This window comes from Quercus lobata, chromosome 11 (genome assembly GCF_001633185.2).
Source record: "Quercus lobata isolate SW786 chromosome 11, ValleyOak3.0 Primary Assembly, whole genome shotgun sequence".
NCBI classification, from domain to species: Eukaryota; Viridiplantae; Streptophyta; class Magnoliopsida; order Fagales; family Fagaceae; genus Quercus; species Quercus lobata.
This window is the reverse complement of record NC_044914.1, coordinates 54,578,386-54,650,474: the sequence shown is the minus strand read 5'-3', so window position 1 is coordinate 54,650,474 and position 72,089 is coordinate 54,578,386. Positions and strand designations below refer to the sequence as shown.

Genomic DNA, 72,089 nt, shown 5'->3' with positions numbered 1-72,089 from the left:
AACCGCCAGTGGCTTTTTATATACGAATTGCTTTCTTGTGAGAGGAGCTTTCCTTAAAACTCACTACAATCCATAAAGAACTGAATACTTGCATGCATTTTTTTTTTAATAACAAGTAGAACACACATGGTATAGTCGTATAGAGACTTGGGGAATCACAGCTTCCCACCCTTTTAAGTGGAAGCTCCTTAATGGTTTCACCATCTTTTCAGGGGAGATAAATTCACCCACATATGTATTCCTTGAATCCAAGCAAGCAGGCAGGTATTACAACAGACCTGGTATCATTCCAGAACGATTTTTGATCTGGTTCAAAACAAACCCATTACAGTATCAAACCATGTCAAAACCATGAGCCTAAATATTTCTGGAATAATTCTTGAAGACAGAAAACAATACTGGACCCTATCAACTACTATCTATCTGGACCAAAAATTCAAGTGCCACTTCTTTGGTGAATATCATGTGCGGTTGCATGGACCAACCAACTCCATTCACCACAGCAAACTATTAAGAGCAACTATATCCTTTCTGCTTTTAACCATTCATTCAAAAAGAGAATCTGCATATTCACATTATTTAAACCTCACTTCAAAGCCATGATGCTCCGAAGATGCATGTACATCAGGTGTCTCACTTTCCCTCATATCACTTATCAATAAAGATAAGATTCTTTATCACATATCAAAAAACAGGCAAAGCTTCTACTTGTAGAACTGGTCAATAACAAATAATTGCCACATTAAACACTACCAAAACAAAGATGGAGTACTACAACGAATCACAAACTAATAGTACACTCATACTAGAATAAACTCCTGTGATTCATTTCTTAACATATAGCTGCAATCAGTGGCCCAAGTTAAGTCATGGTCCGCACATTCAACACAAGGAAAAAAAAACTAATTAAAGTAAATGAAAGCCGGACAAAATATGTAACCCCTTGAATCCACTCACTGGATCCTACATATAATTTCTCACCACTCATGAAGACAAACCTAGATCGTTTAAATAGTAGTTAGACAAGAAGATATGTTAGGATTATAACTCCACATTCCTCTTTAATTGATTAGGTATTTTACCATATCTTGTTTAGGATGCCCCTTCTTTGAAGAGAGGAAACTAGATATATCACTGCCTTAATTCTTCACAATCCTGTGGATTTAAGGCATAAAGATGTCACCTCAATCTTAACGAATCTAGTTTTAATTAGACAAAACCTGAAGATAAAAGCAAATATAATTTAAGCTATAGTTGTTTAAGTTATGGTGTCTTTACTATACAAGTCTATCTACTATACCCTATCAACTAATTTCTATCTGCACTAAAAATTCAAGTTCAACTTCTTTGGTGAATATCAATATATCATGAATGTTGTGACACAGTTTGGGACACATGCAAACCAACCATGGTCAGAGTCATGGCAAAAGAAAAGGAGAATGAAATTAATATTTTGGCCATATGATCAATATGGCAGAGGTGATTCTTAAAAACCAATTTCAGTCTAAGCTTTAATTATCTAGCTACTTACATGCTTGATAGAACAAATTTCCAGTCTGTATAGATGCATATTTTTCTGAGAAAAGTTTGGAACCGTATTGAGGCATAGAAGAACAAAAAGGTTGATCAGGCGGATTGTCCAAGTTATACAATCACAGACCATTTTGAAAAAGCACAATTAATCTAAATATTTAACTACCTTTTCTTGCCCGGTTGCCCCTGCATTGTCAAATACATGCGACCAAACAGAGTCTTATATGTTGCCATTGATGTTAAGCATACACAACAACATTCTAACCCAAATCAAAATTATAATATGCAAAATCCAACAATTCAACAAAACCCAGATGCCATAATTATCCAAACATCAATAAAAACCATACAAAACTTAAAAACAGAGAACTCAAAAACAGAAATAGGTTTTGTTGGGTTGCTTCTTCAATAAGACCATTAAAAAAAAAAACCACCTAAAGTAGATCACTCAGAACCTAAGCTTGGTGAAGAACCACCTATTCTTCCCAGTCTTGAAACGCTCCTCGAGCTTCTTCTTGGTCTCTATGGCCGCTTTGACTTTCTTGTCCTTGGACTGAAGCGAATCCAAGGCGACCACGTCTTTCAAATCCACGTCCAAGGTGTAACGCGTGGGCATCAGGTGCTGGAAATTGACGAGCTTGATGAAGGCCTTGACTCGGGACTTCTTGGCGGTCTTCTTGGCCGAGTCCTTGCGGATCACCTTGCTCGGGTACTTCTTTATCCCCGCAACCAAACAGTGACCGTAAGGCCTGTCGCGGGTGCCTTCGTCGAAGGACCGAACGATCACGGCCTTGCGACCTGCGTACCGTCCCTGCAGGAGTATCACCGCCTTGTTTGGCTTCAAAAACTTCACCATTTTCGCAGAGTCTGTGTGTGTCTCTCTCTCTCTCTTTGAATGTAGGCTCTTTGGAGGAGGAAGAAAAAGAGAAAATGAGATGATTTATATAGTGAAACCCTAGGATTTGAGGGATTTATGGTGGCTGGCTCTAGGGTTTTTTTTCATGGTTTCTGGGCCTTTTTAGCCTTGGGCTCGTACTGGGCTGTCTTACTCTTACTTTGTAGACTTATTGTGTTGAATGGCAATGAAGTCCTACTATTTTACAAAGACATTAAATTCTATAAGGATAGGGTGTAAAATTTATATTTTACATTATCAAATAAGTGATTGCCATGTTAGTATTTTATTTAAAATTCAATATATTCTACTCTACTTAATAACATCTCAATAAATTCCTAATTTGATTGAATTTATATATGGGTATTAGAATTGATTGAGTGTGATTGTGTTTGTGTTTGTGTTTATTCTTAAATATGTGATAAAATGATGTGACATGTTGAGATTGGAGAGGTAAAACATGAGTTTTACACCATGCCCTTATAGAATTTAATCTCTTTTACAAACCCAATGTTATATATGGGCTCATATCACTTCTTTTTTTTTTTTTTAAGTTGTCTAATAATTGAAAGGTGTGAATTTTGAAAATTTAACTGTTGAATTTCATGTTTCTTATATTCTTAATATACATATCAAATTTCGTTCAAATCAAATGTTATTTAACATTCAAGCAATAAACATATTTTTTATACATAATTTTAGATCGCAAAAACTTAAAATTTTAATATTTGTTTAATTACATAGCAATTGATTTTTGATCTTTTTGAAATTTTGTAAACATGAAAAATATAATAAAAACATTCAATCCAATTGTTAAATTTTTAAAATTTACCCTCAATTTAAATATATATATATATATATATATATATAAAGAGTTTGAAGAGTTTCTCTTCAAACTAGTTTAAAGAGAAAATTTGTTCGTTCTACAAATACAATAAATTGTCACAATATTTTTACAATAATCAAGGTGTCAGTCTCTCATAGGTCAAAATACAATAAAATGATAAATTAGGATTCACCACAACTGAAAAACAAAAGTGTTATGAAAATGTTGTGACATTTTGTTTTATCTCTAGATTTTCACTTTTTTACTAGTTATGTGTGGCCCATGCTCATGCAATCTTAGTATGGATTCAATGGAGTGTGGTTTGAAATGTAAGATTGGACTTATTTTGGCTCTTTCATAGACCTAAAGCATAGATTTTGCTTAGTGGGCTTGAGTTACTTGCAAAATTTAAGGATTAATGTAGGAAATCATCGTGCTGGCCACTTTTACACTGATGAACCCTGTTTGATGGGTGAGTCTCTAGGTTTGAGCTCTACTCTCATTGGGCCGTTTTACTCTCTTCCGTTTTTTCTTATTTGTTTTATTAGGCAATTAAATTAATTAATCATCAATTTTTACCTTTTGCTTCAAAATCATTCCTATATTTTTTTTTTCAAAATAATAAATAATAAAATTGGTCCTTATAATTTTAACTTTTTAAGTTTGTGTCAAGAGATTTCTATTGATAACTCTTACTTTGATTTTCTGTTGAAATTATTCATCAAAATCTCAACGATTAGGACATTAACAGAAGAGGGAAGAGATTTTCTAATCAAACAACTTTGTTTGTTTATTTTATTCATGTTTGAAGATAAAGAAAAGCAAAGTAAGAGTTAATGGCAGTACCATTTTAACACAAATTTTAAATTATAAAAACTAAAATAAAATATTTCAAAAGATGAAGACCATTTTAAAAAAAGTGTAAAGGTTGAGGACTAAATGTGTACTATTTTTTTTTTCTAATTTTTCCCCTCTTGTTTTTCTATTTGGGTTGTAGACTTGTAGAGGAGGAAAGAGATTGTTCCATTTAAAAAAACATTTTTTGTTTTCTAGACCAAGTGTTACATAGTTTTTTAAAAAATAGCGGTGTTTGATTATATTGTTTTTTTATTATGTATGATGGAAATAAATTGTAGGGGGAAAATATATTTTAGAATTGACACATGAATTAGGTCATTTGTTGAATCGATAGAAAAATGTTTGTTTTATTATATATGCGATTGATGTATAATTTGACAAGTTGTAAAAAATATTATGAAAAAAGTTTTGTCTCTAAACATTACTTAATAAAAATCGTGTATATCTAGATCATTTAAGAAACTCTTCAACTTAATAACAATGTATGACATGCAAGATTTTCTCATTTTCGCCTATTATACTTTCTTTTTCTTTTGCTTACAATAGGAAAGAAGACAAATTTAGACTAAATTCTTCTCACAAACAGGGGCGTAGCCAAGATTTTTTACTTGGAGAGGCAAAGTTACATATTTGTATGTTTGTCATAATTCATAAATATGTTGTATGCAAGATGATCAAATTTAAAATATAACAATATTTCTAAACTCAAATGTGTGTACAAAATTTGTCTAATTTTTATAAACATGTATCAATTTTTTAAAAATAAAATAAAATAAAATTGGCATCTCCTATAAAAGGTATGCTAAACGTTGATCCTTCAATAAATAAATTAATTCATTATGAATTTTATATGGAAATTCTTAGCAATTACCTTTTTGAATCTCTTAAAAAAATTAATAAATCTTATGTCTACGGCAGCCTAAATTCTTTTCTAAAAACATAGCACAACTTATCAAGCAACTACTTAAAAATAAAATAAAAATAAAAACTTATCTAGCAACTAAATCCAATATTAAAAGATATAATCAGCTAGAGAAAAAATGACATGATGAAAAGAAGATAAAAAATAAGTTCTGTAAGGACGCGATTCGTGGCGGACCGTAACAGTGTCGGGTTCGCACGTAAAAAGGCCCCTAACAATATCATTTGTAGAGCGTGGGTTTGGAAGGCTAGGCCCTGGTTGACAGGCGGTGGGTTTTCGCAGTGTTCGTACGAGTTTAAGTTTTCCTTCACCCCTGGAGTCTTTCTCCTGGAGGTGGGCTGGGAGGCTCTGGTTTTTGGCCATTTTTCCCAACCCCCTCTATAGATTATTTACTTTTCCTTTTATACTAGCTCGCGTCCACTGTCTTTCGTCCACGCGTAGGGTTAAACTTTCCAAGATTGATACTTGTCCTATCAGTCCATACTCAAAGTCGTTAGGGATGGTTGTAAAAGCCAAAGAATGCGGCTCTGTCAGGTTCAGAGCATTAAATGGCAGTAACAGCAGCTTTCCCTGGATATTTTAGATCTTTCTTCCAAGTTGCAGCCCTATACCGTTTTTACCCCTCTTTCAGGGGGGGACTTTGGGTCTGCCGAGGACTGAGCTGTCCTCGGCAGTATCCATAGGCTATTTTGTCGAGCTTAGGCCATAGCCCTCCTCGGCTTGGGCCTCTGGATTCTCCCCGGGTAGATGGGACTGGCCCATAAATCATTTGGGCCCCACAATAGCCCCTCAAAACCCGGCTGTCCAACCTCTTGGTTGGAAAGGGGGGTTTTGGTGATGCCGAACCTCTCCCCATGGCCCAATCAATTTGGCCTATTAATAATGCTGGCGGCTCTTCATCTGTCCAAGAAATGCGCCGGTCTATGAGACAGTTTTTGATTTCGCGCTTGATGCGCTCTTATCGTTTGGGTTTCCCAAAAATGTGCTTTTAATGACCCCTATTTACGAGACTACTTTAATTCGGCGGTTTGTTTTGATGGGGTGGAGAAACGGAACCGGCATGTTGGTGTTGGTAGATTCCTTTGGAGATCTGAACCTATTAAATGTCTCCCGCTCCACCCTCTGTATAAGAAGGAAGGAAGGAGGTTATCGTTTTTGTAAAGAATTCCTTCTCATCCTTCTGAGATTTGAAATACTTGGCTTCCCCTAGGGTTCATTTTACCCACTGGTTTATACACTAAATTGTGATACACTTTACCATAACGACGAGTGATGCAAGAGCCAAACCCCTCCCATAAACGCCATGTTCCAATAAAGCTTATTATGGCTCGATCGGGACAGGGATGGCGAAGACTCAAAATCAACCTCACCCTTCTTTCAGTCAAAATCCGAAGCAGGGACTTGTCACGTCAAACTTTCGGCGTGACTGAGTCGAGAACACCCATCATCAGTACCCACCGCTTTCCTATGAGCATACCTAGTATGGTTCCAGTGTGTTGGGAGTCAGGATCGAGGCAGGGACTAAGTGTCTCTACTTCTTCCTCTCTTCCTTCACTGGTGCTATCCTCCGTCTCCCTTTCTTAGTCTTCCCAGCACCAGTTCCATCCTGGTGCTTTCAATTCTCCCTCTTTTGCTCCTTTTCTTTCTTTTCATCTCTTCCCTCTTCTTCTCCTCCTTCTTTACTCATGTCCTCCATCTTCTTCGTTCATCTCCTCCATCTTCTTCATTGATTTTTTCCTTACTATTTCCTTCTCCTTCATTTTTTCCCAAAGAAGGTTCTTATCGTAATATAAGCAGTATTGAGGCAGAGATTGGAGAGACTTTGAAGACGGGTTTAAAAGACGCCTGACAGTTTACTTATCTGTACTACGGACGTAATTTGTTGCTTAGGCAGTTCATATTTTGTATAGGCTCGTTTGAGCCCCTCCTTGTACGTTGTAATAATTTTTCATATTAATAAAAGTTGTTGTTATTTTATTTCGCACGTTTTGTCTCTATGCCTTCTTTTTTTTTTTTTTTAAATTTATAAATGCTGCTCGGCACAGTAATATAGCATCTAAATCAATGAAGACTAAGACCAAAATACTTGATAATAAAAAGATGTCGCCATAACTTTAGTAGAAACGCTTGGCACAATAAGGCCGACCAGTGAAAAGTAATACTTACCCCATGCTAGCCGAGGAGTAAAACGAAGGTTTGATGCCGTGTGAGGAATAACCATTTGAAGATATATCACCCACCAAATGAACAGCCTTCTTATACGACTAAATGCTGGGGCGTTTCACCACCTTCCTTCCAACTTTATTGGTCTTAACCTTTTAGGGTGTTTAAGCCGTGGATGAAGTAACCTGATGCTTTTATCAAGTAACCCATCTTACGAAATTCAAACTTTTTCTTGTCCAAGTATTTGGTTTCCCCATTGGCTTGGGTCCGAGGACCATGCAAGGCCTTGGTTCTGTCCAAAACTTGTAATTTTCTCCTTTTTGTACTTGGTTTCCCCATAGGCTTGAGTCCGAGGACCATGCAAGGCCTTGGTTCTGTCCAAAACTTGTAATTTTTTCCTTTTTGTGCTTGGTTTCCCCATAGGCTTGAGTCCGAGGACCATGCAAGGCCTTGGTTCTGTCCAAAACTTGTAATTTTTTCCTTTTTGTACTTGGTTTCCCCATAGGCTTGAGTCCGAGGACCATGCAAGGCCTTGGTTCTGTCCAAAACTTGTAATTTTTTCCTTTTTGTGCTTGGTTTCCCCATAGGCTTGAGTCCGTGGACCATACAATGCCCTGGTTCTGTCCAAAACCTAGTTTTCCATCATCCAAGTAGTTGGTTTCCCCATAGGCTTGAGTCCGTGGACCATACAATGCCCTGATTCTGTCCAAAACCTAGTTTTCCTCATCCAGGTAGTTGGTTTCCCCATAGGCTTGAGTCCGAGGACTTTGCAATGCCTTGGTTCTGTCCAAAACCTAGTTTTCCATCATCCAAGTAGTTGGTTTCCTCATAGGCTTGAGTCCGAGGACTTTGCAATGCCTTGGTTCTGTCCAAAACCCAGTTTTCCATCATCCAAGTAGTTGGTTTCCCCATAGGCTTGAGTCCGAGGACTTTGCAATGCCTTGGTTCTGTCCAAAACCTAGTTTTCCATCATCCAAGTAGTTGGTTTCCCCATAGGCTTGAGTCCATGGACCATACAATGCCCTGGTTCTGTCCAAAACCTAGTTTTCCTCATCCAGGTAGTTGGTTTCCCCATAGGCTTGAGTCCGAGGACTTTGCAATGCCTTGGTTCTGTCCAAAACCTAGTTTTCCATCATCCAAGTAGTTGGTTTCCCCATAGGCTTGAGTCCATGGACCATACAATGCCCTGATTCTGTCCAAAATCTAGTTTTCCTCATCCAGGTAGTTGGTTTCCCCAAAGGCTTGAGTCCGAGGACTTTACAATGCCTTGGTTCTGTCCAAAACCCAGTTTTCCATCATCCAAGTAGTTGGTTTCCCCATAGGCTTGAGTCCGAGGACTTTGCAATGCCTTGGTTCTGTCCAAAACCTAGTTTTCCATCATCCAAGTAGTTGGTTTCCCCATAGGCTTGAGTCCATGGACCATACAATGCCCTGATTCTGTCCAAAACCTACTTTTCCTCATTCAGGTAGTTGGTTTCCCCATAGGCTTGAGTCCGAGGACCATACAATGCCCTGGTTCTGTCCAAAACCTAGTTTTCCTCATCCAGGTAGTTGGTTTCCCCATAGGCTTGAGTCCGAGGACTTTGCAATGCCTTGGTTCTGTCCAAAACCTAGTTTTCCATCATCCAAGTAGTTGGTTTCCCCATAGGCTTGAGTCCATGGACCATACAATGCCCTGGTTCTATCCAAAACCTAGTTTTCCTCATCCAGGTAGTTGGTTTCCCCATAGGCTTGAGTCCGAGGACTTTGCAATGCCTTGGTTCTGTCCAAAACCTAGTTTTCTCTTTGTGTGGGATCTTGGCTTTAGGGGAGTTAGCTCCTCAACCAAGCCCCTCGAGTTTATCCATACGATTAACGCTATCAAGTGCCTAGTTTGCTCTTTACGGGAGACCTTGGCTTTAAGGGAGTTAGCTCCTCAGCCAAGCCCCTAGTCAAGAAACGTAGCCCCTAGCAGAACTTTATACTAGAACTCTATAACCAACGGTTAGAAATAACCAAGAAACTCTATCGACCCACATCCTATACCAACACACGAGTCTTTCCCACAGACGGTGCCAATTGTAAGGACGCGATTCGTGGCGGACCGTAACAGAGTCGGGTTCGCACGTAAAAAGGCCCCTAACAATATCATTTGTAGAGCGTGGGTTTGGAAGGCTAGGCCCTGGTTGACAGGCGGTGGGTTTTCGCAGTGTTCGTACGAGTTTAAGTTTTCCTTCACCCCTGGAGTCTTTCTCTTGGAGGTGGGCTGGGAGGCTCTGGTTTTTGGCCATTTTTCCCAACCCCCTCTATAGATTATTTACTTTTCCTTTTATACTAGCTCGCGTCCACTGTCCTTCGTCCACGCGTAGGGTTAAACTTTCCAAGATTGATACTTGTCCCATCAGTCCATACTCAAAGTCGTTAGGGATGGTTGTAAAAGCCAAAGAATGCGGCTCTGTCAGGTTCAGAGCATTAAATGGCAGTAACAGCAGCTTTCCCTGGATATTTTAGATCTTTCTTCCAAGTTGCAGCCCTATACTGTTTTTACCCCTCTTTCAGGGGGGGGACTTTGGGTCTGCCGAGGACTGAGCTGTCCTCGACGGTATCCATAGACTATTTTGTCGAGCTTGGACCATAGCCCTCCTCGGCTTGGGCCTCTGGATTCTCCCCGGGTAGATGGGCCTGTCCCATAAATCATTTGGGCCCCACAAGTTCAAACAGTGCACTATGTGCACTGCACTTTAACAATTGAATACACAAATAACACAATGCACTCTTGTAGTTGTAGATTTATAAAATATAAAAAGAAATGACACAAGTCCGCTAGACATTTATTATAGGTTTTGGTAAAATGCTATGTTTTATTTAGATGAGGTTCTATTAGAGAAATTAACGATGGGACGCGGGGTTGACTGACTATACATTACAAGATTTCAAAGAAAAGAAAAGAAAAACCAAACGTGAATTTGGGCTTAAATTTTTTTGGGAGCCAATCATTACAATTTTTAGAAGCCCAATTTATTTTTTACCTCAAACCAATTTACCATTACAAAGAATTTCAGTAATTTTGGCCCCCACAATGTTATAGGTGCCTCCACCCTTACTTACAAAATAATCAAATAATGCCAAGAGCCTTGTAATTTCAGTTGGCTAAACCCTCTTGATGTCTGTCTATTATAATTATAAAAAAAAGATGTACCATTTGTTTAATAGAATGAAGATGTTAATGTTAATTGTAGCCTTAGTAATCTGAGTAATGTTGAATAAGTCGTAAGCCATCATGCTTATCCACACATTAGGTAGTCTTTTTCTTTTCTTTTATAGCTTTTTTTTTCCTTCCGATGGGAGGTAATTTTTTAATTACTATGGATAAGCACTCATGGTTACCAACAGATAATCTGTTAAGTGTTGATAGGATTAGATTGAAATGTTTCTCTCTTAGTTTTATCACTTGAATTATGTAGAGGTCTATTGTCAATAATGAAAGATATGAGAATTTTCCTAGCAATTAAAGATTACTGAAGGTCTAGTTTTTTTCTCCAATTAAAACCAAATCCATTGCTTCCATCAAGTGAGTTTAGTGCTAGAGTGACTGACCATAGCCACCCAAAGGAGATGTAGGTCATGGACGAGTCCTAATTGAGAGACATTGGATGCTGAAGTTGGAAACTTAAAACAGTTTCCACTCTGCTCATAACTTGCAAAAGAGTTTGCCTCCTGCTTTTATAGTAAACTTACTCATCAAGATTAACACCATTATCTGTTATGTTCTACAAGTCTTTGATTAAAAAGTAAAGGCAACGAGGAAAGTACAAGGTTTCATAAAATAAAGTGGATGTCATTCACATTAATTTCAATGATTGTCCAAACCAAGTACCCAAAATTTCACGGTAATCCGAGCATTCTCACTCAAATAAATGATGGAACCTGCTCTTTTTTCTTTTTTTGATAGATATGGAACCTGCTTTTTAAAGAAATAAGTTAAGAGCAGCACATCCAATTTAAGTACTTTCAGAATCATATTTTTACAAGAATTGAAGCACACACTAAATAAAGTGAAGTCTCTTATCATCCTGGGTGTCCAGCCTCCTAAAACAAGACATGCTTTTATATGACATCACTTAAAAATTCTAAACCAAACTTTTTTGATATATACATATCCTTACAAAATTATGGAGAGAATGAAAGAGAATTAAAAAAAAAAATTTATATAGCTATTATAAAAATAAAAAGAACTAAAGGGAAAAACTTGAGCCTAAGTTTTAAAACCAATCTAAATCCCATTTTCCATTTCCCTTCCCTTCTATAATATAACTGCCCCGGCCTTACGGCAAGAATCCTCAAATAAAGCAAAACATTGTCCTTAGCCACATATCCTAGTTGTCAAATGTACAAGAAGTTCCTAAATCTAAATAGAGGAGCAGCTCATCCCCATGTGCAGCCATATAAAGAAACTGGAAACACTAATTTGCTCAACTGCCAATGGCTTCATGTACACAAATTGGTTTCTTATGAGAGGCCACTTAATCTGAAAAAGCTGCCCCATTGAAGCAGAACAGGGAAGAGGGAACAAAAGGATCCAAAGAATTTGAAGAAAAATTGGGTTATGTAAAGCATATAACTAATCTTAATGGGAAATGAATGCAGTCTTCTTTATTTTAGTCCGAAAATAACTCTTCGGCTAATTCTGGTAGCTCAGGTTTAAGTGAAATATTAGGATCTGATTCTGTTCCATTAGGGAACCCTTTCCCTTGAAGCGTATTTACATTCTCCATATAATCCATATCGGACCATTCTAGCTCATCCTCCATTGACTGCTCGTCTGTCACATCACCAGTATCTTTATTTGTGTTATCCTCCTTGCCACTTGTATTGCGATTATAAGTTTCATTTTGGGGAATCAAAACCACGTTGGCCTTTTTCCCGGACTTGTCACATATGCATGATAGAGGGTTCTCATGAAACTCACCCGTGCCAGGCTTCACCTCATTTGGCTCTCCCATGAAGCCAATCTGAAAAGTTCGAACTTTGGAGGCAAACTCTACCCATGTCATGTTATTTCGGTTCATGAACAACCGGTACAGCTTTTTAGCATTTGGACGGATTGTTGGTTTGTGCCCAAAGTATCTTCTGCATAGACAAGCATGTTTATGTTACTATGTATAACCAGGGAACAGATTTACCTTTCTCATCTGCAGTAGAGATAATAAAGGTGTACTTGGAAGCAACAAAAAGAATTGACATACTCCATGGACCACTAGATTGATCCTTATAAGAACAATTCAAATGTTCTGAAAGTTCAAAAGGTGAAGGCAATTTACAAACAAACTTCAACTATATAGTATATATATCTTCTCTGAACCCATAGAATGCCTTCCCTGGCAAAACCATGGCACTTCAATTGTTGCAAAAACCCACTTCAATTCTAAAGCCAATTTCATGTTCTAAAACTAAATGGCATGAACAGAACCAAAAGACAATAACTATATAATTAGCATACCTTCGCCCGGCTAACATTCTAGCCATATTGCCATTGTTATTGGTGACAAAAACATCACTTTCATCACAAACAATGAAGTCTAGTGCAGCCATACGAGAAGAAAATGATGAAAATGGAGCCAACTCCTCCTTGCTGGCTATAGTTTCTTTTGAATGAAAATTTGGGAAGAGTGCTTTGAGCGGTGCCAATGTCTCTTCACCTCCATATACTTCACCTGATGCCACATACAAGTGAACATCACTTCCAAAACCCAATGCTCTTAGCATAAGACCAACTTCCTCCGGAGTGAGTGGGCATCGTCCATGCCTTCGAACTTTGTCAGGGTTTCTTGTCTGCATATCATGCCAAAATAAACATCTCAATAATCAGACAGGCCTAATCCACTAAAGAGGTTGGATAACCCTTTCTAAGAATAAGTGAGTCTCACATGCAAAGTTTTCCACCTCTTCCGTATTTCACCAAGTTCAGTTCTTTCTTTTTCTCCCCCACCATAATCGCATCCAGAAAATGCAAGCATATCAGGTTCAAACCTAAAGCATGAAAAAGCAATTTGTATCAACAACTTTTTCCCCTGTACTTCTAAAACCTTTGAAATATAAAGAACTTGGGAAAGGCCTGTCTCTATCCATTGAAATATCATAACAAACACGCAGCATATACTCATCCAAAAGACCATATAAACAAACTACTCTTTTCTGAAAATATTGAGAAATTCACATTTATTCCTTGGGAATCATGTTCATATGAACTCAAACAATACAAATTCTATTTTTGGATTTGCTGCACTACACCTCTTGTTTTGCAAATAGTTACTACAGTTGGGTGGTTGTACACAGTTGGGTGCAGTGTGCTGCTGGTTGTTGTATTGGTGTTAGTATTCTATTTTTTCTAATGAAATGACTGATTCTTAAAAAAAAAAAAATAATAAGGGAGATTAAAAGAGTCAACTAACAGTCTAACATCATGAATGAAAGAAGCTTTGCAGACGAAATATATTCAAAGAATGGTTGGAAACTATCTGTACATACCTCAAATGCAGGGCAATGAAATGCTTGCCTTTCATCCTCATCCTCCCAACCAAATTTTTTCCCATTTCAACAATAGAATCGGTAAATGTTAAAGCATGGTAGTTAACTCTACATCTCAGCCTTTGTAATTGAGTACCCAACTTGTTTGAAAGCCTGTAATCAAACTTAGAGAGCCGAACAGCCTGCAGCATCAAAAGGGTAACCACAAAGTGTTAAATAATTATGGAATCAAATAACTGATTCAAGAATAAAAAATCATTTACAGGTGTGTACCTCAATTCTGAAAGTATCCGTCAAAACATGCTGAAATGTCTTTTCTTTTTTTTCTTTTTTTTTTATTTGAAGTAAAAATTGCTAAGCAAGAAATTAAAATAAATTATCTGAGAATGAAAGAAAGGTAAATCCAGAGAAATCAGTCAGACCCTTAAAAGCTGAATCCATGGAAGATACAATACTAGAAAGAGCATTCCTAAAGATTAGCCAATTAAGTAGGCATTTACCATGTACAGCAAACAAAACATACTGAGACAGGAAGAAATGTTATCTTCCATTGGAAGATTTTGATTCTGCTTCTTTTTTTTAATAACAATATCTATCGTTCTTGTTAAAGGAATCGAAATATCAAATATGAAAATTTTACAGCCTTAAACAATGTCCATGACATTCAATGAATTGATTATAAGATTCACTACTTTCCATAAAGAATTGAACACTTACATGCTTTTTTATAAGAACAGGCAGAACACGGCTCTGGTAGCATTTTGGATTACACTTCCTTGGAACACGCATGGTAAATGGACTCAAGACTTTCCCTCCGTTTGGCGGAATATCTTTAACAATTTTAACATCTTTTGAAAGAAAGGAGATAAATTGGTCCACATCAAAGATTTCAGCAAACTCACTGCAGCAAACACCAGATTAAATGAGTTTGACAGCCTATATATATTTTCTAATTTACTTACCAAACATTGGGCTTGAAACTAATTCTAATTCACTTATCAAACATTACAACAAACCTGGTATCCTTCCAAAAAGATTTCTGATCCAGTTGGGGAACAACAAGAGTAGCATTCAATATGTAAGCTGCAACAACAGCATCTGTTATCTGCAGCAAGTAAGGTAAAAATAAAAAACTAATTCAGCAAAATACCCATCAAAATCATGGCCCATTATATCTCTGGATTCATTCTTGAACACTGAAAACAATAACTATTCATTCAAAACCATGAATCTCAGAAAGTTACATGTAAACGGGGTTTCACTTAATTCACTTACCAACCCAGATAATATTTTTCATCATTTATTAAAAAAAAAAAAAGAAGTCAAAATTGGAAATTTAGAACCAGTCAAAAAACAAATCTAATTGACACAGTAAACACCGCCAACACAAAGATAAAGTACTACTACTGTACAACATGAATTGCACGGAAAAAACTTATCACAAACTAATACAAAACTCTTATCTTTGATGCATTTCTTAATATTTTAGCCGCAATGAGCTGCCCAAGTCAAGCCAAAGTCCACATTTAACAGCAGAAGAACCGCAAAAAATCAATTAAGTAAATGACAAAGCCTAATTTTTTAATCCTTTTGAATCTAATCACAGGATCCTACATGAAATTTCTCAATAATCACACCAAAGTTAGACTAATTCAAACCTAAAGCCTACATCGAAATCAAATTCGGCAACTGAATCTTATACTAATAAAAAATAAAAAATTAAATTAAAAAATTAAAAAAAAAAAAAAAAAAAAAAAAAAACTCACCCCTGTTCTTTGTTGATTCAAGCCTCCACTAGCATCAATCAACAAATACCGATTTGGAATCGTTTTCACATTAGCCCCTGCAGAATCAAAAACCCAGAAGAAAAAAGGCAGTCTTTAGAGTCCAAAAAATCAACAAGTAGTAGTCCGATATTGAACGAGTTGAAAATCCGATAAACTTGAAGAATCGGAGTTCCCGATACAGTACTTGCAAACTTATCGCTGGCATTACTGCAACCTCTATACAACTCGGAGAAACTCGTTCTCCACAAATCTCGGCCTAAGCTCCCTTCACTTGCCTACAAAAAACCGAATCCGATATAATAAAAAACCGAAACCGAATACCGAAAATTTGAAATACAACAGACTCTAATACCCGTACCGGTACGCTGAAAGCTGGAAAAGGATCCGAGTCCGAACCCGACCGGAGCTCCACCGCATTGTTAACCTGAGCTCACAAACACAGAAACACATAAATACACAAAAGTGAACGAAATGAAAAACCGAAACGACGTCGTTGATAGATAGAGAGAGAGAGAGAGAGAGGAACAGTACGGAGTGGAGAGGGAGAGAGAAAGCGGCGAAGAGGAGGAGGAAACAACCGGAGATGACGGAGAGGAGAGGGAAAAGGTGGCGGTGGAGACGCCGTTTACGACGGAAATGATACATGAGGCTGGCCAAAACGACGCCGTTATGGTGGTGGTGGCCGTTACTGCCGCTATTATTCAACCTCTTCTTCTTCTTCATGACTATTTCCGTATTGGTTTCTGTGTCTGTGAAAGACAGATGAATAGAGAGCGGAATTGTCTTTGTGTTTGTGTCTGTAGAAGAAGAAGACGAAGAACATTGAACAGTCTGATGATTGTGACTGTGAAGATGAAGCTCGTTTTGTATCTGTTGTTGTTCTTCTAGTTGTTGGTTTTCTTCTTCGCTCTGTGTCGCTGTCGTCAGCGTTTCCATATAAGCTTTACCCCACATCCAAACAAAATTCTTAGTATTAAAAAATTACTTTCCCATTTTTTTTTTTTTTTCAGAATTAGGATTTAAATTTACAAAAACCCTAATTCTCTTAATAAATAAAAAAGAATGGATTAATTTTTCAAATTTATTTTGACAACTACATTTGATAATAAGAGGATAAGAGAATCAGGATTTGAATTTAGAAAATCCTGATTCTCTTAATTTTTTTCTTTTTTAAAAGAATGGATTACACTGCTTAATTAAAATGAGTCCAAATTTTCTGTCTTACTTTTCCTACTTCACTTTATACTCCACCAATAAAAACTTGTCACATGTTCACCTAACTAATTAAATACTACCATTATTGACTTATTAATACTGTCATTATTAATTAATGGTAGTAATTAATTAATTAATTAGGTAAATATATGACAAGTTTTTATTGGTGGAGTATAGGATGGAACAAGAAAAATGGGATAGAAGATTTAGACTCAATTAAAATGTGCTATCAATTTTGTTTTTTTTTTTTTTTTCTTTATTTATTTGAAGATGGTGGGAAGCCAAATTGACCAAAAATAAATTTGGTAGCAAAAATATAATTTGAAAAGCTTCTATTTTAATTAAGAGGGAAAATATAGAAAATTAAGAATTTTTAAGAGTTAGAAATGAGAAGTTATGAAACTGATTTAGGATAAGATAAATGGTGTTTAAAAATCAGATAGATTTTCGTAAATGTAACTGAAAATAAGATGAGATTGGTTAGCAACAAATTCAACCGGGAATCAATGAACAGTGATTAGTAAAATCAAAGGGAATTGAGGAATGCTTCACTCACAAATTAATTTATAATATTTTAAAAAATATTTATATTACTTTTTTATCAGCAATTTATAAAATAAATTGTCTCACTAACAATATTAAAAGAAATTTATACTTTTAATTTTTTTAATAATAAAATTGTTACTAAATTTAAAAAAAAAGGTTTTACTAAATTGGTCTGGGACCCACTTAAGCTCAGAAATTATACTTTTTTTTAAAAATTATTTTATTACTATTCCCTTCATCCAATTTTATTTGTCTTGTTGAAAAGTCAAATTTTTTAAGGAAACATCATTTATTGTCTTGTCTACCTTTTAAAAATGTATAAGTTTCTAAAACTATTCTTAAATAAATTTATCAAAAAATTGAATTATTAATAAAATAAGGGTATAATAGGAACATTAGTAAATTAATAACTTTTATTTTTAGAAATAGAACAATATTTTAAGACATCCATATCTTGAGCACGTATTTTTTTTTTTTTTTTTCAGTTGGTGTTTTGCTTAGGTGTGATTACTCAGATCTGAGGTGTAATGTAGTATACTTGGATTGCGATTCAAATGCAACTTTGACCGTTGTTTACTTACTTGCTACGAGATGCAGATAGATTTGCCTTGAATTTTAGTTACTAAAATTGCTATCCATGAATTTAGAATATTCTTCACCTAAGTTAGAAAACTTATCACTATCTATTATGATTTTATCCCATAAATTAGGGATATTTTTCTCATCAATAGATTTCCACTCTTTGACTATTAGTTATGATCCACCTAAAATAGTAAAATTAACACAAACGAAACACAAGATTATGATAAGTACTTTTTTTTCTTTTTTGGGTTGTAAATAATTAGTACTTCTAGTCTTTAATTCTTTAAATAGGTCAATGTTTGAGTCTTTGACTTGAAATCAAGTGAAGTTAATTAGTAAAACTAAAAAAAAAAAAAAAAAAAAAAAAATGCACCCTGTCAAAAAAAAATTGCTAATTACTATTGTGGGTACCTAAGGCATGCTTGCAACGTCTTTGGCCGTCCTCGACATACTTTGCAACGTCCTTAGCATGCTTAGCAACGTCCTCGGCATGCTTAGCAACGTCCTTGGCCGACCTCAGCATGCTTTGCAACGTCCTAAGGGTCCCACATCGAAGAGAAATCCCCCCATTTTCTACCTTATAAGCTTTGAAGCGAAGAAGTAGTGTACCACTACTTCTTTAATTGCTAGGCATGCCGAGGACGTTGCAAAGCATGTCGAGGACGGCTAAGGACGTTGCAAGCATGCCTAGGACGTTGCCAAGCATGCCTTAGGTACCCACAACTATATTACTAATTTTCTATAGATTAAATTATATATATAAGATAAAAATAAAAACCCTTAAGTTATATCAAATTTTAGATGGAAATTGTGGGTTTCAATTAACTCAACTGGTAAAATCTTTAATGGTTAAATAAAATATCTAAAGTTCAATCTCCGCTACACCAAAAACTGATTGATGTCTAAATCTAATAATAAAGATCTATCATCAGAAGTGGACACTATAAATTAAAACCCTCTAAAAAAAAGATGAAAATTATAAATTAGAATAATGTTTAATTTTCCTAAGTAGTAAAATTAGAAGGAACTATTTTATCATTCTATGCTTTTAATGGACAACTACAAAATGTATAGGGTCCACAAAAATAGTAGTGTGGTAGTGGTAGATGATAGGTATTCTAGGTATGCTATCTCTTTCATTTTTTAAAAGGTATGCTATGTAATTCAATTAGGCTTTGGAGTCATTGACCTTTCGACTTGATTGTATTTCACTACTTCTTTCCTTTTTTTTTTTTTTTTTTCTCTTATTTGATACTAAACCTTGTGAGAACATTTTCCAATTAAGATCCTTGCCCTCTTTGTCTAAATAAAAATTGATAAATGATTATATACTTTGAACTAAGAGACTCTTAGAGCCTCGGCATCCTCATCTAAATAAACAACTATAGGATTTGGGATTGAATCCCTTTAGAGGAATACTACCTTTCTTTTTTTGAGTGTGAAAGCAAAATAGAGTAATATTTTTTTAAACAACATTTACATGGCAATAAAAAAAGAAAAAAAAACAAGGCTTCATTGCGAAAATATTTCTTGGCATTTGAATCAGTTACAAAATCACTAGGCTTTTTGGATATACACCACTTTTAGTTTCTTTAAAACCTTCTCACTTCTTCCCTTGTGTGTATATTAAAATACTTAGTATTCTAAAAAAAAAAATTACAAAATCACTTATTGTAGTTTCAATTCTTTTTTATAATTTTCTTTTATGAACGGAAAAGTAAAATGACCATCGACACAAATTAGTTTGTGAGTCTTTTTAATGGTCAAACAGTATTTGAATTAACTATTAATGAAAAATAAAGAAATCCCAGCAAAAAGAAAAAAGAAAAAAAAAAAAATTATAATTGACAGTTGAGACTGTATGAGTACATATACACAAACTCTTCCCAATCTTTATATTCCTTCCCGGCAAGATCTTTGTTGCTGTTTCGCTCTTCACGTGTGTCTCACGTGTTTAGGTGACCTTCCAGTTGCTTTAGTCTGACGAGACAGTCATGTCCCCCATCTCCTCCAAAAGCGCGTGCATTAAACGGCTCATCATAGAATGCCAAATCGCCGTCAAATGAATATTGAGACCGTTGCTACACGAGCTTAAAAGCGCGTGATAATGAAATTTCGAGTTTGCAGTAAATTCGTTGTCGTTTTAGGTTCACACTAATAACGCTTTACGATGTTATTTAGGGAGGTTTGGTGCCTGCTGTTTTGTCTCAAAGCGTCGTACTTTGACGTTTCCAACTCCTCTGTTTTTGGTTTTTGGCTTCAGCAATCAGCATCATATGTAAAAGTAAAACGCATCAAAAACCCTAAACCTTAAACCTTAATTATCACACTAATCAATGAATGGATTCTAACATTCGGTCGGCTTAGAATATGTATTGTAACTCCACCATTGAAATTACTGCTACAATTATATTTATGTCCATTACCTTTTGGAACGAATAAGTTGGATTCTGTAACACCATCAATATTTAAATAAACATTAACTATCATAGTTTTAATGTCATTTAAACTTATTAATAATGTAGCAACATCTACATTATGTTCTTTCATTATTTTTTTTTATATATAAAAGAATTGACAGGATTTTATGAATATTAAAGGATTTTTAATTTATAATATGATTTGAAATTACAAATTTACGATATATATTTTTCATGGATTTCTATTGGTGTATGAGGTTTCAAATTTGATCACAAGTCCTTTAGTTTAGAACAAAATCCTTAAACCCCCTTCAAAAAAAAAAAAAAAAGAACAAAATCCTTAAACCTTAATTATCACGCTAATTAATGGATTCTAATATTCGATTGGATTTGAATATTTTAAGTTTGTAACTCCACCATGAAATTACTACTACAATTACATTCATATCTATTACTTTTTGAAATGAATAGATTTGATTTTATAACGCCACCGATATTTAAATAAATATTAATTATCATGGTTTTAGTGTCATTTAAACTTATTAATAATGTGACGTCATCCAATCCACTCTTTTCTTTCATTATTCTTTTTTGTTTATGAAATGGGTTGATAGGATTTAATTTGCAAATTTTAAAGGATTTTACATTTATAATATTATTTGATTTAAGATATATGTTTCATGTTGTTTGCATCTCATTTTCAATTTCACACTGGATTTCTTTCGGTGTAGGAGTTTTCAAATTCGATCACAAGTCCTTTATCACTTCAGTATTATTAGAAAATAATACATTTTTTTTTTTAACCAAGAGAATCAAGCTTCTTAATTTATTCTTATTTTTTTGATAGGGGTTCTTAATTTTATTATGGAATAAAAAGACAAACAAGTTTTTGAACATAGGATTCAGATTAGACGATCAAGATGTAGGTGGGTGCACCAAACATTACCTGTAACAAGAATATTGAGAGTGTAAATCATGATTCCTTCTTAATAAAATATAATCTTGGTGTTAATCAGGTGATTAATAAGTTTTTTGAGAATGATTAATGAGTTGGTTAGCTGAATAGACATGCAACTGTATAAAATATTGTGCCTTGCACCTAACGATTTGGCTAGATTCTAAAGAACATGAAGAGTGGTTGAACAAAGAAGAAAATAAAACCATTTTCAAAGAAAAAGAGTGATGGTGATTACTGTTTACTAGTATTAGTTTGAGAAGACTATTCTCTATGATTGAAAATGAAAGAAAGCTGACTATGGAAAATGTTTTTTTTGGCTAATTGTTGATTTTGGAAAATTGTGTGAAGTGCTTTAAATTTCGTTTTGAAAGAGGAAGGAGAAGCTTGAAAAGTTCAATACTATATTTAATGGATGGTGGGCTCAATTTTTTTTTGGTGGGCTCAATTGGTCTTGCATGGACAGCGTGGTTACCTTAAGCAAACACCATTTTAATCTTTTAATAAAAAGATCCAATTCTAATTTGCATAAATTAATTAATAAATGATTATCTAGTTGTTAAGCAAAAAAGCACAGCAAACGTTATCTAGGTGAGGAGGGAATTGGGAAAGGAAGGCCTAATTATCTAGTTGTTAAGCAAAAGAGCACAGCAAACGTTATCTGGGTGAGGAGGGAATTGGGAAAGGAAGGCCTAAGGAAAGCATATTTGGACCTCTAATTAATTTAGAGAAGGTGTATGTTATATTTGTTAGGAAAAAAATTAACGAATTTGTTAATGAGTCATTTTAAGCAATTTTTTATGTGAAAAAAAAAGTAATTAATGTTTTGATATTTTTTTCAATTTTTCATAAAAGTTTTATAAAAACTCTCCTAAAATAATTTATTAACAATTACTTTAAAGACACTTGTTAATATGACCATTTTTTTTAGAGAGTTCCAACCTATGGCTCCTAATGATGGCTCTTTATCATTAGACCAAGACACCGATCGGTTTTCGGTGTAGGCGGGGATTGAATCTCAGATCTCTTATTCAACTATCAGAGACTTTACCAGTTAAGCTAACTGGAACCCACAACATGACCCTGTTTGTTATACATAACATGTTTATCACACAATATATGAATCGTAATGAGTTTTAATTAGCTTAACTGGTAAACTTTTCTTGTTAAATAAAATATCTAGAGTTCAAGTCACCACCTATGCTAAAAACTTACTGATGTCTTATTTTAATGATAATAAGCAATCATTATGGAGAGATTGAAATTCTTATTTTTTCTGTTCCATACAATGTATATGTTGGATGAGATAATTATTGGAATAATTTGTGAGTTGCTTATATGACTACTAATTGACCAGAGTGCCCCACAAAAGGCTTATTTTCATGTTTAAGTTTTCACTCAATGATGCTTTAAAAATTCTTAAAGGACCTCATGGGTGGGGTTGCAACTTCATAAGTTGACATAGAGAATCATGGTTGCATCACTAAAACATGGAGTTCTTCTGTTCCATATTTTTTTTCTCTTTTTGGTTTCCCTTATAAGGGATTGATGTTCACCATTTTAAACGAAACAACCATGTTGATGTGGTTTTGATGGGATTATTGTGGTTTTAACTTTTAAAGGGATATTGCTATTATTTTAGTGATGGTTATCATGATTCCTCAATTATCTTATGTTGCAAGCCTTTGGGGTTTCAATCATTTCTATCCCATCAAATTTGTTAGGCCATTTCTTTCAATCAATTTTACATATTTGTAGCAAAAGACATCCACCATCCTATAGAGTACAGATTTCCAAGAACTTCATTTTAGGTCAAAATCATTGACTTTGATTCTTCATCCATGAAAAGTGAATTCTTAACTATCAACCACCAAGACTAAAACAAAATTAATTTTCCCATTCCTGTTCATGCTCTTTGTAAGCCAAATGGCTCATATCATCCTTATTTTCAACTATCAAAGCACAAAAGCTAATCATTTTTTGTCTTTCAATTTCATTCTTGTTACTTTCAATCTCTCTCTCCCTCTAGGGAAATGAAAAGTTCCATAATTTGTCAACATTCCTTGGTAATGAATTATTTGGATCATTTTGGATTTATCAATAAACAGTTGAACTTCTTGAATCTTGATGGGTCAACTATTGAATTTCCGAAGTAACTTTTGTTAGTTGCAAAGGCTAAAAGTAACTATAGTATTTATTTTCCACTTGAGCATTATTCATTTTATTCCCTTGAAAGAAACAAGTTTGAGTTATTTATACCCTAAACATTTTTTTTGACAAATAATTAATGTCTAGGTACTATATATATATATATATATATATATCTATATTAGTATTATTTTACGTGCCTTGTGGCTAAGGAATCTTTTCTTTTTCCCCTTGGTCCAATGATGCTGACCCCTTTCCCAAATTTACTTTCTTTCAGAAGTTAGATCTTGAACTTTCCCATTCTAAACACATAAATTCAGAATCCATAAATGAGTAAAATAGACCAAACAAGGGTGTTGTTTTCTAGTGCCTCATGCTAGTTTCTTAACATCATTTTAGTGTTTACATAACAACATTTAAATCATTTTCAATGAGTTGTTTTGGCTATTTTAATTTCAATTTGGAAAATGCTAAAGTCATAAACTATTTTACAAACTTATGATGTGATGAATGGTTATTGGCAAGTAAAAAATTATATTAGTAGTGAATCCAGTTGAGAATCAATAATAATTTACCATATTAATAATTTGTAAAAACATTATAAAATAGTTTATGCCTATAACATTAATCAATAAATTTTTGTTAACATTGACATTCTAACTCTGCCTAGTCTTAGTACGATTCTTGATGATAATAACAAGTTATGAAAAAAAGAAGCTATGAAAGTATTTATGTCCTTATTTTAGTATTTGTTTGAGAACAGTTTATTTACTTGAAGTTGAATTTTTTGTTGTTGAAAGTACTGTAGATAAAGTTAAACGGTAACTGAAAATGTACGATGAAACTCATAAATAGTACAAAAAATGTAATAAGACCTACAAATAATAGCAAAAATAAACTGAATAGTAAAAAAAAGCTAGCTTTTTTAGCAATCCTAAACACATACTTAGCAGTATTAAGGGTTAAATTATATTTGCTGAATTGCATGTTACCGTATGAGTCTATAAGACTATAAGTACGGCCTTATTCACGAGGTCATGTTTAATTAGTAACTAGTCGCTAACCCGTGCGATGCACGAGATAGTTAAATAAAATTTATACACATTTACTTTTATTGGTACAATTATTTGAAAATAATTCTAACTAATACCCAAATGTAAGAGACACATTGACTTACTATTTAAAGTAGCCTTCTGAAGAATTTACACATATTGTGTAACTGAGCCTTAATTTCTCATCAACAATAAATACATGGAAATTCAAAACAAGGAAAGAAAATAAAAATTACAACAATTAATTCAATTATCTTTCATGCTATACTTTGTAATTGTACGAAATTAAGTCAACTCAATTTAAGTAGTTGTAATAAAATTGGCTTCTACTATTCTTTATTCTATAGAGATATGAATATATTGAATTTCTCAAACAATTACCGGTATTGCAATAAAATGATTTATTATTGAAAATAAGAAACAAAGAAAATTTGTCTATAGCTTAAGAAACACAATATACTAAAATTAAAGAGATAAAATTTTCGGAGGACAAAATATTATAGATAATTTTAGAAACAGATTATACACTTAAAAGGGTTAGTAATTTATAGCACTTACCCCCCTACTATTAGTATACAGACACCAAGTGTGGTTGTCGTAACCCTTTGAAAGAACTTTCCCCAATTGGACCCTATCAAAAAAAAAAAAAAAAAAAAAACACCCAATTAACAAAATTGATCCAAAATGGTCTAAAAAGCACATAAAATCAATTCAAAAAACAAAAATATGAGACAAAGTAATTACTTTCCGCTGCCAATGAAATCGTCTTTTGTATTGCTGTTCCAAACTGCAACACTTATCTCTCTAAGACCTTCAATTAACGAAAACACAAACTTTTTTTGGAATACCGGAGTATTATGACCATCTATACACACACACACAAAACAAAATCAACATAACTCACTATAACTCTATAGAAGTCTCAAAAATATAAAGAGAAATTAAAGGGGTTGAATTTGATAATTACGTTTAGAGAGAGAGAGTTTGCAGAAATTGTGGCTTTATATTTCTTAACTTGAGAGAAGGGTAAGGTTGCTAAGATTTTGAGGTGTTATAATATTTTTATTTTTTAAATATTGTACTGACGTGGAAAATTGTGGTGCTAGCAGAGGTTTCAGTTTTATATATATATATATATATATAGATTAATAATTAATTATGATATTCTCACTAGGCCAATAATTTTTTTTTTCTTTAATCTTCTCGTAAGAAACAAGTGTGAGTTCCTTTCTAAAAAAATGATTTGTTGTCTTGGAGACCCTGTTGAACACAATTTTTTTATGGCTTCTAGTTCAAATGTTGCCTTTAAAAGGGCTGATTTGTTTCAATTGTTTTTCATAGATTTGTTCAAATTGTTTAGTATTGGCCTGTGGTGCTATGAGTTTGAGTATGTGGTAACAATAATATTAACCCTCAGACATGAGAAAAATAAAATAAAATAAAAGGTAAGGTAAGCTGACTTCGGATCCAAGTTATATTGTTTATAATTCTCAAAAAAGAAAAGTTATATTGTTTATAATTAATCCCTCTTTCATTAATAGTAATTAATATTATTAGCGTAAAACCTAATTAATTATAGGACAGATGGCTAATTTGAAAAATTAAGTACTAGTAACCACATGGGTATGTCACGTGAAATTAAAAAAAAAAATTATAATAATGAGCTAAGCCAACCAGTCCTAGCCCAGATTATTAGTTCTTGATAGAGTTTCTATTCAACATTTCAGATTGAGAATGAGTCAGGCTCTCAGTTATCTCAGTGTATCTTATAGCATAGGGTTATTGTAAAATTGTAATTGATTTTATATTAAACATTATATCAATACCACACCATATCACAATTTTTTTAATTTTCAACTCCAACAATGTCTGTGATTTAAATTTAGACAATAGTATGTTGGACCAAGGTATGTTGAAGCTTAAAAAAAACAGCCCAAATTGAAAGCCCATTGGGTTAAACTGATAATTTGCACACTTGTTCAATGAAAACTGTATGTGTTGTGTGCCATTCTATTGCTTGCGGCAGTTTAGAGTAATTGTTGCACTTAGCAAAAAGGTTAAGGCAACGATTGGGGCTCTTGAGACGAAAGCAAAAGCTTTTGAAGCCCGCTTTGAATTTGCTAAAGATATGAGTATTCATGATTTTATTATTGAAGGTGACTCTCTCATTATCTCCAAGGCCTTAAGTGATATAATTATTTATGGGATACTGTCATCTGCATCATTTTAGTAGAGTTCATTTTTTTCATGTATGTAGACAAAGCAATCATTTTGTTTATTTGTTAGCTAAATATGCTTAAGGCATTATTGATTTTTCTGTTAGGATTGAAGAGAATCATTATTTTTTTTAAGAACAAACTCTTCACCATAATGTAACCATCACTTTTCATTCTGAATAAAGTTTGAGCTATTCCCATTAAAAAAAAAAAAAAAAAAAAATCTCTTTGAGCGTGTTAACAATAGCATAGTCTTTTTTTTTTTCCTTATTATATTTGTAATTAGAAGAAATGTGGCTTTAAAAAAATGATATTAAGTTGGCAATGAAACTAAATTTGACATTTTAACATAAAACAAATATATCCTTATTAAAGAAAGAAGAAAAAAAAAAAAAACAGATAAATCCTTATTATCAAGAAGTTAAATGTAAACTCACAAATGTTATAGTCAAACAACAAAGAATACTAAAGAGAAGTACAAATTGGGTAACAAAATCCAACAAGCTAGATCTAGTACATAGGTAAGGACCACATAAATGTGTAACTATAATTTATACTACATAAGAAGCATAACTAATTTAAGAAGTGGCACCAGGGACTCAAAATGAAGAATATAAGGTGTTTGCAACATCAATGACAAAGCAATATTTAGTGTCACCCTTGGCAAGTCTTTCCATGGCAGTGTTCACATAATTCATAGGAATAACTTCAATATCTACTATAATATTCTGCTTTGCTGCAAAATCAACCATCTCCTGAGTCTCTTTCATTCCCCTTGCAGTACTACCACCAATAAGCTTCCTTCCTGTTTAACCATGTACAATTAGAAAAACAAGGAACCACTATAACTCGGAAAAAAAAATGATCATCTTCATTTGAAATAGACCCTTACCCATCATTAAAGGAATATATGGTATTTCAGGAGCCTCTGTTGAAGCACCAACTGCAATCAATTTTTCATTGGTCTTCAACAAATTAATCAATGGAAGTAGAGTGTGAGGGCCTGAAACTATGTTGATGATTCCGTCCATTGTGCCCATGGCAACCTAAAAAAAAGGATATAAGGTCGAATCTCGCTTACACAAAAAAGAAATTCATAGTATCTTGATTTTCTAATAAAGTGAAATCATCTCATATTTATATAAAAATAAAATGAAAATTCGAACAACACATTTATACAATTGCAATTGGTCCAATCATTATGGTCCAAAAATGCGATACGGTATCTCATGTTTCTGATACATGAAATGAGCCTCTCATAACAAGTGGATCTCATACACTTATGGGGCTTACATATTGCAAGAGAGCCCGATGCATTTATCTGAAGCAGTTGATAATCATTCCAAAAACACAATGTGAAATACAACCATGCCCTATGCTTTGCTTGAAGCTCATTTTTTTGATGTGTGTTGTATGCTGATTTGGATATCAATAGCATATCTTTGAGTGAGATATCTTGTATTAGTTCAAAATAAGAGAAATTAGCTCTTAGTTACCTACAATTGCTCTTGGTCATGACTAACAAAAGATGAATCCACCCCAAGCCGTTCCACTGCTTCATTTTTCTTGCTTGGAGAGGTGCTTATTACTGTGACCTTCATTCCTAGAGCTTTGGCAAACTTCACAGCCACACGACCCAATCCACCAAGCCCAACCACACCCAAATGTTGACCAGGCTTACAGAGTCCATAGTACATCATGGGACTATACACAGTAATCCCAGCACACAAAAGTGGAGCAGCACCATGTAAAGGCAAACTATTTGGAATTAACACTGCAAAATGCTCATCTATGACTATGTTTTCAGAATATCCACCGAAGGTTTTTAAGATCCAAATCATTTCGGGGCAATAAACTTCCAAGTCCTGTTTGCAGTTTTCACATGAGCCAGATGAGCCCACCATATTGCCCACTCCAGCTTTATCTCCAATTTTGAATTTTGTAACATTATGCCCAACCTTTGTCACCTCACCCACAATCTCGTGCCTATAAAAAAAACGAAAAAAAACAAAAACATTTGGGTGAGGAAAATTTTATGGAGTTGGTATGAACTATGAATCTTTGCAATCATTAATTTAATCGACTGACCTATTACTGTCTTGGTGGTTTGGTCTCTATGGTAGGATCATTACGTAGCTCTTTTATTTTTTTTTTAATTACATGACCCGTAAAGTAATTAAATTCAAACCAATTTCTTACTTATTGAAATATTCTCCAAACACAGTCTATATTTCTTGTAGCTTAACTATTTAATAAGTCATTTAGTCCGAGTTCCAAATCTTATAATTAAATGCAATTTCTTAAAAATTGTAGTCGTAAAAATTTTGAACTTTGAGTATTACTTTTAGGGCATACTTGAGAGTTGAAACAAGAATCTAGACCCCTTTTTTGAATCCTTCTTATTTTTACTTCGTATTTATCAGAAAGGGAATTATAAGCCAATACCCACACTAGCTTAGGCTTGCAATCCCTCGTAAGCTTACAAAGTTTTAGCTTCATCTAACCATGAGATGGATTGATCATTGATGTTCTTTTAGGCAAATAGTAAAGTGCAATTCTATATCTCATTTTTGCTGTGAAATGGGCTCTTTTAGCTTTCCTAGATTGATTATCGCTTGCCAACTTGAATTCCATTACAGATTATGGAACCCACATACTATAAGATAAATGATGTATATATGTGATACATAATATAATTTTCAATAAGATAAGCCTTTTATATATATATATATATATAAATATAAATAGAAAAGGAGCTTTGTTGGGTCGAATTTTTTTGTAGTAATATATATATATATATATTATTTATTAAAATTAAAAATTTTAATAGTTTGGACTCCCAAAAAAATATGTATTTCCCCCTCCCCATGAAAAAAAAAAATTAAAAAAAAAAATCTTTTAAGGAACTTAAAGAAAATTTTCGTTTTTAAAAAATTTAGTATCTCGTGAAAACTAATAAGGTTACATGTACATTATAAAAATTGTATAAAATCCCCCACTCAAATTCATTATTTTCGTAAGAAAGTAAATGACTAATCTTTAGTAGTTCCAATACAGTTATATTTAAGGTAATGGCTAAAAAATAAATTCATTGTCAAATCTAAAATATAACACTATTTGAAAAGAGTAATAAAATATTATATGAGTTTTAGGTTTTGTCAACCCAGTTTCAACAATGTACTTTTTGAACTATGTATCCATAAGCCTAGTTTTCATAACTTTCTATACTACTCAAACAGTTTTCTTCAATTTATTGCTATTTTCTTCTTATTTTCTTGTGTTAAATTTGTTGATTTTTGAGATAGGAAAGAGTGCACAGTTTTATAAGAAGTCAATTGAAAAGAAAATCAAGTTAATGATTTAATTCTATATAGATAATGCATATCCATGATGCAACGTGGGTTCTTTCAGTATCTCCTTTTTATAAGATTAATGTCGATGGAGTTACTTTAATTTCTCAACTCAAAAGGAAGTGTAACTATTGCACTTAGCAAAAAGATTAGGACACCGATTGGGGCTCCTGAGTCCTGAGACGAAAGTAAAAGTTTTTGAAGCCCGCTTTCAATTTGCTAAACATAAGTATTCGTGATTTTATTATTGAAGGTGACTCTCTCATTATCTCCAAGGCCTTAAGTGACCTTTCCCCTCTCCCACTTCAGTTGTCCCAATTATTTATGGGATGTTGTCCTTTATGCATGATTTTAGTGGAGTTCATATTTCTTATGTAGGTAGACAAGGCAATCGCCTTGCTCATTTATTAGTTAAACATGTCTAAGGCATTATTGATTTTCCTGTCTGGATCGAAGAGAATCCTTATTTTTAGAACAAGCTCTTCATTTTGAATAAAGTTTGAGCTATTCCCATTTTAAAAAATAAAAAATAAAAAAATCTCTTTTAACATGTTAAAAATAGAATAGTATTTTTTTTTCCTTAGTTTATTTGTAATTAGAAGAAATGTGCCTTTAAAAAATGATAGTAAGTTGGCAATGAAACTAAATTTGAAATTTTAACATAACACATATATATCCTTATTAAAGGAAAAAAAGAAAAGAAAAGATAAATCCTTATTATCAAGAAGTTAAATGTAAACTCAAGAATGTTACAGTCAAACAACAAAGAATACCCAAGAGAAGTACAAATTGGGTTACAAAATCCAACAAGCCAGATCCAGTACATAGGTAAGGACAACAGAAATGTGTAACTATAATTTATACTACATAAGAAGCATAACTAATTTAAGAAGTGGCAACAGGACTCAAAATGAAGAATTTAAGGTGTTTGCAACATCAATGACAAAACGATATTTAACGTCACCCTTGGCAAGCCTTTCCATGGCAGTGTTCACGTAGTCCATAGGAATAACTTCAATATCTGCTATAATATTGTGCTTTGCAGCAAAATCAACCATCTCCTGTGTCTCTTTCATTCCCCCTGCAGCGCTACCACCAATAAGTTTCCTTCCTGTTTAACCATGTACAATTAGAAAAACAAGGAACCACTATAACTCAAAAAAAAAAAAAAAAATGATCATCTTCATTTGAAATAGACCCTTAAAAATAAACATTTACCCATAATTAAAGGAATATATGGTATTTCAGGAGCCTCTGTTGGAACACCAACTGCAACCAATTTTCCATTGGTCTTCAACAAATTAATCAATGGCAATATAGAGTGAGGGCCTGAAACTGTGTCGATGATACCGTCCATTGTGCCCATGGCACCCTAAAAAAAAAGGATATAGGGTTGAATCTCGGTTACACAAAAAAGAAATTCATAGTATCTTGACCATCTAATAAAGTGAAATCATCTCATATTTATATAAAAATAAATTGAAAATTTGAACACCACATTTTATGCAATTGCAATTGGTCCAATCATTATGGTCCAAAAATGCGATATGATGTCTCATGTTTCCGATACATGCAATGAGCCTCTCATAACAAGTGGATCTTATACACTTATAGGGCTTACATATTGCAAGAGAGCCCGATGCATTTATCTGAGGCAGCTAATAATCATTCCAAAAACACAATGTGAAATGCAACTATGCCCTATGCTTTGCTTGAAGCTCATTTTTTTGACGTGTGTTGTATGCAGATATGGATATCAATAGCGTATCTTTGAGTGAGATATCTTGTATTAGTTCAAAATAAGAGCAATTAGTTCTTAGTTACCTGCAATTGCTCTTGGTCATGACTAACCAAAAATGAATCCACCCCAAGCCGTTCCACTGCTTCATTTTTCTTGCTTGGAGAGGTGCTTATTACTGTGACCTTCATTCCTAGAGCTTTGGCAAACTTCACAGCCACATGACCCAATCCACCAAGCCCAACCACACCCAAATGTTGACCAGGCTTACAGAGTCCATAGTACATCATGGGACTGTACACAGTAATCCCAGCACACAAAAGTGGAGCAGCACCATGTAAAGGCAAACTATTTGGAATTAACACTGCAAAATGCTCATCTATGACTATGTTTTCAGAATATCCACCAAAGGTTTTTAAGGTCCAAATCATTTCTGGGCAATAAACTTCCAAGTCCTGTTTGCAGTTTTCACATGAGCCACATGAGCCCACCATACAGCCCACTCCAGCTTTATCTCCAATTTTGAATTTTGTGACATTGTGCCCAACCTTTGTCACCTCACCCACAATCTCGTGCCTATAAAAAATTGAAAAACATTTATAGAAAACAAAAACTATGATCCAATATCTCTCTAAAGAATTATTCAACAAAATATGACTCTTGCAGATTATCATGTCATTCTACCAAAAAAGTATCTTCTAATAATTATATCAAGTCACTCATGTAATAATCTAATAAGTAAATCTCGTATGATTCAATTTATATATATACCAAAAAAGTATCTTCTAATAATTATATGAAATCACTTATGTAACAATCTAATAAGTGAATCTCGTATGATTCAATTTATATATAAAATATATATATATATATATATATATAAATAAGTAATCGACAATTCACTTTTCATATGCATAAATCAAACTTTCAAATAGGTTAAACCATTAAAAGGAACCTTTTTAAATCACACATGCATTAAATTAAAGAAAAAAATGAAATGAACATTTATTTTTAATGTAAATATGAAATGAACATAATTGTCCAACAAAATTTACACAAAATTTCATAAACATGTTGAAAGATTACCCTGGAACAAATGGATAGCTGGTCATTCCTGCTTCATTCTTAGCGAAATGAAGGTCGGAGTGGCAAATCCCACAAAAGAGTATCTTTATGGTGATATCATTGTCGTCATTAGCCCTGTATAAAATAGCAAGTCAATGCCATGTAGCATTTGCACAATTTGATGAGCTTATAAACTCTTATTGATAAATAATATCAAGTAGAATATATAAATAAATAAGTACCTTCTCTCAAAGTGAAAAGGGGAGAGAATTCCTGAAGAATCTCTAGCTGCCCATCCATATGTGTTCATTTTTTTTTTTTTTTTTTTTCTATTGTTGATGCTTTTGACTTTTCTTCTTGTGTTTTGATTAGCTAAAAGGGTATGCTGAAAATTGACAAAAATATGATTGTACTTAAGAAAAAAATGGTTTAAAAATTGTAAATTAACAAATAAACTAAAAAACACTAAGCCTACTTTTGACATTTAAAATTTGGGATTTTTTGTTTTTTTTTTTTTGTTTTTCATTTTGGTCCCTTAACATAAGTTTGAGGTTTTTCATTTTGCACCAAGAAAACAGTCTTTCAATAAAAAAAATCTAAAACTTAAGGAACTAAAATGAAATTAATCCCAAATTTTATAGACAAAAAGTGTAATCTAAACTCACCTTTTTTTTTATAGAGAGAAAGGTAAGAACTACCAATCTAAACGCACCTTGAGTATAGATAGTTGATGGGAATGAAACTTATGGTGATCAATAGAAGAGTCTCTAGTAATGGGTTTAATTTATAGCATACCATTATTTGGGCAGCAAGAAATGTGAGGTCAGTGAAGTATTCAATATTATCTCGGAAGAGAAAAGTCATTAGTCAATAATGCAAGCATAGTGGTGGGCTTTTCATCAACTTTTCTAACAAGTAACCAAATAAGAAAGAAAAATAAAAATGTTTATTCCATATTTATTGTGCATGTCTAATGTCCGATATTTATAACCTTTAGTCTACAACTACAAAGATTGTACTCTTTTGTAGTTATACTCTAATTATGTAATTTTTTATAAACTAGATTTAAAACACTATTAAGGATAGGCTATTTGATAAATATTACTGTTTACTAAAAATATATATATATATAAGAAAGAAAAAACTTTTCAAATCCCTCCTAGAATACAATAGCAGGTTGAAGAGTCAAACTTTTCATTCACTTGGTTTTTTGCTTAGGGGTGATTATTCAGACCTGATGTAGTATACGTGAATTTGTGATTCAAGTTCAATATGATAAAGATTCTAACTTAAAAAAATATATATGTATAAAATTATTTTGATGGCAACGGGACAATATTTGGGCCTAGGCCCTTTACCATATTCAGATTAGCTCAGATTCTCAGCCCTGCCTACTGGTTGGACCAAGGCTTTTCCAAGATGAAAGAAGCCTCTGCCCAAATTCAGAGCCCATTCCACAATTAATCTAACAAAATGCACACAGCTTAATCCAAAATTCAAAGGAACTTCTCGGCTAGACCCAACAAGATTGAATAAGAAACAGTATCAAATTTGAAGTTTGGTATCCAAGAACCATGAAATTCAACTTTTTTTTTTTTTTTTTTGGGATAAACTATTGCATTGCATGTTAAGTAGTATATTCCTACAATTTCACATTTTGATTAACAAAACAAACTACTACTCTTAAGTCTTACCACATTGGTCAATGATGTAACCTTGTAAGCCAACAGTTCGAGTTAATTTTGTTAATTTTTTTTCACTTACAAGTTGCAAAAAGTTAATAAGTAGATAATGTCGGATATTTGTGGTTTAAATCTCATCTCCCTTTTATCTACCTATAATTTTAAACAAGTAAATAAAACCAACAACACACTTAATTTCTTCAATCCTTTTGGTCCGTGATTAAAATAGTTTGTTACCATCAATCATATTCTAAACAAGGTACTTTCTTTGAGTTGATTAAAAGTATTTATATGTATGGTTGCGATTTGAATTCCCGATTTCTTTCATTCATACTTATTGAATTAATTTATAATATGACGATGAGATCATGAAAGCGATGACAAACATTAGAACATTAGAAAGGCCAAAATGGGCATTTGCCCCTTTCGCCCAAAAGATGTAGCAAAATGCCTCGGTTCTGAAACTATCTAATAAAATGCCCCTGTTTTGAAACTCCATTTTAGATAATTGAGTTTCAATGAAAAACTCGATTTGATGAAAATCAAGTAATGTGAGAAATTTTACATGGAACTCGAGTTCCATTTTTTTTTTTTTTTTAAGTTTGATTTCACATAACTTGATTTTCTAAAAATCAAGTTTTTCATTGAAACTCGATTTTCTAAAAATTAAGTTTAAAACATAGGGATTTTGCTAGATAGTTTCAAAACATAGGTATTTTGCTGAAAAGTTTTGGCGAAAGGGACAAATATCTATATTGGTCGCATTGGGAAATATAAATGGTAGTAATGTAGAAGGAAAACATTTGGTGTCATAATCAAGGGAGCCCAAGTGGGTTGGGATATTTTGTGATGTTGGTACTTGGTATCTGATATGGTGGGTCCATGCTTACCCAATCAGAAAGCATATTGTTCTCCAACCCTGGTGAGGAAAATTTTATGGAGTTGGTATGAACTATGAATCTTTGCAATCATTAATTTAATCGACTGGCCTATTACTATCTTGGTGGTTTGGTCTCTATTGGTAGGATCATTAAGTAGCTTTTTTATTTTTTTAATTACATGACCCGTAAAGTAATTAAATTCAATCCAATTTCTTACTTATTGAATATACTCTCCAAACATAGTCTAAATTTCTTTAGCTTAACTATTTAGTTAGTCATTTAGTTCAAGTTCCAAAATTTCTAATTAAATCATATGCAATTCTTATGATTTGAAGTCATAAATTTTTTGAACTTTTGAGTACTACTTTTAGGGCATACTTTAGAGTTGAGACAAGCATCTATAAACCCCTTTATTCAATCCTTCTCCTTTCTACTTCCTATTTATCAAAAAGGGATTTATAAGCCAATGGGCACACTAGCTTTAAATTTGCTATCCCTCCTAAGCTTACAAAGTTTTAGCGTCATCTAATTATGAGATGGATTGATGTTCTTTTAGGCAAATAGCAAAATGCAATTCTATATCTCATTTTTGTTGTGAAATGGGCTCTTTTAGCTTCCTTAGATTAATTATCACTTGCCAACTTGAATTCCATTTCAGATTATCCACATACTGTAAGATGAATGATGTGCATATACGATACATAATATAATTTTCAGTAGGATAAGCCTTTATATATATATATATATATATATATAGAAACAGAGCTTTGTTGGGCCCAATTTTTTTGTAGTAATTTATATATTTTATTTATTAAAATTAAATTTTTTAATAGTTTGGACTCCCAAAAAAATATGTATTCCCCTCTCCCCCTAAAAAAACTCTTTTAAGGAACTTAAAGAAAGTTTTATTTAAAAAAAAAAAATGAGGTATCTCATAAAACTAATAAGATTACAAGTACATTATCAAAATTATATAAAGTCCCCCACTCAAATTCATTATTTTTATAAGAAAGTAAGTGACTAATCTTTAGTAGTTCTAAATTTCTAATACAGTTATATTTACGGTACATGGCTAAAAAACAAATTCATTGTCAAATCTAAATATAACACTATTTGAAAATATTAATAAAATATTATATGAGTTTTAGGTTTTGTCAATCCAGTTTCAACAATGCACTTGTTGAACTATGTATTCCATATGCTTAGTTTTCATGACTTTCTAGACTACTCAAATAATTTTCTTCAACCTATTGCTATTTTCTTCTTCTTATTTTCTTGTGCTAAATTTGTTGAATTTTGAGATAGGAAAGAGTGCAAAGTTACATAAGAAGTCAATTGAAAAGAAAATCAAGTTTTTTTTTTTTTGAGAGATTGATTCGAATGATAATTTTCTGAAATGATTATTGATTGGCATGTTGCTTTAGTATATGCTTGTCAACTAATTGTTATATATGTTATAAATCTAGTGAATTTCACAAATTTGTTAATATTGTAAGGGGTAAATGAAATTACTTTTTTGAAGTAAAAAATCAAATGTTTAAGATGCTAAAAGTTTCATTAAAGTAAAAATTATCTCATGTGAATTGGGTTAAAAATATATTATAATTACAATATAAATGCTTAATTTAAATTCAATTTTTTTTTTTCAGTAATTTATTTAAAATTTATAAGTGTGGGGCCAGAGAATTTGTAACCTTGGCTCACTTTACATTAGGGCCCAAGGCCCGAGCTGAGGAGAGGCATTACCGAGGACATATAATGAAAGTCCAAATAGCCTTGAGATATAGCCGATGATGATTCTATTCTCGGCATCCCAAAGCACTCCTAAAAGAAAGGGCAAGAACGGTATATGAACATTTTAGGGAAAAATCGAATACATCCACGTTGATGGAGAGGGGACCCCTGGACAATTTGGTGACAAAGAACAAAGGAAAAGCTGCCATTTCTGCAATTAAATACCTTGCGCCAGACAGAGCAATACTTTTCAGCTTTTACAACTACCCCCAACCATTTTGGGTATGGGCTGATGGGACACGTATCAGCCCTGGAAAGCTGAACTTACACGTGGATGATGGAGGAAGAGTAAAGGCTAATATAAAAAGAGAGGTAAGCAATCCAAAGGAGGGGGCGGGGAAAAAAGGCCAAGAACCAGAGCCTCCCAGGCCGTGCCGAGGAGAAAGACTTCTCGAGCAAACATGGTTCATTTCTATATGAATATCATGACTAACCACCGTCCGGTGACCAAGGCCTAGCCTTTCAAGCCCATGTTCTACAAATTATATTGTTTGAGCCCTTAACGTGCGAACCCAACATCATTTTGGGGTCGTTACAAATCGAGTCCTTACAATAAGACTTTCAACTATATAATAATATATGACTTATTCCATTTCATTCCTCCTAAAATAGTAATTAATAATTTTTGGCATATAATTAATTATAGGACAAATGGCTAATTTGGCAAATTAAGTATTATTAACGACATTTTTCTCAAAAAAAGAAAAAGTATTATTAACGACATGGCTATGTCACGTGAATTAAAAAAATAATAAAAAATGAGCTAAGCCAACCAATCCTAGCCCAGGTCATTATTTCTTGATTGAATTTCTATTCAAAATTTCAGATTGAGATTGAATTTCTATTCAAGCTCAGTTATCTCATTGTATCTTATAACATATGGTTATTGCAAATTTGTAATCTTCTTTTCTTTTTTCTTTTTTATAGAAAGAAACTGTAAATATTATTAAAAATAGTAACTAAATTGGCTTGAATTACAGCATAAAGGTGAGGTGGAACAACTTTCTTCCACACACATAAACCTATGACATGAATTGCATTTCAGCAAGGTTATAAGCAATAAAGTTGCCTTTGCGACATACATGAAAGAAGCTGATACTTTGGATTCCTCTGCAAAAACTTGGACCTCGAATCAAGTGACTCAAAAAAAAAAGGGGTGACCCAAAGAAGCCAAAGGAGGAGCTGGGTCTCTTAATGAGTCAACAACGCAGCTTAATGAAGTGAAGTGATTTTGAATGTTTATATCAATACCCCAGCAATCACCATATCAGAATTTTTAAGTTTCAACTCCAACAATGTCCTGTGATCCTAATTTAGACAATAGTTCTCAGTCTCACTGATTCTCAGGCCTGCCTACAGTTGGTTGGACTGAGATTCGTTGAAGCTTGAAAAGGTTAAAACAGCCCAAATTGAAAGCCCATTAGGTTCAATTGATAAGTTGCACACTTGTTTCATGTATGTGTTGTGTGTTATTCTATTGCTTGTGGTAGTGTTTCCGATCAAAAGCGGAAGAAAAATTATAATTTGTAGGGTTCTTTGGATTAATTATGTCATAAGGATACCCAACAAAGGTAATGCAGAAATAAGTACTTCAATGAAATTACCAGTTTGTTTTCTTATGAGCATTGAAAATTGATTTAATTCTATATAGATAATGCATAATCAAATTGTGTTTAAGCGTGTTAACAAAAGCATAGTCCTTTTTATTCTTAGTATATTTGTAACTAGAAAAAATGTGGCTTTAAAAAATTCTAGTAAGTTGGCAATGAAATTTTTTTTTTTGGAAAAGAAATTGTGCGCGCCAAAAGTGAGGTTGATGGACCAACCCTCACTTGGGCTCACAATCTATTTGTGATATGGGATTTGGATTTCCTACTCTGGGTAGTTCCTTATACAGAGACCCAATAGAACTGCCTTCCCCTCTAAATTATCTTACCCCCTCTCTTCCTATTATTACTGTGCTAGCCTGGTACACTTTCGCTCTTTCTACCCTCAGTTTCTTTGTCAACCTTTCAAACCCCCATTTCCCTTTTTAACTTCTCATATTTATAGCTTAATAATTAGTGGGGAGTTATGATTACTCTTGTGGTTAGTGGTAGAGGAGGTCCAATGTTATTATCGCTAAGTGAATGTTTAGTTGGGAGTGGGGTGTGGTGAGAGTGGCATTGGAACTGGCTCCCCACTTCAAAAGGGATGTTCAGCAGCGATACTTCTCAAGGTGGTACCGGGTAACCGAGATACAACATTCCCAAGCAATCATGCTCCCGTCCGGGTGCAGTAGTTGCTTCAACTTCCCTTCTCAGACAAGCTGGTCCAAATGATCCCAAAGATTCCTGCAATCTTCCGTGGTGTGTCCCTGATCTTGATAATATTGGCAATAAAGGCTTTGGTTGCATTTCAACGGGTTTCCGGCCATTTTATTTGGCCATTTGAAGAATGACTCGTTCTTAATCTTTTCTAGAACCTGATGCACCGGTTCTCTGAATACTGTATTAACAGTCTGGGTGTTGGTAGACCCTGATTGTCCAGCAAAATCTCTCCGAGGCTGGTTATTATTGAATCGGTCCGACCTAAAATCCCTCCTCTCCTGAGGGATAACCTTAGCTTTTCCTTTACCCAGTTGTTGATATTCCTCAACCCTTTTATACTTGTCAATACGGTCCATAAGTTGGCGTAGGCTAGTGACTGGTTTTCCTGTTAAGGACTTCCTTAAACCATGCTCGGCAGGGAGGCCACTCTTGAAAGTACTGATGGCGACATCTTCAAAGTCACCCTCTATCTCATTAGACATCTCCCTAACCTGTCCGAGTACGTTTTCAAGGATTCCCATTCTTGCATGGACAAAGACAGTAGGGAGTCTAAAGGTTGAGGGACCCTCGTACATGTGATAAAACAGGAGCCAAACGCCCGAGTGAGCTCCTTGAAGGAATTTATAGAACCTGTTTTCAAGCCGTCAAACCATCTCATCACCATGGGTCCCAAACTGGATGGGAACACTTTGCACATTAAGGCTTTGTCCTTAGAATAAACAGCCATTCTTTGATTGAAATGGCTCATATACTTCATCGGGTCTGTTCGCCCATTATAGATGGTGAATGTTGGCTGATGGAAATGCTGAAGAGGAGCTACTATGTCGATTCTACGCAAGAACGGCGACTTGGCAATCTGGTTCAAAGCTTTGCTCATCACATCATTTCCCAATGTTCTATGTAGAAGGCTTTTGCATCGGCGTTCAATATGATGCTCCTTTTCATATGAGAAGGATTCGCTGGGGGGAGTCCTTGATCTACGTCGATAACCGCTATCATTCTCATTGTTGGAGGAGGAATTAGATGGGGTGGAAGTCTATTTTCGTTGTGCATGGCGTAATTTCTTCTTAAGTTGGTCGATTTCCCTTTGCATGGCTTTATTGTGTTGTTCTTGAGAGACGTGACTCCCAACTCAAGAGTGGCTTTTGCTTGTGTGGTAACGTGCATGCTACCCTCCCTATCTTTCCTACGTTCAAGATTGGCGAAAGGGTTTTCACGTTGAGACACCTTGGATTCTGCTTGATGTGAGCTTGAATTTGCCATATTTGACCGTTGTTTTCACTACTAGACAAGTTCTTTCCCATAGACGACTCCAATTGTAAGGTCCCGATTTGTGGCTCAAGCCCACAGTGTATGGAATCTCGGCCCAATGAGCCCAATACAATAAATTTGTAGTGAGTATGTCAAAGAACTAGGCCCTTATGATTTGAACAACGGCTAATATAGAATTAAATGATAATCAAGTGCAAACAAGATGTATTAATATCAATAAACTTTCAATCCGAGGAGACTGTAATTATATATAGATCACAGTTGAATACAAAAACAATTTGGATTACTATAGTGTTCTCTCTTTTTTTTCTGATCCCTACTCCATGAAGAGTTTTTCACCTTATATATCTTCTTTTGAATCATCTTCACCCTCCACTTGTTGATTACCCGAACCCTTACTTGAATACTGGTCTCATCAGACACCCTCTCTAGCTCTCTGTAAGTTGCGGTAACCAAGGTAACACTGTTCAGAGGTCTTCTCCACATAAATGCGGCTAGAAAAGTAGCTGCAGTGCATTTAATGCGATGATGTTAGCCTTTCCTTAGATATTTGTAGGTTTCCTTCCTTCTCATATGTTCATGAGACACATTCCTGTCATTGAAGCTTTCTGAAAGGTCACTTTAATTGCTGGATTACATACTTTGAACCATATTCTTCAAGTCCGAGGAGGATGTACTCCTCGGACAACCTTTCATTTGCTCTCTACTTATGGGATCTGGTTTGGGAATATCTAATAATTATTTGCTTTTCTTCAAACCCATTTATATCCTCAGATAAAACCCAAAGCCCAATATATGATCTTGGGCTCTTGTCCCTACACTAATAATTTTCATGGAGAGTTGTAAGGTTGAAGAACAGCCATGGATAAATCCTTATTAAAAAAAAAAAAAAAATCAAATAAATCCTTATTATCAAGAAGTTAAATGTAAACTAACAAATATTATAGTTAAACAACAAACAATTAAACATTACCCAAGTACAAATTGGGTAACAAAATCCAACAAGCCAAATCTAGTACATAGGTAAGGATCACAGAAATGCGTAACTATAATTTATATTACATAAAAATCATAACTAATTTAAGAAGGGGCACCAAGGAGTCATGTCAAGGACTCAAAATGAAGAATTTAAGGTGTTTGCAACATCTATGACAAAGCGATATTTAACGTCATCATTGGCAAGTCTTTCCATCGCAGTGTTCACATAGTCCATAGGAATAACTTCAACATCTGCGATAATATTGTGCTTTGCTGCAAAATCAACCATCTCCTGTGTCTCTTTCATTCACCCATCACCGCTACCACCAATAAGCTTCCTTCCTGTTTAATCATGTACGCTTAGAAATACAAGGAAGCACTAGAACTTAAAAAAAAAAAATGATAATCTCCATTTGAAATAGACCCTTAAAAATAAACACTTACCCATAATTAAAGGAATATATGGTATCTTAGGAGCCTCTATTGGAACACCAACTACGATGAATTTTCCATTAGTCTTCAACAAATCAAATGGAGCATACAATTATTTTTCAACAAAAAGGGATACAAGATCGAATCTAGCTTACACCAAAAGAAATCCATAGTATCTTGACCTTATATAAATAAGGAAAATCATCTCTCATATCTATATAAAACAAAATAAAATTCCAACACCACATTTTATGCCGTTGCAATCTTTCCAATCATTAAATTAAGGTCCAATAAATATGATATTGTATCTCATGTTTCCGATACATGTAATTGGCCTCTCATAACAAGTGGATCTCATACAATTATGGGGCTTACATATTGTGAGAGAGCCCAATGCATTTTTCCAAAGCAGCCAATAACTATTCCAACAATAGGGCTGTACACGGTGCGGTGCGGCCGGTTATGGGGGGAATTTTTGCACCGCACCTATAGGGTGCGGTTTCCCTCATGCCTGACCGCACCTTGCATGTAAAGGGCCAGCAACCGGTCTACTCCAGTTTCGGTTCACCCTAACGGTGCGGTGCGGTTAGTTCGGTGCAAAGTTAAAACAAACATATAAATTAAAAATAAAAAATAAAACAAATCAATCCTCAAACAAGCCACACGGAATTATCAAACAACCCAAATATTCAAAAAAAAACAAACAAACAAACAAACAAACATGTTCTATATATATATATCTAATTTCCACACAAAATTTTCAAACAAATTCCCAATATTTATAGAAGCATAGCAAGGAGCCAAGGAGAGGTAGCCTAGGTATTGAGCATTATACAAATTCACATACCTGTTATTGAGCATCAAAACATACTCTAGAAATTTCTATATAACAGCCATGACAGAGGAGAGAAGAGAGAGGAAAGCTTGGAGAACACTGCCATCAATCTGTAGAAGACGCTGTTGGTGAGTGGTGGCGAGCGGCGCAGGTAGGTGGGAGAGAGGCGGAGCTGTTGAGAGAGAGATAGACAGAGAGAGAGAAAAGGCGGATGAGAGAGAGTGAGGAGAGGTCTGCGTCTAATGAAGGATTTTTCAAATTTAACCTAACCTATAAAAAAAACGGTGTCGTTCCTGGCGTTCCTTTTAAAAAAAAAAAAAAAAAAATTCTAACACTAAAACGACGCCGTTTTGAACTTGATAGTAAAATTTTTAAATGGTTCCAAAATGGCGTCGTTTTGAATCAGATTTAAAAAAAAAAAAAAAAAAAATTAAATGAAACGGCGTCGTTTCTAACTAAATTAACCTACACCCTATTTTTCCTTCTTCTTCCTTTGCCTCTTTCAGTTTCACGCCTCTTTCAGTTTCACGCCAAACTGGTCCTCTCTCTCTCTCTCTCTCTCTCTCTCTCTCTCTCAATTTCTTTTATTTTAAAACTGATGAATGATTATATATTATATATGTATAAGTTAATATATATATATATATATATATATCGGTTCGGTTCGGTTTCTCTTCGGTTTGTAGATCTTGCTGCCGAGCACCGCACCGGCCGATGTCGGTAACGGAAAAAGCCTACCGATCATCGCACCGAGAACCTTCGGTGGAGCTTTCGGCGGTCGGATCGGCGCGGTTTCGGGCGGTTTTGTCGGCGCCGGTGAATTCTTGAACAGGCCTATCCAACAACACAAGGTGAAATGCAACTATGCCCTATGATTTACTTGAAGCTAATTTTTTTGACGTGCGTTGTATGTCAATTTGGATATCAACAGCATATCTTTGAGTGAGATATTTTGTATTAGTTCAAAATAAAGATAACTAGTTCTTAGTTACCAGTCTGGCAGGGATGGAACCACATAAAGGCAGAGGGGGGCTTGGCCCCCTCCAAATTTTTTTAAAATATTAAATAGTAGGTATATATTTAAGATTTTAGAAAATAAGCCCAAGAAAAATTATATTTGCCCCCCTCAAGAAAATTATATTTGCCTCCCTCGACATCGAATCCTAATTCCGTCCCTGATACCAGTAATTGTTCTTGGTCATGACTAACCAAAAATGAATCAACCCCAAGTTGTTCCAATGCTTCCTTTTGCTTGCTTGGAGAGGTGCTTATTACTGTGACCTTCGTTCCTAAAACTTTGGCAAACTTCACAGTTGTAAGGTTGAATTTATTCAACCATCTAATTGGTTTTATTCCGTACCAAATTTGTTTGTAATTCAGCATTTAGTAACCCTGTATTTAGGTGGGTTTGATGTAAGGGTAGTGAGTGAGATAGAGTGAAGATTGCTCAAGAGTGTGCAAGAAAACAGAGACTCGCGGCTGGGACTCGCGTGCCAAGCATGCTGGAAGATGAACAGTCATGCTAGCTGGAGCACTACAGGACAACTGGCCATACGGTTATCTCGCGACTGGATCTCGCGACTTAGTCAAGCCGCGAGGTCAAGCCGCGAGCCACCCCTGTTTTTGTAAAACCTGACGTTTCACATTCTTCTCCCACTCCAGTATAAATACCCCTTTTACCCACGATTGAAAGAGAGCTTCCAGAGAGAATTTTGAGAGAGAGACCCTAAAGAAAAACAAGATTGATTCACACACAATCTATACCTTAGAGACTCTTCAAATTCCTCAACTCTCTTCCTCTCCATTGTCAAATCCTTGAGAGGCATTATACCAAACCTGGTTCTCACCATCATCATCATTGTGAGACTGCTGTTTGGATTTCTGGGAAGCAGTTAGGAAGGAACCAATCTTCATTGGTTGATGCTACGGTCTAGTAGCGAAATCCGGGAAGCTAGAAAAGAAAAAGGTTCGGCGCAACCTCGTTGGAGCAAGAAGTTTGGAGGGCTTAGGTGCACTGGGTAGATTAGGTTTGGAGGGTCTATTGCTGTCCTTGTATCCCAACTGTATTTTCTAGTGGATTGTTTACCGCTTGGAGGGCGGCGGAGAGGTTTTACGCCGAGGGCTTCGGTTTCCTCTTCGATAACACATTGCGTGTTGTCTTTGTGTTTGCATCTTTCTTCCTCTCTATCTTTGCCTTTTTATTATCTGCTGTGGTTTTATTTTGTTATGGCTTAGATAGTATTTAACCAATTTCGTATTATAGCATATGTTAAGTTTCCGCACACTAGTTGTTTGACATATTGCTTGAATTGGTTAAGTTGTAATTTGGGGGTCTAAACGTTCAAAAGTGTTTTGTACACGTTTTTGAACTTTCAACAGTCACATGACCCAATCCACCAAGCCCAACCACACCCAAATGTTGACCAGGCTTACAGAGTCCATAGTACATCAAGGGAGTGTACACAGTAATCCCAGCACACAAAAGTGGAGCAACACCATGTAATGGCAAATTATTTGCAATTGACACTGCAAAATGCTCATCTATGACTGTTTTCAGAAAATCCACCAAAGGTTTTTGAGGTCCAAATCATTTCGGGGCAATAAATTTCCAATTCCTGTTTGCAGTTTTCACATGAGCCACATGAGCCCACCATACAGCCCACACCAGCTTTATCTCCAATTTTGAATTTTGTGACGTTGTGCCCAACCTCTGTCACTTCACCCACAATCTCGTGCCTATAAAAAATGAAAAACATTTAAAGAAAACAAAAGCTATGATCCAACAACTCACCAAAGAATTATTTAATAAACTATGAATCTTTGCAGGTTATCATGTGATTCTACCAAATAAATTATATCAAGTCACCCATGTAATAATTTAATAAGTGAATCTCATGAGATTCAATTATTTATATATATATATATATATATATATATATATATTAAGTTGGTTTCATCAATCTCCTACATAAGCATGTGATTCTTTATATTCAAATTTATCATTTTTAATATATATAAGTAGTTGATGGTTCACTTTTCATAGGCATAAATTTAACTTTCAAATAGGTTAAACCATTAAAAGGAACCTTTTAAATCACACATGCATTAAATTAAAGAAAAAAAAAATGAAATGAACATAATGATATGGTTTTTATGAAAGAACATAATTGTCAAACAAATTTTTCACACAACTTCATAAGCACATTGAAAGATTACCCTGAGACAAATGGATAATTGGTCATTCCTGCTTCATTCTTAGCCATGTGAATATCAGTGTGGCAAATCCCACAATGAAGTATCTTTATGGTGATATCGTTGTTGCCATTAGCCTTGTACAAAATAGCAAAGCAATGCCATGTAGCATTTACACAATTTGATGAGCTTATAAACTCTAGTTTATAAGCTCAATAAGATCTTATTGAGAAACAATATCAAGTAGAATATATAAGTAAATAAGTACATTCTCTCGAAGTGGAAAAGGGAGAGAATTCCTGAGGAATCTCTAGCTGCCCATCTATATGTGTTCATTGTTTGTTTTTCTACTGTTGATACTTCTGTCATTTTTCTTGTGTTTTGATTAGCTAAAAGGGTGTGTTGAAAATTGACAAAAAAATAGTTGTATTTAAGGAAAAAAATGGTTTAAAAATTGTAAATAAACATATAAACTTAAAAAAAAAAAAAAAAAAAAACTATAAAGTCTATTTTTGACATTTTAAATTAGGGATTTTTTTTTTTTTTTTTTTGGGGGTTTCATTTTGGTCTCTTAACTTAAGTTTGAGATTTATCATCTTGCTCCAAGAAAATAATCTTTCAATAAAAAAAATCTAAAATTTAAAGGAACCAAAATGAAAATAATACCAAATTTTATAGACGTAAAGCTTAATCTAAACTCACTTTTTTTTAGAGGGAGAAAGGTAAGAAGTAAGAACCACTAAATACTTAAACTCACCTTGATTAGAGATAACCGACGGAAATGAAACTTGTGGCGATCAATAGAGGAGTCTCTAGCTATGGGTTTTGCTGATAGCACACCATAATGTGGAGAGCAAGAAATGTGAGATTAGTGAAGTATTCAATATTATTACAACAGAGACAGTTTCGACTTTTCTAAGATGTAACCAGTTTCAAATCCGTTCTAGAATAAAAGAGCAGGTTGAAAAGTTGAACCAGTTGCGGGTAGATATTTCTTTCAACTTGCTTTTTTTTTTTTTCTTTTCTTTTTTCAATTTATATGCAAAAATTCATAATTATTTTAGTATAAAATCCTACTTTTTCTAATTTAAATATCTATTTTTCAAAAATAGTAGCAATCAGATTATTTATTATATACTATATTTCATTAAAATATAAAAAAACTTTCAATTATTTCTTTTTCTTCGCACACAATAACCATCATCCACTCTCTTCATTTATTTAGTATAAAATAAATAGTATTAATGTAAATTTATATTTGTAGAGAGGGAAAATTCCCGACCTATCACAAGCTGACACGTCACATTACCAAGTCCACAAAATACAGCCAATTACAGAACACCATGTATTGCTGCTAGGTTTTGCTATCACTATTCAGAAGCCAACAGAAATTTGCCAAGTGTCATGCAAGAGCCAATCACGCATCAGTGCACATGTAAGCGATGACTCAAGCAGCCTCGCACGTGTAAGCGATGACTCAAGCAGCCTCGCACGTGTAAGCGATGACTCAAGCAACCTCGCACGTGTAAGCGATGACTTAAGCGGACCAATCAAGCTGTGACATGTGTCACCAATCAAGCTCCGCCACATGTCGCTCACCCACCCCAAAACTCCTATAAATAGAAGCCTTCCTGAGACATTTAGAGGACCAGGATTCAGAAGGGAGAAAGCTCTGTGAAGATCAAGCCTCAAAGCCTTCAAGAACTTCAAGAACTTCAACTCCAAAATTGGAGAACATTCGAAGCAGAATCATCCAGATCATCTGCCTAGATCCTAAAGTTTGCGGGAATCATGCTCAAAGGTCCGAAAACATCAACAAATCACAAATCAGTGAAGTTCTACGGATTCAAGCCTCCAAAGCCCCGAAGAACTTCCACCACAAATCTTCAAATACAAAGAACATTCGAAGCAGAATCATCCAAACTATCTGCCTAGATCTCAAAGTTCACTGGAATCAAGCTCAAAAGCCTCCAGAAACCTCAAACAACCACAAATCATTGAAGCTCAACGGATTCAAGCCTCTAAAGCTCCGAAGAACTTCCACCACAAACCTTCGAAGACGAAGAACGCACGAAGAACACGAAGAACGCGAAGAACAAAGAATTTCTATCAAGCTCATAGCCAGAGATTCATTGTAATTCTATTCCAAAGATCTTCGATCCATTCCTCAACCAAATTGAAGGATATCTTGTGTTCAAAACAAAATCACATCATCACAAATCCAATCACCAAATCTTTTAAGGAGATCGAATCAGAGGATAACTCTTTTGTAATCACAGAGAATTGTACCACACAATTATCAAAACAAATTTGCATTTGTGAAACTATTTCACTTATTCGACTTTATTTCCAAGCGAGAGATTTAGTCGCTTACAAATTCTGGCACGCCCGGTGGGACCTCTCTGCCTCTCATCTCAGTCTCCTTCAAAGAAAGAAATCAACATCACCGTCTTGCTGCCTACTTCAATGGCCTCTAGCAAGAACATTCAAGCTTCAACAATAGCTGCTTCAACTAAGCTTGGTATGACTACCACCAACAATTGCATTGGTGTAATCAATTGTAACCAACCCAAAGCAAACAATCAACTTCAATATCAAACAACCAAGGAAACCAAGGTCTAGGCAATCATCTCCTTAGACCCTCTTACAAGAAACAAGGTCATCAACAAGGACGTCTCCACCTTGGAACACCTCAAGTATGGGGGCAAATCCCCTTCTTCCTTCACAAGAAGTTGGTCGCACGATTTCTCTCCCACTGAAGGGAGCCCAAAAGATGAGATTTCACGTGCTCACATCAAATCACTTTCTTCTCCATCATCTTGGGAAGTTGTGTCAGTCATGATGACTAACACCTCTACCATGGAAGAAAAGATGGCCGAAATGGAACAAAGGGTTGTCCTTCTTACAAAAGCAATTGAAGATAAGGACCTCCAAATTGCAACTTTGATGAACAAACTTGAAGTACAAGATCTTGGTGAATTAAGCCATGGTCATAAATTCACATCTGCAAAGGATGACGAAGGGAGAGAAATTGAAAACACTCCCCGACAAGAACAATCTACTTCGGTTGCTTCGTTGTCAGTCCAACAATTACAAGACATGATAACAAATACCATCCGAGCACAATATGGAGGTTCTTCTACAAGTTCTCTCACATATTCAAAACCGTACACAAAGCGCATCGACAATATGAGAATGCCAAATGGGTATCAACCCCCCAAGTTCTTGCAGTTTGATGGCAAAGGAAATCCTAAACAACACATTGCTCACTTTGTAGAAACTTGTGAGAACGCAGGGACTCAAGGAAGCCTCCTTGTAAAGCAATTTGTCCGTTCACTCAAGGGAAATGCCTTTGATTGGTATACAGACTTAGAACCTGAGTCAATTGACAGTTGGGAGCAACTCGAAAGAGAGTTTCTCAACCGATTCTACAGCACACGGCGTACGGTAGGCATGATGGAGCTTACAAATACTAAACAGTGGCAGGATGAGCCCGTCATTGATTATATCAATCGGTGGCGTTCTTTGAGTCTAGATTGCAAAGATAGACTTACTGAAATATCTGCTATAGAGATGTGCATCCAAGGCATGCATTGGGGACTTCTTTACATCCTTCAAGGGATAAAGCCCCGAACATTTGAAGAGTTAGCAACTCGTGCCCATGACATGGAGTTGAGCATTGCTAGTCGCGGAAGTACAAACCCTCCCATACTTGAGGAAAGCATAAAGGAAGTAAAGAGGAATGACAAGAATGCAAAAGTCAGCCTCAAAGACCCAATGGTTGTTAGCACTGCCGAAATCAAGGTTCCAAGAAGAGGAGCAAAGGCAAATGAAGAACAGCTTGAAGGGTGGCAAAAGAATGAAGTGCGTCGCCTGACCTTTAAGGAACGTGAGCAAAAAGTATATCCGTTCCCCGATGAAGATGTGCCAAACATCTTAGAACAACTATTGCAATTGAAGCTAATTGAATTGCCAGAATGCAGGCGACCAGAAGACATGGGGAAAGTTGATGACCCTAACTACTGCAAATATAATCGCATCATTGGCCACCCAATACAAAAATGCTTCGTCTTCAAAGAACAAATCATGAAGCTTGCCAAAGAAAACAAGATTGATCTAAACTTCAATGAAGTTGTTGGGTCAAACCATGTGACCGTTGCTTGTGATGTACTTCCAACTCTCAGGCAGGGGGCAAACACCATTGGAGCTCACAAGTTGATCTACAATGATGATGGCATAAGGATCGGCCCCATCAATGGGAAGTTCCTTAAACACTTCTACACTTGAAAATCAAGAATTGCTCCTCGGTAAGAGCTTAAACTACCCACTGTAGCGCTGCAAGAGTACATGATGTCTTCCCATTACCCTTTAAAGCGTACCAATAAGGAGAAATTAATCCCACTCCATGTCAACAATTGCGAGTGTGGCGTAGCGGTTGGACGCCCGTGTCACCCTTGAGGCCATCTCGGGTTCGATCAGTGGTGATACCCACTATTACACACTGCGCCCCCTTTTTTTGCAAAAACACATAAGAAAAACAAACAAAAAAAAAATAAAAAATCAAAAACAAAAATCTTTTGAACTACGTGATGACTTGATCCCTCTCCAGGGTACGTAGGCAGCTTAGTACTTGTCACTAAGTTCAGTCACATGAAAAGAAGAAGGATCGCCAGTCAAACTTGAGGAGTTTTCCAACAGTCATCAAGGCGCTTTTAAGGTCCTTTCGGTTGGTAAGGCATTGCTTAATAGGATGATCAAAGATCAACGCAGTAGAAAATGAAGACTGAAATGAGGTCTTCATGGCATTGCTCATTTTCTGTGGCCATCCTCCTACATCTCTAAAGTATACTTTGTATCATTTATCTCCTGGGGGCATCTCCTTGTACCTTCCATCTCTAGGCTGCATCATCTCTTTTCTAGGTTGTGCCACTTCATAACTCTGAAATTAGAACCACATCATCTCCTTTCTGAGTGGTGTTGTTTCACATCATGTCTCTGAAATCTGAATGACGTCAATTTCTTCCGGAATGATGGTAGATTATATATCTAAAGTCGGTATGGCATCATCTCCCTTCTGAGTGGTGCAGCTTCATATCATGTCTCCAAAAGTTGGACAAGGTCACCTTCCTCCGGCATCTGAAGTTGGTGTTGCATTTTCTCTCCTCCAAGGGCATGTCCATGCAATGTCAAAGTCTTGGCGGCATTCTTCTTGAAACTTCAAAGTCTTGGCATCTCCTTGCATTTTCAACATCTTGTTGGCATCTCTGAAATCTTGAGGTCTAGCTACAGTGCTATACGCCCTTGATGTCCGAGTAATGTTGTCTCTGAAAATTGCTGTATATGAATGTTGGCACAGTTTCGGCGAATAAAGTGTTGACATAACTTCAATGGCAATGTGGAGTGTTGACATGGCTTCATGAATATTGGCACGACTTCGGCAAAAATAAAGTGTTGACGTGGCTTCATGGCTTTAGCAAAAATGGAGTGTTGACATGACTTCATGGCCTCGGCGCAAATGGAGTGTTGACGTGGCTTTATGGCTTTGGCACAAATGAAGTGTTGTCGTGGTTTCATGGCAAAAATGAACGTTGGCACGGCTTCAGCGAAAATGGAGTGTTGACATGACTTCATGGCCTCGGCGCAAATAAAGTGTTGACGTAGCTTCATGGCATGGATGAATGTTGACACGACTTCAGTGCAAATGATGGTATGACTTCAATACAAGTGCAGGCACGAATGAAATGTTGACGTTGCTCCATGACAAAGTTGAATGTTGGCACAGCTTCAATACAAGGACAGATACTAGCATGGCTTCATGGTAAAAACTCTTGATACGGCTACGTTGCAAAGACTCTTGAAATGGCTACGTTGAAAAGATAAGTATTGGTGCAGCTCAATTGCCAAGGAAAGCATGCTACATAACAAAAACAAGCAACAACAAAGAACTTATCAGAAGAAAATCTCATGGCACGTCTAAAAAAAAAAAAAATGTTTGCTTCAATTTCAGTCACTAGCCTGTCAAAAAAAAAAAAAAAAAAATTGTTAGTACAAAAAAAGCAAAAAAAAAAAAAAAATATATATATATATATATATATATTTCTCTACATAATTTCTCTACCCTTAAAGATACTACCCACTGCAAGCTGCTTGTACAATTTAATGAATACCCGGTGGCTTTATATAGAGAATTTCTGAGGTAACAGACAAAAAAAAGAGAGGAAAAATGCTGCCACCAAAATGTTTAAAGTCAGCCTTTGCAACCCGAATGCACTGAAAATCAAAGAAATCTGCACCGAATGTTGAAATGCAAGATAACATACAGCATACGGTAACTCATCAACTACCTCAAGACTCACAAGTCAAAATACAGGCCCCGCCTTGTCAGAGCCGCCTGCAAAAAAGAACGGAAAAGTCATCATAGACAAATTGTCACCCACGGCCTTCTCTTCCAAATTTGTGAAAATCCAAAGATCATTTCACAAAACTGACCCCACAGAAATCTCGTAAGGACTTTGGTGGACAAAACCCAGGAAAATCTTCAGCAACGGAGCCGCCACGCACCGCCACGCACGGCCACAAACTCGCGATGACCCACGGTTTAATCCTTCAAATCTGTGCAAATCGGGACACCAATTCAGAAAACAGAAACCACCATTAGATCCATCGGCTTGCGATCTACAAAACCCAAAAATTTCAAGCCCAGAAACGGCCGCATCCGCCTCCGTGCGCCACCACAATCTCTCAATGAACCGCGACCTAAGCCTTTGGATTTGTGCAAACCTGCTCAGAAATTTACAAAACTGACCAGACAGGGGTCTCGAACGGCCTTGTATCAACAAAACCCAAAAATTTAAGGCCCAAAAGCCCAAGCACGCGCCGCCACGCGCCGCCAAAAGATACGACGGCGCGGCCTTCAGTCTCACGTGCCGATGAGGCAGCCAGAGCCCACACGTGCCACGTGCCACACGTGCCGCACGTACGCCTAGTGTTATGACGTCATGGATGACGTCATTATCCACTAACCGGTTGACCCGTTTGATCAGACAACCCGGTTTGACCCGGACCGACCCGCAAAATTGACCCGGATCCGAACCGCTTGAAAAAAAAAAAAAAAAAAAAAAAAAAAAAAAAAAAGAAAATACCTTGACCAAGTAGACCCTTGACCATGGCCAAAAAGTCAAAAATTTCAGAACGGACCTGTCCCACTCAATTTTTCGAGTACATTCCGATTTTGGGACCCATTCCTTCATTCGAGGCTCGAAAATTGTGCAAACGTCCAGTCTCCAAAAAGTTGACTTTTGTGCAAATGTTGACCAAATGTCAAAATTTTTGAGATGGACCTATTTTGCTCAATTTTTCGAGTACATTCCAATTTTGGAGTCCGTTTCATCATGTGAGACTCGAAAACTGTACAAATGGCTCAAATTCCAAGATAGTTGACTTTGATGTTGAAATCAACCTAAAGTCAAAATTTTCAAGTCACACTTGCCTTTCTCAATTTTTCGTGTACATTCCAAATTTGGGGTCTGTTTCTTCATTTGAGAATCCAAAATTGCTCAAATGGTGTGATTCTACAACTGTTGGCTTTGAAGTGAACTTTGGCCAAGAATCAAGACATTCGAGCAAAACTTGTCCTGTTCGGACCTTCTCAAAGATTCTGATTTTGAAATCCACTTATTTTGGATTTGGTGATCACCAATCAAACCCCCACATCTTTGAAGTATTGACGATGTCCAAAACTTAAACTCCTGAGATCAAAATTTGAGATTCATCCATTTAATTGGGATCTCCTCAGGGTTATTCTCCAGACTTCATCAAAACTTCTCTCTCCAAATATAAATGAACTCTCACAAGTGTGTCAGAACTTGAGGTTACACTGGGTCATTAATTCAACCTAACATTCTCATTCGGTGCCTACCATTCCCACCTACCGTTCCCACCTACCATTTCCACCTACCGTTCCCATCTACCATTCCCACAAAAAATTCTCAATTACCATTCTTGACTACTTACCTACCATTCTTCATCTCTCTACTATAAATAGGAGGGCCGAGTTCATCAAAGACTCATCCGAAAAAAAAAAAAAAGAAAAAAAATACGCTGAATCATGAAATGAAGAGTTGCTTCTTTTAGATTTTCAAATCCTCCTTTTCACAACCATTTTTCACTATGATCTCATCATTCTCAACACCTAGCAACCGATTTTGCTTCATAATCGGTTTGAGATCAACCCTCCCATGGTTCGGTCGAAACCCTATTTACAACATCATTGCAGTTTTGAGATCCAAATAAACTTTGTTTCTCCACTCAACGACCACCTTTGTCCATAAAATTACTCGTAACAAGGTCTGCATTTTGGTTCCATGTTTCCTTGGACTTGGTTGGCCAGGAAATCCAAGTCCAGCAGAAGCACCTGTTCCTAACCTCAGGGCTCCTGTAGTCTCTTTCCAATTGCTTGGTCTTCCAGCAGAAGCAGTGGTTCGGAACAAACAGCAACTTGTCTGGTTTCCAAACCAGGTTCACAAGTTAGCTCCATCTTTCATTTTTTCTGTGCTTTTCCAACAAATGGCAGTAAATGAAGATGGTAAAAAAGTGTTGGGGTATCCTACAAATTGTTTTCCATCAACACTTAAAACAACCTCCAAGGTGCCAGCTCATCAGAATTCAGCCTTTGGTGCCGGTAAATGGTCATCAAAGCCTTATTCCATGTCCCCACTACTACGGGACCTAAAGGTCATCGTTGCTGGTACCTCAAAATTTATTTTCTGAAATTACTCCAACTTAAAATCAGCTTGAAGAATTTCAGAAGGTACTCTTCTGAAATTACTTCAACATAACATCCGTTGGCATGGTCCCATCACACAGGCACATTCGGTTACTTGCTGCCAGACCCCATGCAACACACAGTCAGTCCCATATTCAAAGTTGTACTTCCCATAAACATCTACACCAGAAGGGTCCCAGCATACAGGGCTAGCACCATGGTGGTGTATGCTTTTGCTCATTTGCTTTGCTTCATCTCCATCTTCTTCGTTGCCACTACCAGCATACCCAGAATACATAAGCTTCTGAAATTACTTCAACTTAACTTGAGTGATACAATTATGCAGGCGCATTCAACCACTTTCCCACCTGTCCTCGTTGTAATCTAAAGCGTGATCTTCTGAAATAACTTCGCCAGAAGTTCTTAAGAACACGAGGTTAGTTCCATGACCCTGCATGCTGTATCCAGCTACCATTCTCTCATCTTCCCCATCTTCAACATCTTGTGATCGCCGCCAACGATCCAAAATGCTCTTCTGAAAGTACTTCAACTTAATCTCTGCTAAGAAGGCTCCATCACGCAAGTACGTTCAAATACTTGCAGACCTTTTTCCGGTCTCATCAAAGCCTTTCATATGGGTGGGTCTACTCTTCGGAAATTATCTCATCCTTCTGAAAGCTCCACCACCTTCAACAACTCCACCACCTTCAACAGCTCCACTACCTTCAACTACTTCACTTAAATAGTCAAGCACCAAAAATCCATTTTTTTCGAAACTCATTCCCACACCACACTCTGAAACTGTGTGCGTGAACGAGTCTCGAGGGGGCATTTGTAGAGAGGGAAAATTCCCGACTTATCACAAGCTGACACGTCACATTACCAAGTCCACAAAATACAGCCAATTACAGAACACCATGTATTGCTGCTAGGTTTTGCTATCACTATTCAGAAGCCAACAGAAATTTGCCAAGTGTCATGCAAGAGCCAATCACGCATCAGTGCACATGTAAGCGATGACTCAAGCAGCCTCGCACGTGTAAGCGATGACTCAAGCAGCCTCGCACGTGTAAGCGATGACTCAAGCAACCTCGCACGTGTAAGCGATGACTTAAGCGGACCAATCAAGCTGTGACATGTGTCACCAATCAAGCTCCGCCACGTGTCGCTCACCCACCCCAAAACTCCTATAAATAGAAGCCTTCCTGAGACATTTAGAGGACCAGGATTCAGAAGGGAGAAAGCTCTGTGAAGATCAAGCCTCAAAGCCTTCAAGAACTTCAAGAACTTCAACCCCAAAATTGGAGAACATTCGAAGCAGAATCATCCAGATCATCTGCCTAGATCCTAAAGTTTGCGGGAATCAAGCTCAAAGGTCCGAAAACATCAACAAATCACAAATCAGTGAAGTTCTACGGATTCAAGCCTCCAAAGCCCCGAAGAACTTCCACCACAAATCTTCAAATACAAAGAACATTCGAAGCAGAATCATCCAAACTATCTGCCTAGATCTCAAAGTTCACTGGAATCAAGCTCAAAAGCCTCCAGAAACCTCAAACAACCACAAATCATTGAAGCTCAACGGATTCAAGCCTCTAAAGCTCCGAAGAACTTCCACCACAAACCTTCGAAGACGAAGAACGCACGAAGAACACGAAGAACGCGAAGAACAAAGAATTTCTATCAAGCTCATAGCCAGAGATTCATTGTAATTCTATTCCAAAGATCTTCGATCCATTCCTCAACCAAATTGAAGGATATCTTGTGTTCAAAACAAAATCACATCATCACAAATCCAATCAACAAATCTTTTAAGGAGATCGAATCAGAGGATAACTCTTTTGTAATCACAGAGAATTGTACCACACAATTATCAATACAAATTCGCATTTGTGAAACTATTTCACTTGTTCGACTTTATTTCCAAGCGAGAGATTTAGTCGCTTACAATATTGTAATAACCATATATTTATACACAATTTTACATAGCTTAATGTTGATAAATTTTAAGTTTGATTAACTATTGATTATTTTTCTATTATACAAGTATTCGAGTGGATTATTCAGACTTGATGTAATATACACGTGGATTTGTAATTCAAGTTCAATATGATAAAGATACTAACTAATTTTTTTTTTTTTTAAGTCCAATATGATCAAATAATTTTGATGGGATCAGGACAATATTTGGGCCCAGGGCCCTTCACCATATTATTCAGTGCAGCTAATATAGCTTTTACTGATTCTCAGCCCTGCCTACTGGTTGGACCAAGGTTTGTCCAAGATGAGAGAAGCCTCTGCCCAAATTCAGAGCCCATTCCACAGTTAATGTAACAAAATTCTTTAAACCAAAATTCAAAGGAATTTCTTGGCTAGACCCAACCAAGATTGAATAAGAAACAGTATCAAATTTGAAGTTTTGGTATCCAAGAACCATGAAATTCAACTCTTTTTTTGTGTGGATAAACTATTGCATTGCATGTTAAGTAGTATATTCCAACAATTTCACATTTGATTAACAAGATCAAACTACTACTCTTATGTCTTACCATATTGGTCAATGATGTAATCTTGTAAGCCATACTGTTCGAGTTAATTTTGTTAAATATTTTTCTCTTACAAATTATAACAACTTAATAATTAAATAATGTCTCATGTTTAGGTGGAAATCTCATCTCCCTTTTATCTACCTATGATTTTAAAATTTAATTAAATAAATAAAACCAACAATGGATACTGCACGCTTAATTTCTTCAATCCTCTCGGTCCGTGATTAAAATAGTTTGTTACCATTAATAATATTCAAAACAAAGTACTTTCTTTGAGTTGATTAAAAGTATTTATATGTAGGTTGCGAGTTGAATTCCCGGTTTCATTCATTCATACCTATTTAATTAATTTATAATATGAAGATAAGAACATGAAAGTGATCACAAAAATTAGAACATTAAGAGATATAAATGCTAGCAATGTAGAAGGGAAACATTTGGTGTCATAATCAAGTGAGCCTAAGTGGGTTGGGATATTTTGTTATGTTGGTAATGATATGGTGGGTCTATGCTTACCAAATCATTAACCATATTGTTCACCAACCTTGGTGAGGAAAATTTAATGGAGTTGGTATGAACTATGAATCTTTGCAATCATTAATTTAATCGACTGGCCTACTACTATTATTTTGGTGGTTTGGTCTCTATGGTAGGATCATTAAGTAGCTTTTTTATTTTTTAATAATTACATGACCCATAAAGTAATTAATTAAATTCAAACCAATTTCTTACTTATTGAAATATTCTCCAAACGCAGTCTAAATTTCTTGTAGCTTAACTATTTAGTTAGTCATTTAGTCCAAGTTCCAAATCTTATAATTAAATCATATGCAATTTCTTGCAAATTGTAGTCATAAAAATTTTGAACCTTGAGTACTACTTTTAGGGCATACTTGAGAGTTGAGATAAGCTTCTATAAACCCCTTTATTGAATCCTCCTCCTTTTTACTTCGTATTTATCAAAAAGGGATTTATAAGCCAATGGCCACGCTAGCTTTAGGTTTGCTATCCCTCATAAGCTTACAAAGTTTTAGCTTCATCTAACCATGAGATGGGTTGATGTTCTTTTAGGCAAATAGCTAAGTGCAATTCTATATCTCATTTTTGCTGCGAAATGGGCTCTTCAACTTCCCTTGATTGATTATCGCTTGCCACCTGAAATTCCATTTTGGATTATGAAACCCATATACTGTAAGATGAAGGATATGTGTGTGTGTATATATTACATAATATAATTTTTTGTAGGATTTTAAGGAACTTAAAGAAAGTTTTTTTTAAAAAAAAAAAAAAAAAAAAATTTAAATGCAGTATCCCATGAAAAGTAAAAAGACTTCAAGTACATTATAAAAATTGTATAAAATCTCCAACTTAGATTCATTATTTTTGTAAGAAAGTAAATGACTAATCTTTAGTAGTTATAATACAGTTATATTTAAGGTATATGGCTAAAAAACAAATTCATTGTCAAATCTAAATTATAATGATATTTGGAATGAGTAATAAAATATTATATGAGTTTTAAGTTCTGTCAATATAGTTTAAACAGTGCACTTTTTGAACTATGTATTCCATATGCTTAGTTTTCATAATTTTCTAGACTACTCAAATATTTTTCTTCAATTTATTGCTATTTTTTTCTTCTTATTTTCTTGCGTTAAATTTGTTGATTTTGAGATACAGAATAGTGCAAAATTACATAAGAAGTTAATTGAAAAGAAAATCATGTTTTTTTTTGAGAGATTCATTGGAATGATAAGTTTCTAAAATGATTATTGATTGGCATGTTGCTTTGGTGTCTGTTGGTTAAATAATTGTTATATATGTTTTAAATCCAGTGTATTCCACAAATTTGTTAATATTGTGAGGGCTAAATGAAATTACTTTTTGAAGTAAATGTTCAAATGTTTAAGATGTTAAAAGTTTCATCAAAGCAAAAAGTATCTCATAACATGTTAATCAGGTTTATAATATATTTTTTGATGAATACGTTTAAAATATATTATAAATACAATATAAATGCTTAATTTAAATTCAATTTTTTCCAGTGATTTATATAAAATTTATAAGTCTTTCAACCATATAATAATATGTGACTTATTCCATTTTATATGAAAAGACAATACATAAACAAAATCTATTATGTTAAAAAATCTAAAAAAGAAAATGAACGGGTAATGTTTCTATAGTTTCAATTTAGTTATCTAACAAAAATTAAAAATATTTGCTCACTTTTCAAGCAAAATAGCAAAAGACTACATAACTATGTCCAATTATGTATATCAGAATATATATGTCCCCACAGATACACATATAGTGATATGAGTTTGATACAATTTTGTTTCTTAGTCCTGGGCCGACCCTTATCTAGAAACTATTTATGCCTTTGCCTCAGTTTAGATAGTGATAAAGCTCTTTTGTTCCAAAAAAAAAAAAAAAAAAACACACACACACACATACACAAAATATAGAATTTTGAATGAAAGTTCTTCCAATCAACTAGATGTTTTTTTTGAGACGACCAATCAACTAAGTGTTGATTCCAATAAGCATACATGTATATTTTATAGCCGCATAACATATTTGTTTAATAATTTATAAATACTCTTATAAATACTCTTTAAGAGTATTTAAATACTCTTATAAACTGTCACGTACTAAATTAGAGGATATCTTTCTAAATAAGTTAGAGAAAAACTTCTTACAAACAAAACAGTGCACATAATTTCCTATTAACTTGTGTTAAATTGTTTATGTACAAAAGACAAATTCTCTTGCCGTTGGTGGATTACTTGAATGTTTTACAGTTTTACAATGAAAATTTATCGCTAGAAAGAGAAAGACTTTTTCCCCTTTTATTTTATGTTATAAGTAAGTGAAATGTCACATCTACAACAATTTCGTAATATATCCTGTTGTATATATAGGTATATACATGAATAAGTTGTAATAATGATATTTGAGTTTGAAAAATATTGTTTCATAAAGTTGATAAAGTGAAAATTCAAGTTCTTGAATTTTCTAAGTAAAAATTCGAAATTCAGTATTTTCAATTGGTCAAAACTTTTGCTCAATCGATTGAAATGGTAAGGAAATCTATCATGAAGTCTTTGCCTATTTCGATCGATGCTCAATTCCTGTTCGATCGATTGAAAAGAGCATTCGATCAATCGAAAGGAATTCTCGACCGCTCGAAACTAACTAAATTTTTTGCAGAATTTTCTAGTGACTATTTTGAAAGTTTGAAGAGGTTTCAAGTCTTGTGAACGGTTTTGTGAAATATTTTGACTCTCCATATGTGTCTTTTGATGAAATATAACCATATGAGTATAAATAGAAGCTTATGTTAGAGAGAAACACATGAAATCTTATAGTTATTCTCCAGAATTGCTATCTGTAGAATCCAACAACTTGGTTATATCCTAGAGACAAATTTGCGATAACTCTTTAACAACAAGAGTGTGAGAGACAAATATAGTTTAAGAATAACAATTTTCTAAGTTATCTATTTCTATTTATCTATTGTGTTATCCTTATTCTTCCTTTAATACTTTGTATATTACTTCCAACATATCATACGTGGTTGGTTTGGTAGAGTTTGAGGTCTTTTTTTACTTGGCTTTCCATTGAAGCTACGAGATCCTTCTTTTTATTAAAAAAAAAATTTTAGACTTTTAATTAATTAATTATATTTTATTTTTATGGGAAGATTCTTTATTTTATTTTATTTCTAACTTCTAACATCTAACTTCTTAGACATTAGACGTCAGAGACATAGACGTGAATCTCCGGAAGAGACTTGTTGAAGTGGGATACTGATATTTGATTATTTGTCTATGCCTCCACAGTATTATACGAATGATTCCAATTGAGCATTCACGTCAAAAACGTGCCTCTCTCCACTAATTTCTTTCTCTCACTGGATTAAAATAAATAATATTTTAATTAAGTAATAAAAAAAAATAAAACTTTTGATGTTGGATATATTATAAAATGAAGTATTAAAATAAATAAAGTAATATTATGAGATGTTATATTTTTTTTGACATGTTTGGAGAAAATGCTCAAAAGCAATGTCCCAAAAAGTCAAAGGAATTGTTTTGACTTTTGACTGGGATATAATATACGTCGTTTTCATCCATTTTTAATTAATTAATTAGCAATTAAGTTTAAGACCACGTCTCAAAGCCAAAGGGGTTATTTGACTTGGATTAAGTCGTTTCCATCCATTTAAAATAATTAATTGGCAATATTTGGTAAAGTCAAGTTTTGTATACAATTTTTTGTTTGAACAGAAAATAGCATTCTAATTCAATGGCAAAAAAAAATAAAAAAAATAAAAAAAATAAAAATTAAAGAGAAACTAATAAGAAACAAGAAAAAAGAAAAGCGTTTTAAGCATAAAGTATGCAAGTAGAATCTCCCCAAGAATGACTTGAAACATCCTCTCTCTTATTTATGTTAAATTTCTCTCCTAACTATTTTGTATTGATAAAACAAATATTTTAAAAAAATTAGATTACATTTTATAATTATATTTTTCTTTCATTAAAGTTTTTTTTTTTTTTTTTTTTTTTTTTTTTTTGAGAAGGAATTAAAGTTGGTTTAAGTTTGGTTTTGAAGAATTTTTTTTTAATTGTTCATTTAACTTAAAAAAAAAGTGTGATAAAAATATAGTTATAAATAAATAAATAAAACTTTAAAATGTTATTGTGCGTACCAAAAATGAGGCGTATGGGCTGGTTCACCACTTGGGCTCACAATCTATTTGTAATGTGGGCTTTGGGTTTTCTACTATGAGCAGTCCTTCACTTAGAGACCCAACAACTCAACCTAATCTTACAAACCTCTCTCTTTTCTCTCGTATTACTTTCCTTATGTCTTCAGCTCTCTATTCCCCCTAGCCCTTTTTCAACCACCCCCTTCTCCCTCATTCCCATCTCTTATTTATAGTTCAAGATTGGTGGAGGGGTTATGATTACTCTAGGTTATTAGTGGGCAAGAGGGTCCAATTTCATTGCTTTTAAGTGGGCGTTTAGTTGGAAGTGGTAGTAGTGGCTTTGGAACTAGTTCCCACTTCAAGAGGGATGTTCAGTAGCGATATTCTCTAGGGTAATACCAGTCAGTTGAGATATAGTATTCCCAAGCAATCACGTTCCCGTTCGAGATGTAGTTGACTGGGCAGGCCCCTAATTATTAATCACGATGTGTATAGATCAAGATTGCACGTCCAATGGGCCTTGGATCAAGCATAGTGGCATGAGGCTTGAGCTCATGGCCTTAGTAGGCCTAGGGCCCAACTTCGGATGGAGGGGTTAGGGTCATGGGTCTCATTGTAGGGTTGAAGTTCAAGGCCCAAGTGGGTTTGGGACCCCGTGCTGTACAATTATACATAAGTAAAATAACTTGATAAGCATATCATATAGGAGTTAAATAATTTGTCAGGAGACAATTCACCTTTGATGGCTAAAAGTAAGTCCCAATTGTTTTCTTTTAAATATATTGTATTCATGATAGACATAGCCTTAAATAATATAAGATGCTAAAAGGTTGACGTTTTGGTCATCTCAAAACTTAATCCATAAACTTTTATTTGCTACATGTGTGCAATGAGTTTTTTTTTTTTTTTTTTTTTAAATTTTTAAAAGTGAAATAAAGATAGTGTCCTAATTTTTATGATCTTTTTCTACGTGTTTTTTTTTTTTTTAAATTTATTTGTACGTGGGTTTAAAGTTTGAAATTTTGAATTTAAAATAAAAAGTGGTAATTCAAATAGAGAAGATAAAGGAAAAAAAGTGTGTGAAATTAAAAAAAAAAAAAAAGTTATTTGTAAAGTTTGAAAATTTAAAAAAGTGGTAATTCAGATAGAGAAGATAAAAGAAAAAATGCCTAAAATTTAGGAACAGTAAATTATTCTTTTAACTAGTTTGTATTTTCTAATTTAAAATTATTTAACTAAAATATAAGAGTATTTTAGAGAATTTAAGAATTTCTGTGAGGGTATTTTAGTACTCAAAATGTTGAAAACCAAATAAAAAATCATGTTATTAATAGTATAGATAGATAGATTAACTCTCATTATGTCAGGTGGATTCCCCCCATATCCTCGTTTTATAAGGTGAATTTTGATGGGGTTCTTTTCAAGGAGATGGGAGCTGTTGGTTTGGGGGTGGTTATTCGTGACTCTAAGGGTATTGTGATTGGTGCTTTTGGCAGAGCAAATTCCTCTCCCTAACTCCGTAGCCATTGTTGAAGCTTTAGCTTGTAGAAGAGCGGTCTTGTTTGCTAAGGAGATGAGTATTTTTGAAGCTACTTTTGAGGGAGATGCTGATACAGTAACAAATGCTCTTAAGGATGAAGGTTCAAACCATCCTAAGTTTGGTCATGTCATTAATGATTCTCTTGTCTTAGCTAGTGATTTTTGTTTTTGTAGTTTTTCTCATGTAAAACGATTGGGCAATTCAATTGCCCATTTTCTTACTAGAAAATCTAAGTTTGGTAATGAGCTACAGGTTTGGATTGAATCCATTCTTGATAATATAGCTCCCCTTGTATCTTGTAACTCTTTGTAGTTCCCTTTCTATTCAATAAAGCTGGCCTTTGGGTTTGGATTCTCAAAAAAAAAAAAAAAAAAAGAGTTTTTTTTTTTTTTTTGGAGAAATAATTACAACATACTGCTAATCCCGCAGCTCGAACCATTTCCCCTCTAGACTCCCAAGTACTTTGTACATGAGGAGGTGCCAATTCAACTACAAGGCCTTTGGCAAAAAAAAAAAAAAAAAAAAAAAAAAAAGAGTTGTGTTTGAAATAATCTCACTTTTACGTTTCTACAGCTAACAAGCCTAATATTACCTTTTAAAAATATTAACATCGCTCATAACATTTACAGCTTTTTTTTCAAAAGGAAAAAAAAAAAAAAAAAAACATCACTGGTAATGTGTCATAAAAAAAAAATCTGTAAATCAAAAGATTTATTGATACAATATTTTTCATAACGTATAACACAAATAGTTATGATTTTTTGTTTTTATGCAAAAGATAGATATACTTTTATTGTGACTACAAAAAAGAGTTTACATCATGGATAAGAACTTGCATAATACAGCAAGGATACTCTTCAATCCACGCACCATAATCATTTATGCTAGATGCATATTTATCTAAAATGTGAGCCGGCATGTTTCCTTGTCTCTGCACATGAGAATAGTCTTTTTTTTTTTTTTTGGGTCAAAACACATGAGAATAGTCAGCACTTCTAAACTCTTTACTAATGTCCTGAATCCCGTGAGTCACAGCAGCTATTGAAGATGGGGCCCGGGAATAGTTACAGATAGCATTATAAACAATTCTAGAATCACCTTCCAGTATGACATCACGAACGCCAATCAAAATAGATCATGGAAAAAGAAAAGTTGTAAAAAATATTTTGTATCTAGCATTACTAGATTTATAATTGGTTAAAATATTGTGTTAGTCCAAATTAAATATAAATATTTTTTTTTGAGAACGAAAATATAAAATATAAAATTTTAACTATTTATTTATTTATTATTATTATTATTAAGTATTTTGCTTTTACTATACTATACGAAAAGAATATAGTCGGGAAAATAGAAAACCCCACAAAAAAATGTAAATTAGGAAAAACCCAAACCCAAAGGTGCTCTGCTCTGTGCCTATCATCGCGTAGAGACTAGAAACAGAGAAAATGAATAGCAATAGCAATGAGATAGAGAAGCTGAGCTCTTCAAGCTCCGAATTGGAATTGGACTTGGATCGACCCAACCTCGAAGACTATCTCCCTTCCGGATCCTCCATCCAAGAGCCCCGCGGCAAGCTCCGACTGTACTTTTTCTTTTCCTACTCTCTCTCTCTCTGTTTGGTTGCTGAGAAAATAATGGAATTTTGATGTGACTGTTGCAAGATTCTGAATTTGTTCTTCGGTAAATTTACATATCTCTTTTTAATTATCTTTTGCAGCCGTGATTTGCTTGACATTTCTCCTACCTTAACTGAGGCTGCTGGTGCCATTATCGATGTAAGCTTCTTTTTTTTTTTTTTCCAATTATATGAGAAATGAATTGTGCTATGTAAATATAAATTAATGTTAAGTATTTGTTTTATTAACGTTTGTTTAGCAAAATGAAAATCTAGAAAGAATTACTAATTGTATTGGTATTTACTGTAATTTAAGAAATTTGTTGTTGTTGTTGTTTTAGTTTTTTTTATTTTATTTGATTATTATTTTTATATATATAATGAATGGGCAGGACTCATTTACACGATGCTTCAAGTCGAATTCTCCGGAACCGTGGAATTGGAATGTGTATTTGTTTCCGTTATGGTGTTGTGGGGTTGTAATTCGATATTTCATTCTATTCCCTGTGAGGTTAGCCCTTTACTGATGTTGCTTCTTCATGTTATATTATGCATTGAAATAAATAGTGCCCTTGGATATCTCACCCAATATAGATAAAGCTTTGATAAGATATTGGGAATTCTTTTGTTTTAAAAATGGCTTGGATTTTGGGCTTTGGAATATGTTTTATAAGTATTGGGATTTTGGGAAAGGCAGTGAATGGTGATGAATAATGTCCTGATGAGGATTTTGCCTCGTTAATGGGTTTGTGTGATTTTGCTTATCTGAGATTTGTCTTAATTGAATGTGCAGGGTTCTAATATTGACAATTGGATGGATAATATTCCTTTCATCTTATATTCCTGTACACTTCCTGCTAAAAGGGCATGACAAGTTGAGAAAAAAGATTGAGGTGTGGAATGTTACGTTTTAAAAATTTCATCTAATTATTGCTCTGCTTTTTGTGGTATATCTTATACTCTTTTTGGATTCATCTTTTTGATAAATTTTGTTATCTATGTTTCTATCTATTGGTAGCAGCAGGTGTTGCAAACTTTTAATACTTATAAGTGAGCACTTTGTTGTTTTGGTTATAAACTTCTCTCTTGTATGCTGTATGCATGTACCATTTTTTCTCCAAATTAATGTACCAATTCAAAGATGTTCTGCAGTAGAACCCTTTTGTACTAAAACATAATGCATTATTATAAATAAAAGGTCATTTAGGCCAAGAGTCTTGTAGTTCAATTGGCACTTCCTGATATTCCAACGGTGACATCTAGAGCTCAAATCCTCCTTCCCCAACTATTGAATTATGAACAAAAAATAGATTACAAGATCATTTAGGAATAGATAAAGCACCCACAGTAACATACTAATAGGAATGTAGGAGAATATGATAGAATCCATGGTCATGCAAAATCATTGGAAGGGACCCATGGTGTTCTATGTTGTCATATTACATTAATGTCTTAAAGTTCTGGTCTTGCATGTTAACATATTCCATGTTTACCTTATCTTCAGAGGTCTTTGGTGGAGTTAATTTGCAGTTTCTTTGTTGCATCATGGACTGGGGTTGTAAAATACCATGGGCCACAGCCTAGCATGCGGCCTAAGCAGGTATACCTGATTATAATTTTTATTTTTCTGGATGTCACCTGATATTTCATTAACAGCATGTTTACATAATTCATGCTAATGAATGGTATTTTGCTTCAATCTATGGGTTGAACAGGTTTTTGTGGCCAATCACACCTCCATGATTGATTTCATCATCCTAGAACAGATGACTGCATTTGCTGTTATTATGCAGAAGCATCCTGGATGGGTTGGTAAGTGTTTACTCCCAAAATTTGTACTTAAATTGTGATTTTACTGTAAATAAGGAATTACATTCTCAGTAATGACTTATGGTTATTGTCTTGTGTGTTACTCTCAAAAATTTCCTAGTACCCTTGGAATATTGTTTATCCATAACTGGTGTACTAGGGTGGCACACCCTTTTTGCGCTATTTCAATATACCTTTATTACTTATCAAAAAGAAAGTGTTTTTAGGGGAGGGTAGTGATACAAAGAACTACAGCATGCAGTTGGAAGTGTCCATGTATTGTGACGGTAGATTTTGTCCTTTTTTTTTTTGGTTTTCAAACTGCAAATGCATATTTCTTGTGTCATTAGGATAAAATTTTATAGAATTTTTTGCTCCCAACTTGTCCTGTATGTTATTGAGTTTCATGATTTGATTGTAATATTTAGATAGACAAGAAAAAAAAATTTGCATTGTAGTTTTTAAAATGTCTTCTCACACATGAATACTGTTGTTGTCACTACATCAATGACAGAAATATCCATATCTTTGGATTTGTTTTTGTGTTTCATGTTAGAGGAACACACACTGGTGTACTGGTTTGAGTAGAAAAGTTGCATTCTTGAGTGATAGTCTCTGTGTGTTCTGAAACTCTTACGTTTGAGTTGCAGCCCATCTAGTTTTGGAGGTGGAAATAATTCACCAAATTTATACATTTATAATTGAAACAAATTTGGCTTTAATGATTTTTAGTACATTTAATTTGCTGTATATATTCTATATTTAGTGAACAATTTTGCACTGGACCATTTATATTTAGGGTATATAAATGGAAGCCAGAATTACTCTTAAAAATATGGACATGAAGGATTTATTTAATTTTTCTTTCTCTGTAGGACTCTTGCAAAGCACCATATTAGAGAGCGTAGGATGTATCGAGTTCAATCGTTCTGAGGCAAAGGATCGTGAAATTGTAGCAAAGAAGTAAGTGATATTAACAATGTAAAAATATTCTTTTATCAGAACATCATCTATTTCACGATAACAAAAACTTGTATATTCAGGTTGAGAGATCACGTTCAAGGCGCTGAAAATAACCCTCTTCTCATATTTCCGGAGGGAACTTGTGTAAATAATCACTACACTGTTATGTTCAAGAAGGTAAATATATATGATCTAATGTTGTAGAAATGCAATTAATGAAGTTCTGCTTTTCTAGTTGATAAGAATACAAACTCATATTTCTTTCCTATAATTTACCTCTCAACAATTCTTCTTTCAGCCAATAGCCTTGTAGCTCATTGGCCTTGCCTGGTCTCTGTAGGAGGAGAACCAGGGATTGAAACCCCCATCCTTTACTTGTAACAATTGACTTATTGAAAAAAACAATCCCCCCTTTCCTTTCCTCTCTCTTTTCTCTAGTGGGAAAGCAATTTTTTTTTTTTCTTTGAGTTCTCAATACTTCAGTTTTCTTTAACTCATTTTCTATATGAATAATTTGTAGGGTGCATTTGAACTTGGCTGCACTGTTTGCCCAGTTGCTATTAAGTACAACAAAATATTCGTTGATGCTTTTTGGAACAGCAGGAAGTAAGGAACTGCTTATAGCTCACTAATTTGATAATTTGATAAGCATGCACTGAAAGCATCCCCTGCATTTTAGATGGAGTGGCAAAGAACAGTAGATGTGTTTATCTTGGGACATGGCTTTGCCAAAGATCAAACCATCTGATATTTTGATAAATTGATAGTTACAATGGAGGAGGGGGATTTGAACCCTGAATGCCTCTATTAGAAACATCCAGAGTTGCCAGTTGAGCTCTAAGGCTCTATAAGGCTCTTGGCAAAGCCATATGATATTCATGTTATTGTTTTGTGTTATAACTACCACATGGGAGAAAAATTCCTTGTTTATGCTAGGATCTAGGTGGATTGCATTGGGGTTCGCCTTTGTCTTTTGTCTTAGATTTTCACATTTGTTGGCATGTTGTGGATGATACTGTATTCTTGGATTATGTGCTCTGTTTGCAGGCAATCCTTCACAATGCATCTGCTGCAGCTTATGACATCCTGGGCTGTTGTGTGTGATGTTTGGTACTTGGAGCCGCAAAATATAAAACCTGGAGAGACAGCCATAGAGTTTGCAGAGAGGTATGTTGTATCAAGTAATGGCATGGCACACATTTTATCTTGCGAATATGATGGAGCTGTATTTCCTTGGATTTAGAACTACCCCAAAATTTGGAATAGCTTTTGTTAAATATAAGTGCTCTTATGCAGGGTAAGGGACATAATATCTGTTAGAGCAGGTCTCAAAAAGGTTCCTTGGGATGGATATCTAAAGTACTCTCGCCCTAGTCCAAAACATAGAGAACAGAAGTAAGTCCAATCTCTCTCTCCTGCACAAGTAAATAGAATTTGAAATATCAAATAAATCTACCCTGTATTTGTATGGCTTACTGGTCTGGTACTCTGGTTGCCTTAACCTTTCTGTTTAATCTTCCCCTCAAACTATTGCTATAGAATGGTATCTTATATTATGCATTAGTTTCACACATAACAATAATTACACTGGCTTATTTTTGAATGCTGAGTAATAACTGTTTCCATTACAACTATTGTTCAATGGTCATAGATTGCAAAAAACTGGTTACATTATTGATATAGAACTGCATCAATATTATAGTTTGATGGTCATATATTGCAAACTACCAGATTAGTCTAATTTGTAAATTTTAGTTGTATCAACATTAACCGTTTCAGAGTTTGAGTAATTGTGTATGTTATTCATGTTGTACTTTCTTTAATTTGATTCTGTTTAAGAACATGTCTTGTACACAAAAAATTTCTTGCTTAACATTAGATTTTGCACATTTTGCATTGCTGAACCATCTTCTAATACGAAGAAAACAGGAGATAATTACTGCTTCTATTTCTTTTTGGACCAGAAGATAATGGCATTTAAGAAGCTTATTTTTCTTACATGTGCAGGCAACAAAGCTTTTCCGAGTCCATGCTGCGACGCTTGGAGGAGAAGTAATACACGTATATATTTTGTTTAATTTTTTACTTGTACCCTTTTTGAGATATAGAGTCACTATTTTTGTGTTGTTTTCGATAAACTAGTTGGATACCCATATATGAGGGATTTTAGACTGACTGTGTGCAAAATGTGCGGGGATTTTAGAGTTTAGATTGATCGTGCAAAATAATATTTAGTTTTTCAACTTTGCTAATAATGTTGTAATTGAGTTCTGGTAAGAAGCTTTAACAATTCTATTCTACCTGGCCTGGAAAAATTCTTATTTTGCATAATAGTTTTGCAATGGAATTGTAATTTTCTTCAGTCAAGTCTAACTTTGAATATGATCAAATGGTAAATATTGGAACAAGGGGGATGATTAGTGTTGAGATCAGAGACACAAAGGAGTTTAATTCCTAAATGTTGTTTGACTAGATGGAACTAGATGGCTAACTGTTTGTTTTAATGAGAACTAGATGGTTGGCTAGCTCGTTGGGAAGCAACGAGTTTGCATCCCTAGGTGATAGCTAAGTCTGCCTAAGGTTCCGTGACATGTGAACCAGTCCTTTTAACAGATGGTTATAATTACATAGGAAGGATACTCCTTTTTTCTTTTTCTTTTTTTTCTGTCAGCAAACTAGTGAAGATTTTACATGAAAACAGATGGTTATTTATACTTATTTTCTCTTGTAATTTATGAGCCCTTTTTCTTTTTTCCTATCCTTTGTTTGTGCTTGCTGATGAGCGAAAGGTCTGGGTTGGCCCTTCCTTTTTCGTATCCGTACTTCTATTTCACGTCACAAGGCTACAGAGTGCAGACCCTTTTCAAGCTCTGTTGTAGAATGAGAAATAGCAACCCATGTGAAGCCTGTGACTTTTATAGAGTTTTTTTTAAATAATTTTTTTTTAATTTTTAATTTATTTTTTATATTGAATTTCTGAACTAATGTGATAGTTTTTCAAATGAGTGTGGATAAGGTGTAAAACTCATGTTTTATATCATTTAATAAGAGATTGTTGTATTAACTTTTCACTTAAAATTGAGTACATCTTACCACATTTAATAGCATTTCAATAAACTCCTAATTGGGTTAGATTTTTATATTAGTATTAGAATTAATTCAGTATGATTGTGCATATTCTTTAATATGTGATGTGATGATATGATATGTTAGGATTAGAGGGTGTAAAACCCAAGTTTTACACCATTTTCTTATCGAATTTAATCTCTTTACAAATATCAGTATCTTAGTGCACTAGAAAAAAAATGGTTTTGTAAATTTTCATATAAAAATTGTAGCTTGATATTTTAATTGATGAGGAGTTTGGTTTCACCACTTATGCGGAGATGGGTGTTGATTCATTTATATCTAATGGGAATAATTAATTGGGTTTGGGGTTCATTTTTAGCCCTAATACTATCATATAATCCTAGTAGGGGAGTAAAACATTTAAAAGGGAAATCAGAATCACTCGCTAATTATATGGTGATTTTTAAAAAAAAAAATTTTTATAAAAAAAATGAAGTGATTCATATGGATGATTTGTTAATCATTATTGACACTCTTTTAAATTTTTGGTTTTTATATACACTTTTTTTCAAATTTTATTTTATTTTTTTTACTTTTACAAAGTACCAGTATACTTTAACTCATTTTTAACAATAATAATTAAAGCTTCTCAGTCAACTTATATTTAATATTTTCATTAAGGGTAAAAATTTTTATTTATTTTTTCCAAAATTTTAAATTTTAAAAAAATTGATTGTTGAAAAATATTTTTTCATAATTTCTTTTTAAAAATTTTTTAATGAAAATTAATTGAAAGACCTTAATTGAATATAAATTTGAATTTAAAAGACTTAGTTGAATAAAAACAAAAATAGAATTAGAAACCTAAAATGAATTTTATTAATCTTTGAGGTAAAATTTGCATTTT

General features: G+C 34.4%; 5 protein-coding genes and 2 pseudogenes across 5 annotated transcripts; 1 reads left to right on the top strand and 6 right to left on the bottom strand.

Moving 5' to 3' along the window:
• Positions 1-1,736: 1,736 nt before the first annotated feature.
• On the bottom strand, positions 1,737-2,461 carry LOC115967364 (60S ribosomal protein L27-like). The gene has a single exon (XM_031086446.1). The coding sequence runs from the start codon at positions 2,387-2,389 to the stop codon at positions 1,982-1,984; it is 408 nt and encodes a 135-aa protein (XP_030942306.1). The 5' UTR covers positions 2,390-2,461; the 3' UTR covers positions 1,737-1,981.
• A 9,011-nt stretch (positions 2,462-11,472) lies between these two features.
• On the bottom strand, positions 11,473-16,412 carry LOC115967254 (O-fucosyltransferase 16-like). The gene is made up of 10 exons (XM_031086315.1): positions 16,023-16,412; positions 15,850-15,915; positions 15,676-15,766; positions 15,471-15,547; positions 14,721-14,809; positions 14,422-14,605; positions 13,705-13,886; positions 13,104-13,206; positions 12,677-13,008; positions 11,473-12,306 (listed from the first exon to the last, which is right to left on the bottom strand). Exons 1-10 carry the CDS (start codon positions 16,212-16,214, stop codon positions 11,835-11,837), a joined length of 1,788 nt encoding a protein of 595 aa, XP_030942175.1. The 5' UTR covers positions 16,215-16,412; the 3' UTR covers positions 11,473-11,834.
• Positions 16,413-27,224: 10,812 nt separating this feature from the next.
• Positions 27,225-29,259, bottom strand: LOC115967175 (annotated as a pseudogene).
• Positions 29,260-30,880: 1,621 nt separating this feature from the next.
• On the bottom strand, positions 30,881-34,231 carry LOC115967174 (probable mannitol dehydrogenase). The gene is made up of 7 exons (XM_031086240.1): positions 34,174-34,231; positions 33,444-33,520; positions 33,021-33,163; positions 32,800-32,913; positions 31,800-32,289; positions 31,194-31,347; positions 30,881-31,086 (listed from the first exon to the last, which is right to left on the bottom strand). The coding sequence occupies exons 1-7, from the start codon at positions 34,229-34,231 to the stop codon at positions 30,881-30,883; spliced, it is 1,242 nt and encodes a 413-aa protein (XP_030942100.1).
• Positions 34,232-39,434: 5,203 nt separating this feature from the next.
• On the bottom strand, positions 39,435-39,965 carry LOC115967173. Its single transcript, XM_031086239.1, has one exon. The coding sequence runs from the start codon at positions 39,963-39,965 to the stop codon at positions 39,435-39,437; it is 531 nt and encodes a 176-aa protein (XP_030942099.1).
• A 1,865-nt stretch (positions 39,966-41,830) lies between these two features.
• On the bottom strand, positions 41,831-46,522 carry LOC115968944 (annotated as a pseudogene).
• Positions 46,523-65,089: 18,567 nt separating this feature from the next.
• Positions 65,090-70,475, top strand: LOC115967303 (glycerol-3-phosphate acyltransferase 9-like). Its single transcript, XM_031086379.1, has 12 exons — positions 65,090-65,308; positions 65,444-65,501; positions 65,734-65,852; positions 66,135-66,234; positions 66,846-66,941; positions 67,057-67,153; positions 68,026-68,113; positions 68,194-68,290; positions 68,634-68,719; positions 69,161-69,280; positions 69,410-69,508; positions 70,121-70,475. Exons 1-12 carry the CDS (start codon positions 65,172-65,174, stop codon positions 70,167-70,169), a joined length of 1,146 nt encoding a protein of 381 aa, XP_030942239.1. The 5' UTR covers positions 65,090-65,171; the 3' UTR covers positions 70,170-70,475.
• The last annotated feature ends 1,614 nt before the right edge of the window (positions 70,476-72,089 follow it).

Bases quoted from the DNA above. Each gene is read 5' to 3' on its own strand.
- LOC115967254 (XM_031086315.1), bottom strand. From the start codon at position 16,214: ATGAAGAAGAAGAAGAGGTTGAATAATAGCGGCAGTAACGGCCACCAC. The intron at 15,548-15,675 runs GTACTGTATCGG...TTGATTCTGCAG, and splicing joins TGCCAGCGATAAGTTTGCAA to GGGCTAATGTGAAAACGATT. The intron at 13,887-14,421 runs GTAAGTGTTCAA...TTGATGCTGCAG, and splicing joins CTGTTCTTATAAAAAAGCAT to GCTGTTCGGCTCTCTAAGTT.
- LOC115967174 (XM_031086240.1), bottom strand. From the start codon at position 34,231: ATGGGCTCTGAATTTGGGCAGAGGCTTCTTTCATCTTGGAAAAGCCTT. The intron at 32,914-33,020 runs GTACTTATTTAT...TATTTTATACAG, and splicing joins CCTTTTCACTTTGAGAGAAG to GGCTAATGACGACAATGATA. The intron at 32,290-32,799 runs GTAATCTTTCAA...AATTTTTTATAG, and splicing joins AGCTATCCATTTGTTCCAGG to GCACGAGATTGTGGGTGAGG.
- LOC115967303 (XM_031086379.1), top strand. From the start codon at position 65,172: ATGAATAGCAATAGCAATGAGATAGAGAAGCTGAGCTCTTCAAGCTCC. The intron at 65,309-65,443 runs GTACTTTTTCTT...TATCTTTTGCAG, and splicing joins CCCCGCGGCAAGCTCCGACT to CCGTGATTTGCTTGACATTT. The intron at 66,942-67,056 runs GTATACCTGATT...TGGGTTGAACAG, and splicing joins CTAGCATGCGGCCTAAGCAG to GTTTTTGTGGCCAATCACAC.
- LOC115967364 (XM_031086446.1), bottom strand. From the start codon at position 2,389: ATGGTGAAGTTTTTGAAGCCAAACAAGGCGGTGATACTCCTGCAGGGA.
- LOC115967173 (XM_031086239.1), bottom strand. From the start codon at position 39,965: ATGGGAATCCTTGAAAACGTACTCGGACAGGTTAGGGAGATGTCTAAT.